Genomic DNA, 72089 nt, shown 5'->3' on the forward strand with positions numbered 1-72089 from the left:
CCTGCTCATGCTCTGTATTTCTCTGTCTCAAAAATAAATAAAAACATTAAGAAAAAAAATTTTTTTTAAAAACCCAACACCTCTCATCCACTATCTGTTGACCCTAACGTCTTCTCTAGGGTTCCGAACCATGGAATCATCACTCTTCTCCCACTTACTCCCCCACCCTCAATTCCCTACATGTCATCAACGTCTCGTTGCTTCTTGAGCCCTTTAGGACACTTGCCCCTGACCTTTGTTCCCAACACCCTATAAAAACAGCTGAGCTCAACAAGGACACCCATCAAAATCCCTGGTTTGAGCTTCCCACAGCTTACCTCAGAAATTTAGACTGCAACTCATTCTTAAGGTCAAGAATGTAAAGGATCAAGAGGTGAACCTTGGGAGAGCTCCAACTAGACTTCTAATGGGATTCTTCCAAAACGCCACAGCCATAGCTTGGGCACCTTTCCCACTTCCAGGCAAAAAGCACCAGGAATACTCTGTGACTCATCCTCAGCAGCTGGTTTGAGGGCACCTGAGCTCCACAGGCTGAACAGGTGGGGGTTGTCTTCTCTCATTTATTTGACAGAGTTTTCTAAATAGGCAAGTACTAGGAGAAATGAAAATTACAGTCACGGCTCTTAAGCTTCTAAAGATACACAAGGTTAGCTTTGGGCAAATTTTGATCTCGGGACATTGGGCTTTTAAGGCTTTCCAACTTCATTTTTTGACATCCTTTTTACTCTATGATGCTTCTGATTATTACTCCAGCTCTCCCCTGACATATACTCCCATATCAGAAAATATCTATGAACATCTGAGAAGGTTTCTCTGATCCCAATGGGGACTAGTTGTTCCCCTCTATGTAATGTTATTGGAACATACTGTAGCCCAACTTATATTGCATTATTGCTGGTTATCCATATATTTGTCCACCTTGATAGACTGTAAGATCCCTAAACGCAGGGACCAAGTACTATCCATCTTAACACAGCACATAGTAAACTAGCTGAAATGTAACCGATTTGCACTGAAGCGTTAGAAGGAAATTATGGAGGAAAATATTGGTATGTTTGGCTATACTAAATTTAAAGATTTATAAAAATAAAGATATCCTTTTACTCATTTAACAATGAGTAAATTAGATGAAACCAACAATTCACCAAATGCAAATAAACAAATAAAAATATTCAACCTTACCAGTAGTTAAGAAAATACAGTTATAATTGTTTGAGTTACTGCCAAACACACGCACGCACACACACATGTACGCACACCCTTTTTTAAGAATTTCAATGTACTGCCAGCAGTTTAAGGAGAGTAAGGAGAGGCCTTGTTACCATAGTGTGTGTGTGTGTGTGTGTGTGTGTGTGTGTGTGTGTGTGTATTTTGCCCATGTGTGAGAATATTGGCCCTTTAATTTTCATTTAAAATCAGTTTCTTTAAATATTTTGGTTACAAGGTCTCAATAGGGAAGTCATAGTAGATGCTGCAGGCACTCAGTATTGGTTTCCATTCCTTCCCCCTGATACACCCCCAGACCTTGCTGCTTCACTTAAGATACAGATGAGCACTCTGCACTAAATAAATGGCCTCTAAGTCAAGTGTCAGCAGCCTCAGGCCTGGATGAAAGTTGGATACAAAGATAGGAAGCCCAACAGTTTTTATGACAAGATGGATGCATTTAACCATGCTCCAAGGAATCCCAATAATTCAGCACAGACATAATGGGCAGTACCACAGAGGTGACATCAGCCATTTCCCCACTGTACTAATAACATGGGGCTGGTTTCCACTATAGCTCATCTGCACCCAGACCTGTGTTCTGCAGAAGAAGAGTCAAGGCCTCACTCCCTAAGGAGTGATAATGCAGGCCCTCCCTAAGGGCCATAATGCAGGAAAGAACAGAACTGTCTCTTCAAGCCATGTGCTTACAGCAATGGAATTTAGAATTTCAAGTCAATCTGAGCCAGTCTACAGAAAGCCTCCCTCACCACAACTCCAACACACACACACACACACACACACACACACACACACACACACGTAGAGAGAAAGAGAGAAAGGAAGAGAGACAGAGAGCATGAGAGAGACAGAGAGGTAGAGAGGGAGAGATACAATAATAATCCTGCATCTAAGAATCTGATCTAAGGAAAAATCAGACATTCAGAATTACAAATAATATGCTTGCAATGTTCTTTGCAATAGTTGGGGGGGGGGTTGAAAACAGCTTGTCTAACCATTGGGAAGTGGTTAGATTAACCAAAGTTCATTCAACAACTGAAAATGAGTTTTATAAGAATATTTAGTGATATGAATGAAAGCTCATGATAAAAATGTTAAGTGGAAAAATACCAATATTTTTTTAAAGAGGAAAATAGTAAAAATGTTATACAAAAGTCATGTAAGACAAAGTTTAAAAAGGGAATAGCGTATCAATTTGGCAGTTTAAGAAGTCAAACTTACCCTCACAAAAGTATTTTTTCTTGAGTGGGGGAGTGGGAGCAGAGGAGAACCCTAGGCTCACTCATCCCACAAATACAACTAGATAACTATTAAATTTCCTAAATACCCCAGAAATCAACCTGAAGTCTGGCAGCACAAACTCAACAACTAACGGTATAGAAGAGGCCACAATGAAGAAGGTAGGTAGTTCAAACATGTGGTTTGGGAGAGAAATGAATGGTGGCCATTGTGGTGGGAAGGGAGCCATGGTCATGGAGAAGGGTAGATAGACACATAGGGAGTGCATGGGGAAAACAAATCCCCATAGCACTTGGCTTGGAAAGCAAGAGGGACCAAATTTCATGAATTCTTGCAATCAATGGGGCTTAAAGCCTAGTGTTCTAAAGATCAGCAGGCTTGGCTCAGGGAGAGCCCAAAGGCATTAGGGCTGCTCTTGGCAAGAAGGAAGGACAAATGGCAATCTAAAGAGCACCTGGGACACACAGAAGGGAGGTTATTCATGCATCCCAGAGAGACAGCATTCTTGGAGAGACCCCTCTGGAAACAAAAGAACTGGAAGATACCATTTCCCTCACCTGTCCCTCAGCATAAACACAGGACCACCTGTGGGAACCAGCACAGGACTGACAAATGCTCCCTAATTTGTTACACCGCCCCCTACGACCTTGTGCTCCAGTGGAATCACCCTTCCTAGTCATGCTTACCTCAGTCCCAGCGCAGAGGGCCCTATACCCCAGAAGAATAGCCTAAATCCCTGCCAACACCACATCTACTGACTCAGGAGTCTGTGGAGCCTTGGTTCCAGCAGCAGAGGCAACAGGCCTTATTTCACAAGCACATCAAAGAACAGCTAGTCAAAACATGTCACATTCAAGCCAGGGACCAAACACTGCCACAACAGGCAGAAAGAGCCTCTGTAGATGACTGATCTGAAGGATAAAGTGGTCAGGACACAACACCAGAGCACATGCAGAACACAATGGAGACGTTCTCGGAAGCACCAGGCCCTGGGAACAGGGGACACTACACTGCAGGGCACTACAGAACCTCTTCTTCATAAGGCCATTACCCTCAAGAACAGAAGATGTAGCTGATTTTCCTAACACAGAGAAACAGCCAAAACACTTAGACAAAGTGAGAAGACAGAGAAATTTTTCCCAAATGAAGCGACTGGAAAAGTAACAGCCAGAGATCTAAGCAAAATAGACATAAGTAACATGATGTAGTATTTAAAACAGTGATCATAAAGATACTCACTGGACTTGAGAAAAGAGTGAAAGACATTAGTGACACAGATATAGAGCACAGACATAAAAAAGAACCAATCACAGATAAAGAATACAATAAACGAGATTAAAAACATGTCTGATGCTATGAAGCAGAGGAATGAATTAATGACCTAGAAGACAGAGTAATGGAAAGTAATCAAGAAGAACAAAAGAGAGAAAAAAGAATTATGTAAAATGATAATAGACTTAGGGAACTCAGTGACTCCACTAAATTTAAGAACATTCCCATTATAGGAGTCCCAGAAGAGGAGAGATAAAAGGGGGCAGAGAATCTATTTGAAGAGAAAATAACTGAAACCTTCCCTAATCTAGGGAAGGAAACCGATATCCAGATTCTGGAGGCACAGAGAACCCCCAATAAAATCAACAAAAGCAGATCCACACCAAGACATACTATAATGAAAATGGCAAACTATAGTGATAAAGAAAAGAATTTTAAGCATCAAGACAAAGGAAGACAAAGAAGACAGTTACATACAAGAGGAAATCCCATAAAGTTATCAGGGGATTTTTCAACAGAAATTTTCTAAGCCAGAAGAGAGTGGAATGATATATTCAAAGTACTAAATAGGAAGAATTTGCAGCCAAGAATATTCTATCCAGCAAAGCTATCATTCAGAATAGGAGGAGAAAGTTTCCCAAACCCAGCAAGGCTATCATTCAGAATAGAAGGAGAGAGAGTTTCCCAAACAAACAAAAACTAGAGGAGTTCATGACCACTAAAGCAGATCTGCAAGAAATATTATAGGGGACTCTTTGAATGGGAAGGAAAGACCAAAGTGACAGTATGAATGTAGGAAATATAAAAGCAATAAAAATGAATATTTTTGTAAAATATCAGTCAGGGAACTCACAAAATAAAAAGGATGTAAAATATGATAATATACCTAAAACATGGAGAGGAAAGGAGTAAGTGATGGGTTAAAATATAAACAACCATCAAATTAAAATAGACTGCTATGTGCAGAAGATGTTATATACAAACTTAATGGTAACCACAAATCAAAAACCACTAATAAATATGTAAAGAATAAAGAGAAAGAAATCCAAATATATCACCAAAAAAAACCCAGCAAATCATGAAACAGAGAAAGGCAAGAAAATAAATCAGAGAAAATCTTCAGAAACAGCCACAAAACTAATAAAATGGCAATAAATATATATCAATAATCAGTTTGAATGTAAATGGACTAAATAGTCCAAACAAAAAGCAAAGGAAGACAGAATGGATTAAACAACAACAACAACAACAACAACAACAACAACAACAACTAGACCTAGATAATTGCTGCTACAAGAGGTTCATTTTAGACCTAAAGACACCTGCAGATTGAAAGTGAGGGGATGGAAAGTATTTATCAGGCAAATGAATGTCCAAAGCTGAAGCAGCAAAATTTATATCAGACAAAATAGACATTAAAACAAAGACTGTAACAAGAGACAAAGAAGGAAACAACATAATAAGAAAGGGGACAATCCAACAAGAAGATATAGCAATTGTAAATATTTATGCACCCAACCAACATGGGAGTACCCAAATACATAAAACAGTTAATAATAAACATAAAGGAACTGTCCACAATAATACAATAATGGTAGGGGACTTTAACACCTCACTTACATCAATAGACAGATCTAACCAGGAAATCAACAAGGAAACAATGGCTTTGAACCATACATTGGACCAGATAGATTTAACAATATATTCAGAACATTCCATTCTAAAACAGCAAAATACACATTCTTTTCAAGTGCACATGGAACATTCTCCAGAATAGATCACATATTAGGCCACAAAACAAGGCTTAGCCAATTCAAAAAGATTGTATTCATGCCATATATCTTTTCTGACCACAACACTATAAAACTAGAAGTCAACCACAAGAAAAAAATCTGGAAAGACCACAAATACATGGAGATTAAATTACATGCTAAACAATGAATGGGTCAACAGCAAATCAAAGACAAAGTAAAAAAGTACATGGAAACAAATGAAAATGAAAACACAAGAGTCCAAAACCTCTGGGATGCATCAAAAGTGGTTCTGAGAGGGAATTTATAGTAATAGAGGCCTACCTCAAGAAGGAAAGAAAAAAATCTCAAATAAATGACTTAACCTTACACCTAACAGAGCTAAAGAACAAACAAACAACAACAACAACAACAACAAAACAATAAATGAAGCCTAAAACCAGAAGAAGAAAGGAAATGATAAGATTAGAGCATAAATAAATGATATAGAAACTCATGAAATAATAAAACATATCAATGAAAACAGGAACTCAATCTATTTTTGTTAAGGTTTATTTATTTTTGACAGAGAGAGTGTGAGTAGGGGTGGGGTGGACAGGGAGGGAGACAGAGGATCCCAAGTAGGCTCTACGCTGACAGTGGCAAGCCCAATGTGGGGCTAGAACTCAAAAACTGGGAGAGCACAACCTGAGCCAAAGTCTGATACTCACCCAACTGAGCCACCCAGGTGCCCCAAGGAGCTCATTCTTTGAAAAAGAAATCAATAAAACTGACAAACCTCTAACCAGACATATATTAAAAAAAAGAGGAAGGAATAAAATAAATAAAATCACAAATGACAGAGGATAAATAACAGCCAACACCATAGAAATACAATTTTAAGAGAATATTATGAAAAACTATATGCCAACAAATTGGATAGAAGAAATGGATAAATTCCTAGAAACATAAACTACCAAAACTAAATCAGGAAAAAAGAGAACACTTGAACAGACTGATAACCAGCAAAGAAATTGAATAAGTAATTAAAAACTTCCCAACACACAAAAGTCCAGGACTAGATGTCTTCACAGGCAAATTCTACCAAACATTTAAAGAAGAATCAATACCTATTCTTCTCAAACTATTCCAAAAAACAAAAACAAAAAACAAAACAGAAAAGGAAGGAAAACTTCTAAATCCATTCTATGAGGCCAGCATTACCCTGATACCAAAACCAGATAAAGACATCACACAAAAAAGAGAACTACAGGCCAGTGTCCCTGATGAACATAGATGCAAAAATCCTCAACAAAGTACTAGCAAACCAAATCCAACAATAAATTTTTTAAAAATCATTCACTACTATCACAGGAGATTTATTTCTAAGTTGCAAAGGTAGGTCAATATTCTCTAATCAATCAGCATGATATATCACATCAGTAAGAGAAAGGATAAGAACTATATGATCATTTCAACAGATACAGAAAAAGTATTTGACAAAGTATAACATCCATTCATGAGAAAAACCCTCAACAAAGTAGGTTTAGAAGGAAAACACCTCAACATAATAAAGGCCACTTATGAAAAAACACAGCTAACATCATACGTAATGGAGAAAAACTGAGAAATTTTCCCTTAAGGTCAGGAACAGGACAAGGATGTCCACTCTCACCACTTTTATTCAACATAGTACTGAAAGTCCTAGCCACAGCAATCAGACAACAAAAAGAAATAGAAGGCATCCAAATTAAGGAAGAAGTAAAATTCACTATTTGCAGAGGACATGATACTTTATATATGAAACCTTAAAGACTCCACCAAAAAATTGTTAGAACTGATAAATGAACTTAGTAAATTTGCAGGATACAAAATCAATGTACATAAATCTGTTGCATTTCTATATACCAATAATGAAGCAGCAAAAAGAGAAATTAAGAAAACAATCCAATTTACGATGGCACCAAAAAAAATAAGATAACTGGAATAAACCTAACCAAAGAGGTCCATACTACCCAAAGAAATCTACAGATTCAATAAAATCCCTATCAAAATACCAACAGCATTTTTTACAAAACTAGAACAAGAATCCTAAAATTTGTATGGAACAACAAAATATTCTGAATAGCCAAAGCAATCTTCAAAAAGAAAAGCAAAGCTTGGGGGCCGCCTGGATGGTGCAGTCGGTTAAGTGTTGGACTTCAGCTTAGGTAATGATCTCACAGTTCGTGGGTTTGAGCCCCACGTCAGGCTCTGTGGTGACAGCTCAGAGCCTGGAGCCTGCTTCAGATTCTGTGTCTCCCTCTCTGTCTGCCCCTCCCCCTCTTGTGTGCTCACACATGTGTCCTCTTTCTCTCTTGCTGTCTCTCAAAATTAAACATTAAAAAATTTTTTTAAACAGAAAAGAAAAGCTGGAGGCATCACAATTCCAGACTTCAAGTTATATTACAAAGCTGAAGTAATCAAAACAGGATGGCACTGGCACAAAAACAGACACACAGATCAATGAAACAGAATAGAAAATCCAGAATAAACCCTTAATTATATGTTCAATTTATCTTCAACAGAGCAGGAAAGAATATGGAATGGGAAAAAGTCTCTTCAACAAATGGTATTGGTAAAACTGGTCAGCAACATGGAATGAAAGAGAGAGAGAGAGAGAGGGAGAGAGGGAGAGAGGGAGGGAGGGAGGGAGGAAGGAAGGCAGGAAAGAAGGAAGGAAAAAAAGGGAGGAAGGGAGCAGGGAAGGAGGAAACTGGACACTTCCTTACACCATACACAAAATTAAACTCAAAATGGGTTAAAGACCTAAATGTGAAATCTGAAAACATAAAAGTCCTAGAAAAGAGCACAGGCAGTAATTTCTCTGACATCGGCCATGGCAACTTTTTCTAGATACATCCCCTGATGCAAGGGAAACAAAAGCAAAAATAAACTACTGGGACTACATCAAAATAAAATCTGCACAGCGAAGGAAACAATAAAAATAAACTTGAAAGGCAATCTATGGAATGGGAGAAGATATTTGCAAATGACATATCTGATAAAGGATTAGTATCCAAAATAAATAAAGAACTTCTAAAACTCAACGCCCAAAACCAAATAGTCCAATTAAAAAATGGGCAAAAGACATGAACAGATATTTCTCCAAAGACATACACATGGTCAACAGACACATGAAAAGATGCTCATTATCACTCATCTTCAGGGAAATACAATGTATCATCATCTCAAACCTGTAAGAATGGCTAAAATCAACAACCTAATTAATAACAAATGTTGGTGAAGATGCAGAGAAAAAGTACCCCTCTTGCATTGTTGGTGGGAATGCAAACTGGTGCAGCCACTGTGGAAAACAGTATGGAGTTTCCTTAAAAAGTCAAAAATAGAATTACCTTATGATCCAGCAATCAGACTACTGGGTATTCACCCAAAGAATACAAAAAAAAAAAAAAAAAAAAAAAAAACCCAAAAACAAAAAAAAAACAAACACTAATTCAAAGGGATACTTGCACCCCTGTTTATAGCAGCATCATTTAGAATGGCCAAGATATGGAAGCAGCTCAGTGTCCATAGATCAATGAGTGGATAAAGAGGAAGTGATACACACATACACACTGGAATATTATTCAGCTATTAAAAAGAATGAAATCTTTCCATTTACAAAAACATGGATGCTTAGCATTATGGATGTTAAGCAAAATAAGTCAGGGAAAGACAAATACCATATGATTTCACTAAATGTGGAATTTAAGAAACAAAACAAAGGAGCAAAGGGGGAAAAGAGAGAGAGAGAGAGAAACCAAAAACAGACTCTTAATTATAGACAACAAACTGATGGTTACCAGAAGGGTGGTGGGTGGGGGGATGGGTTAAATAGGTGATGGGAATTAAGGAATGTACTTGTTGTGATGAGCACCAGCTGGTGTACAAAAGTGTTGAATCACTATATTGTACACCTAAAACTAATAAACACTGTATGTTAAGTAACTGGAATTTAAATAAAAACTAAAAAATTAAAAATCAATAAAATAGACATTATCCAGTTATTCTCTTAAAAAAAAAAAAAAAGGAAGCCTATCCTGTCACATGCTACAACATGAACGTTGAAGACATTATGCAAAATGAAATAAGCCAGTCACAAAAAGACAAATACCTTATGATACTTCTTATAGGAAATATCTAAAATAATAAAATTCACAGAGAGAAAATAGAATGGTGGTTTCTGGGGGGCTGAAGGGAGGAGACATGGGGAGTTAATGGGTATTTGGTACAAAGTTTCAGTTTTACAAGATGAAAAAGTTCTGGAGACCTGTTGCACACTACTGAACTGTAAGCCTAAAAATGGATAAGATGGTAAATTTTATGTTATGAGTTTTTTTCCCACAGCAAAAATAAAGTGTTAAAAAACAAGAAAAATGTAGTTTTTCTTTTCCTATACCTTCAAAAACAGCCATTTGCTTTTCTGAGTGTTTAACCAACTTCTGGGTTCTCTGAGAGCTAGATGCAGAGGGAAGTACTCCAGCAGGGTATGGGTTTAAGTCTTAATTCCAAAACACATTACCTATGAGACTTTGGAGATATTACTTCAGCTTTGAGCCTCATTTTTCTCACTATAAAATTAGCATAATAGTTGTAAAGAGTCTAATACAGTAACTAGTAAATACAAATGATAATTTTTTTCCTTTTCTTGCATATAGGATTAAATATATTTATAATTACCTGTCCCACTCTCAGCTCCTGCTAATTAGACATTAACCAAATCAATCTAATCCTTGAACATAGTTGACGGGACCAGGTCAACTGACCTTAAAGGAGGCGCATCCATAAACTGATTTAATTCAATTCAAACATTTATTACCTGAAAATCTAAATAATAAGAGGGCAAAATTCCAGTAAAAGAAAGAAGGTGGAGCTAAAAGATCAGCATATAGAGTTAAACTGATAGCTACACAGTCATAGATAGAATAAATAACAAAAGCCCATTAAAAGAGAAGAGGAAAAAGATTGAAAAGAAAGGAATCAGTAGACTAATTGTATCTGTTTGTTGTAGCTGCTGTAACAAATTACCACAAGCTTCTCAGGTGAATCAACCCAGGACCAGGCTAGGGGCTTCTGTAGAGCTATCCTCCCCTGTGGGCCCACTGGCCCCTCAAGCCTGTAGAACCCCCACCCTGGGGTACTGCTTGCCAATCTCTCCCAGGAAGACTCAACCCTTTCTTTTGTCCTGGGGATGCTGGCTAGGCCGTCCTTGCTGACACAGGCATCCCAATCAGGTGCCACCCCACTCTCCTTCTCCATTCAGCCGCTGTCCTTGGTAACTTCTGCCCCTGCATCCACTCTCTAACTGAGCTTTGCATTATCCACCAATCCAGGCAGACAGTGGGTAGAGACAATAGCCTCTGGCTGCCCTGGCTCTGTGAAGGCAGAACTCCAACTTGACCATAAGTACGGTCTCTGTGGCACTTGCCACCAATAAAGGCAAATTCAACCTTATCAAAAAAAGTATTGTAAGTTCAGTGACTTAAAGCAACACAGATTGATTTATCTTACAATACTATTTAGTATCTTATAATTCTAGAGGTCAGAAGTCCAAAATGGGTCTCACTGTGTTGAAATCATGGTGTTGGTAGAGCTGCATTCCTTCTGGAAGCTGGAAGCTTCCTTTTCCAGATTCTGTGAGGCCACCTGCATTCCTTGGCTTGTGGCCCCCTTCCAGGTATAGGATCACTCCAACCTCTGCTTCCATCACCATAATTTCTCTTCTTCTGTTGTCACATGGTCTCCCCTATTATGTCCCTATTATGACCCTCATGCATCTCCCTTTTGTAAGGACCCAGATGATTACATTGGACCTATCCAGATCATACAGGATAGTCTTCCCATCTCAAGATCCTCAATCAAACGTCCAGAGTCCTTTCTCATGTAAGGGAATGTAGCTGGCTAAGAGAATTAGGATGTGGACCATTGGGGTGGGTGGGGTGGCCTGTTAGCCTACCATGGTAACCATTCAGCCTTAGAGATCATTTCCAACCCTGACTTCATACTGCTGCTTACTGCAGTTTCATGGGACAAAAATAATGCCTTTTCCTGGGCACATAGTTTCTCAATCTCTTTGCAGTTGGGTTGGGGTCAAGAGAACGACTCAGACTAACAGGATGTATTTAGAAGGGAAGTAAGCACTATTTTCTCAACGTGTGGTCTGCAAGACAGCAGCAGCAGCATCACACTGAAGCTTGTTAGAAATGCAGAACTCCAGGCTCCACCTGCAACCTCCTGAGTCAGAATCCTCCTTTTAGCAAGATCCTGGATGATTCTACTGCACATTAAAGTTCAGGAAGAACTCATCAGACCACTTCCAACCCCTAGCACTTAGAAAAGTCGTGCAACACCCAATCCTGCAGCTGTCTCTTCCTCTACTGCAGTGACCTCAGGGACCAAGAACTCCAGGTAGCAAAGTCACAACACAGAGGCCACCCAACCCACAAGAGACTGTGACAACAAGCAAAATATAAACTTCTGAGTCAAGGCACCAAGACTTTGGAAACTGCTTGTTGTAGCAGCTACTGTTAATTACTCTGGTTTTCAGTAAGACATTTATCTGAGTTAGCTTGTGCAGATTCCCGTTTCTCTTGATCAAAAAAGCTTTGCCCGCAATGGTGATTCTCAAGCAAGTGTGTATCAGGATCACCTGGAGGACTTCTGAAAATACATACTGCTTGGCTTCATCTCCTAAAGGTCCTGATTTAGTAGCTCAAGGGTGAGGCACAACAATTTGTCTTTCTAACCAGTTCCCAGATGAGACTGATGCTGCTGGCCCTGAGACCACATTTTGAGAACTGTTGGTTTACAATTTCACTGTTAGTTGCTCTCTATCACTATACAGCTCAATTCAGAAAACATAGACCAGGAGTCTGCACACTATAGGCAACAAGCCAAATCTGACCCACTGCTGGTTTTCACACATAAAGTTTTATTGGAACTTGGGAACCTAACTACACCTATTGATTTATGTACGATCTGTGGCTGCTTCCTCACTACAAAGGCAGAGTTGAATCACTGCAGAAGATATGCCCTGCTGCTCTGGACTGAATGTTTGTGGATTAGTTTAGGGCTTACCCACTGGTGAGTTGGCACATATTAGTCCCTATATAAATTCATTTGGTGGAACCTAAACCCCAAAATGATGATATTAGGAGGCAGAGCATTTGCTTAGTGCTCAGATCATGAGGGTGGGATTATGAATGTTATTAGCGCTTTTACAAAAGGGACCCCAAAGAGCTCCCTTACCTTGTCTGCCATGTGAAGATGCAGCGAGAAGATGGCCATCCATGAACCAAGAAGCAAGTTCTCAACAGAAACTGAAGCTATAAAGTTAATTTATTTATTGTGAGAGAGAGAGAGAGAGAGAGAGAGATCGAGCAGGGGGAGGAGCAGAGAACAAGAATCCCAAGCAGGCTCTGCACTGTCAGCATGGAGCCTGACGTGAGGCTCCCACTCACAAACTGTGAGATCATGACCTGAGCAGAAGCCAAGAGCCAGTTGCTTAACTGACTGAGTCTCCCAGACATCCCAACTACGACTGAATCTTCCAAAGCCTTGGTCTTAGGCTTCCAGCCTGCGGAACTTTGAGAAATAATTTCTGTTGTTTATAAGCTACTTAGTCCGTCATAGTTTGTTACAGCAGCACAAATGTACTAAGATATACACGAAACCAAAAGTATTTACTATCTGGCTATTTACAAAAAAATGTGCCAACCCCTGATAGGGACTACAATAAAGTTTTCCTTATAATACCCTACAAAACACTGAATAGAGAATACAGAATACTGACCTGCTTGAGGATATTCATTGATTATTCTCTATTTCCACTATGCCCTTTTCCACTTTGGCAACAACCACAAGAAAATTCTTTGAGAACTGGTATTTACTATTACTATTATGTCCCTAGTAAGAGCCACTTGTTATCAAGCACAAATCTCTCCAGTATGGAACTGGAAATATTCTGGGGAAGCAATAAAGATTTTCAAAGAAATTCGTGTGTGAAAGCTGGGGTTGTGCTAGCACACCTGATTACAGAGGCAGAAGGGGACAAAAAGCAGGCAGTTTCCAATGCTATGAACACACTCTTAATGACCTTATGACCTTTCTGCTTATGTTACAAATCCAAATGGGCTTTTATGACTTTCATCATGCTGGGGTCAACTTATTTTATTAAAATTAAGCTGCCTGTCATCTTCCAGAATGGTACACAAGACTATAATATATGCTCTCCACCCACTTCAAAAGCCCTATGACCCATTTTTTTTTTATCCTTAAATATGCCAACCCACACAAAAGCACTGTCTTTTTTTTTTTAAACTACTCTTTCAGGTTGTGCCTTTTAAAACAGTAGTGTCTGCAGAAATGTCACATCAAAAGAAATTGCTCAAAGGAAGAAGTACTTAACTGAAACTGCTTTTATTAGTATATTGGAGGAAATTTGCTGGTCTGAGAAAGGAAAGAAGGACTGATACTGAATAAAAACACAGTGTTGCCAAAAAGGGAGATTTTTTTTCTATAAAAAACTCACCTTATATTTTAAAATCTAAATCAGAAGATTCTCTATGGACCATAGCTAGTTTTTTTTTTTTTGAATAATAACCCTTTCCTAGTCTCCCCAGAATTCTGATGCATAAACGAAGCTTAGGGCTAATCCATTAGGCTGGTAGGCTGGCACATCCACTGGTCTCCATAGGAAGTCACAGTCTCTGCTGCACAGTTGTCAACTATGTCAAGCCTCCACATGACCCGGTGGAGCTACTCACACCAGAGCTCTTAGTAGGCACCGAGCTCTCAATTTTCTCTGGGCTTTGCACACTCATCCTTTTGAAAAATGTTAAGTCCTCTGTTTTGATGAATCCTCATTCAACCACTTATGATTCACCATATGCTCAGATTTTGATGGCCATTACCCCCTTCCCCTTCCAACCATCTCAAGGAGAACCCTAACTCCCACAAGTGTCCCTAATTCTTTAGGAGGTTTGCAAGAAGATGCTTCCATGCCCATAAACCAGTTATCCAACCCCATTATTTACCCAGGGTCTGCCCTGTTTCCTCTCATGCTGTGGCTTTCCCTGTCTAGGATTTGAGAGTAGTCCCCACTGCAGATGAATGCCAGTCATATGATGCCAAAGTTCATGCCATGGATGTTGCTGAAAGTGCTAAAATGGGGAAGAGGGATACTGGCTTTCCTGTTGAGGTAGGAGAATGTTCTTCTTCTCTAACCCTATGCCATACTTTGTCACTTGGGCTCCAAAGAAAACATTTCTTTCATCTTCCCGGAGCAAGTCCCCAAAGAAGAATACATACATCTTTCTCTGACAACATGCAACAGTTCTTCCTCAGGTTAGTCTAAATCTAGTCAATTGAAAATATATTTCCCCCAAGTTCACATTTAACCAACAGGGCATTTTCCTTCCAATCAGTGCCCCAGTAATGCCTCCACAAACATGTCCATTTTATTAGAGATGTTTAGATTTATATAACCCCTTCTATCACCTACAGCACTGGGCAGACATAAAGGTGAGTAAATATATTAGAAAACATCTTGGGGCGCCTGGGTGGCTCAGTCGGTTGAGCGTCCGACTTCAGCTCAGGTCACAATCTCGCGGTCCATGAGTTCAAGCCCCGCGTCGGGCTCTGGGCTGATGGCTCAGAGCCTGGAGCCTGCTTCCGATTCTGTGTCTCCCTCTCTCTCTGCCCCTCCCCCGTTCATGCTCTGTCTCTCTCTGTCTCAAAAATAAATAAATGTTAAAAAAAATTAAAAAATAGAAAACATCTTATTAGTCTCTTAGGAATACCCACAGAGAGACACCTAAGTATCTCTCCACTTTTCCTGATCACTTTCATCCATACTGAATCAACCTCAGATGGACACCTGGGCATCTTCTCTCTCCTGATTTCCCTCTAGCTTCTCTTTTCTACCCTCTTGCTCCTGGCCTGCTGGTGTCCATGTTCTCTCCTAGATCAAGGCCATGCACACCTTTCTTTCTCACTCCTCTATAGTTGTAGCTTGGTTTTTCAAATATTTCACAGCTGACCATCTGTAGTCAAAAATCCCTTCCTCATCTCTAGTAACATCACGTCAATGCACTGTATCAAAATATCCCCCTTACTACCAGTGCAGAAAATGAAAAAAACAGCGTAAAGGAAACACAAATCCGTCACATCACATGCATTTTTGTCTAACTAAAAGTTTCTCCATCAAAGATGATTAAAATCTTCATATTTTAGAAGACAAAAACAAGCAGTTTTTTAAATGGCAATTTCCCCATTTTGATGTTCCAAGGTATTAGAGCCAAGAATCATTCTTGGGGTCATCTCAAGGTATCATAGGCTTTCCCTACTCTCCAGACTCTATAAAACGTAGTTATCCTATGTATTTGACCTAAGAATTGGAGCTCTACCCTGAGATAATGGCTGTGAGACTATACATATTAGTTCAATTCATTCAGCTTCAAGTAATAGAGACCCAAAATAATAGTGATCTAAACAACATAGAAATTGTTTTCCTCTTCATGCAAAATTCTAAAATTATGCAGATTGAGTCTGGACTGGAAGCTCTACTCTGAAAAGTCCTCCGTACCTCATGTGCTCCCCAGGTCACTGTACCTCCAGCTCTACAGTGTAGCCTTCACCCTCCTAGCCCAAAATGACATATCCATATTACAAGGAACAGGATGAAGGAAGAATGAAAAAGAAGAAAAAGGGGCATAAAGTTGCTTGCTACCTGTCTCCTGAAGTTCCTGAAAGCTGTCACACAACATTTTAATCACATCTTTTCAAACATAACCATTCCTGGCTGCAAGGGAGGTGGATACATTTTACTCTTTCTTCCAGGCAACCATATGCCCACCTAAAAAATCTACTGCTATGGGAGAATGGAGAAAGAATGGATATCAGGAAACAACTAGCAATGTCTGTCACTCGGGCTCCTCAACTCACTATCTTTTTCTGGGCTAATAATAAATTCTGGAGTCACCTAAAATAGAATGCTTTAAATTCCATATTCTTTAAAAAGTTGAAGTAGAAGTCAAAATTCTGGCATTTGATGTAACTGTCGGGAAGTCACTCAGTGGTTTAACTCTCTGCCTTACTCGATTGGGAATACACTGAGATGATTAAGGTGAAAGAAATTTTTGAAATATGACATAAATAACTCTTGAAGCAAAATAGAATTAAAGCAATAAATTCTCTTTTGTCTCCTTTAAACATATGTCTCTCATTCAAATTATCTCCATTATCCTTTTAGGTCTCTTAATAAAATGTGGCAGATTTATTTGCATACAGCAAAAGACCAGAAACAAAGGTATGTGGTCTGATACTAGGTGATTCGGATAGGGTCACTGGTCTATCAGAGAAAGAAAAGGAAATTCTCTAGAAATTGCCAAGATTTATGAAGTATCACACTATCAACATGGTCTCTCCAACCTACTTCCTATATTTAATTATTATTAGATATAGGATTAGATCTTCATAACAGAAGTTATTGTTTTTCAAGCAAAATTCTAATAATTACACTTCTAGCAACTGTGTTTTGCAGAGAAAGCTATCCTGGCCATTTAGGGCAAGCAGAACAGCTAAAAAACCAGCTTTTATAACTTTGTGGAGTGTTTAGTTTTGCTACCGCTATTATTGCTTCTTCTGTGGTTTGTTGAAAAGCACTAGAAAGATGGAATGATTGGAAATCACCTAGTGATTCTAAACTGCTTTAAGGGAGGGAATGAATCAAAGGGAGTCTTGGTAAAAGTAACTTGTATTGATGCTATGTTTTGCCATGCTCTGCTGGAGGAAGAAAGAGAACACAGAGTGAGCAAAAGGTGTGGTGAGGATTGAAAGCTTTGGAAACGCAGAGGGTGATTCTGAAAATCATATTAGAACAGATTCCAGGCTTTGAATGTATTTTTCTTCCTCTCCTTGTGGTTTGGAATCCTATAGTGTCAAGCAGACTACTAACATGCCCTCCAGGGAACCTGGTAGAGGCCTCTTAGTCAGAATAGGCTGGGTAATGGTGCAGTAACAAAAGAACCTCAAATTCGCAATGACTTAACACAATAAAGGTTAACTGCTTTCCTATACTACATATCTAACATGAGTCACAGGCGACTGTGCTCTACACATTCACCCAAGGACACAGGCTGTCAGAGTCTCTCCTAACTTACAGCTGCACCACCTGGAAGATGAAGACTCTGCAGTACCCACAGAAAGAAGAGAGCATCAGAAGTCATGCAAGAGATTTCTACTGGCTCAGCCCAAAGGACTCTGGAGTCTTCTTGCATGGTCTGGAGGTGAAGCTCTGCCACTTACTTACTGTGACATTGGGCATCCTAATGCACTGCTCTGACCTTCATTTCTTTATTTACAATGTACAGATATTAGTAATATGTACTTCAGAAGGCTTTTGGGAACATTCAATGGTTCCATGTATGTAAGTATTTACCACAGTGACGAGTACAGAGTAAGTGTTCAGTAAATGTTTGTATTCTGTAAGATGAGGACCATAATACTACTCTCAAAAGATACACATGAACTTAAGGAAGCTGTGAAAGCACCGTAAATGGTTATGTCAGCATTTTCTATGTATGTCTACATGTGTGTGTGTGTGTGTGTGTGTGTATACATATATATGAGATGCTCCCTCTGAAAACAAAAGATGTACAAACAACTGGAATCTGCATTTCATGATGGGGTAACTGCCACTCCAACATTTGATTATTATCTTTTCACATTATTTTCAGTATAGGCCACATCAAGAATCAATATATTGTTAGCACTTAGATGTCCATTCTATTCTTAGTGCTTCATTCTTTAGTTTCTAGAAATTTGCCAACTAGCATCAAAACAAAAATCAAATCCATAAGTATTTACTGAATGCTTACTCTATGCAAAACACAATTGCTATAAAGCTTAGGAAATATTTTTAGCTTCATGCATTATCAGTTGACTGATACCAAATGTACTGCCTTCTTACTGGAACACTATCATGGAATATTCTGAGTGCCATTACTGCTTTTAAAAGAGTTTCTATCAGGAGAGCTCTATGCTACTATATTCCATCTTGCTCTGAGGAAAAGAAAATGCAATAAAGATGAGCATTAGATTTCATTTCGTTGTTCACAGTATGCTACTGTCTCAAAGAATGAAATAAATTAAAGTTCCATCTGACTGCCCCAGTGGATAAGAACAAGAAGTTTACCTGCTAACATGAAGACTGACCCTCCTGACCCCATCACCGAAAAATATAAAGTGCATTATTGTATCTTCATGTTAATAAACATGTCAACCAATAGACTTTTCACTTTATTATTTTTTAGTTCTATCAGTTGACCTAGACTGGCAATGTGTAATACACAGAGCCAGACATTAGACCAGTAAACAGGTCTTATAACTTCTGAAAATTTACTCATCAGCCAACATGTTCTATACTTGTGCTGTCCAATAAAAATATAGCATGAGCCACTTATGTGATTTAAAATATTCTAGTAACCACATTTTAAAGTAATTTTAGAGTAAAAGGAATAAGTGAGATTGACTTAGTAGTATTTTATTTAGCCTAATATATCCAAAATAATGTCCTTTCAATGTAACCAACAGAAAAATCATTGAGATAATTTATATGCTTTCTTTGAAACCCAGTGGGTATTTTATACTTATAGTACATCTTAGTTTGGACTAGCTGCGTTTCAAGTGTTTAATAGCCACAAGTGGGTGGTGCCTACCATACTGGACAGTACAACAGCTCCATACTATTGTTGGGTAATTCGGTAGGGTAAAATATAAAAATTTAGTACTTAATATGGAAATATCCCATAATATATATTATATATTACTGTGTAATTTAAATAAAGGAAATATTTTTTTTTATTTTGTTAACATTTTTTTGAGACAAAGAGAGAGACAGAGGGTGAAAGCAGGGGAGGGGCAGAGAGAGAGGGAGAAAGAGAATCTGAAGCAGACTCCAGTCTCTGAACTGTTAGCACGGAGCCTGACATGGAGCGTGAACCCACAAACCGTGAGATCATGACCTGAGCCAAAGTCGGATACTTAACTGACTGAGCCACCCAGGCGCCCCTAAGGGAAATAAATTTAAGTAACTAAGACTAATTTGAATAACTAAAAATGACACGTTTGAATTAGAAATTATTTAAAATACATTAAGCATCTTTAAAAATCTACATAATGAAACATAATTCACATAGGCAAAGAAAAGGAGAAAAAGGATACCATAGAAGGAAAAAGTAGTTTATCAAAATACAAGCATGAGTACTTAATTTCCTATTTTTTAAACTCAAACATTTAAAAATGACTTTACAAATTCTTTTTTTATAATTAAAAAAAATTTATTTTTGAGAGAGAGAGAGAGAGAGTGCAAGTGGGGGAGGAGCAGAGAGACAGGGAGACACAGAATCCAAAGCAGGCTCCAGTCTCTGAGCTGTCAGCACAGAGCCTAATGAGGGGCTTAAACCCATGAACTATAAGATCATGACCTGAGCTGAAGTCAGACACTTAAGCAACTGAGCCACCCAGGTACCTCTAAAAATTCTTTATAAATGAAAGAAGAATGTGAGTCATTGAGCATATGTACAGGTAGAAATTCTAGGAATATTACACAGTTGAGGTCATTGGTTCACCAGAATTCACAAGATAAGTCTGTTTCACATTTAAATTATAATGTGATAAGGGGTGGTTCAGTCGTTGAGTGTCCAACTCTTGATTTTGGCTCAGATCACGATCCTAGGGCTGTGGGATCGAGTCCTGTATTGGGCTCTGCGCTAGTCTCCCCCACTCGTACTCTCTCTCTAAAATATATATGTATATATATATGTAAATATATATTATTTTATATAAATATAAATAAATATATATTTATTTTATTATGTAAATATACATACTTATTTTAAATATATATCTAAAATATATATATTTAAAATAACTATATATACACACACATACATACATACATACACACAAATAAACACATACACATAGAATATGATGAGTGTTAACATTGAGATAAGTCCTGGGAACTAATGAAACAAAACAGAAAGCACTGGACTGAGAATAATGACTACTGTGTAAGGTGGAGTGAATGCACACTAAAGAAGCTACATCTAAATGAAGTCCTATAGTAGTGCTTGTAGGAGTAGCTTAGATGAAAAGAAGATCTAGCCTAAGGAACAGAACCTTTTGTCCTTAATACATGGTATATTGGGAAGTGGGGAGGTGCTTCAATAAAGTAAGAATTTGACATAGGGTCTCCCTGAATAATGTTCAATATTTCATCAAATATGGAATTAATAAAAACAATATAGAGCTAGAAATAAAGGCGGGTGTTATCAGCTTCCAACCAGGAAAAGAGCAATGACCCCTAATACAAAAAACAGAAATTTTAAACAGGAATTTAATCCAGAGAGTTGACTACCAAGTGTTAGAATTGCTAAGAACCCAGGCAGGGAAAATGAGGCAACCCAAAAATCAGCACAGCACAGGAAGTCCGCTTACCCTCAGGACTGGAAGACACAAGTGGGGTTTCCATAGCCAAAATGTAAGACCACCCAGCAGAAGCTCAAGCCATAAGAGGAGTTTCCTCACAGAAGCCGGAAACACTGAGGGAGGAGCTGTCTGATATGACCTGGAGCCAGAGAGAAAATGCAGCTACTGCCAAGAAAAGAAGAATGTAAAGGAGAGAAATACTCTGACTTCTTTCTTTTCACTCTCCAGTCTCCCTCCACAGAGGTGAATCCTGCTGACAATGGAGCTTGGAAAGACAGCCTGCAGAGGTCTTCCCCAAATATTTTCCTCTCTACAAAACCCTCAGCAATTCCTCTACCATCCTTATTCTCAGATGATGATCTTACTTCATACTTTACTAAGAAAATGAATTAATCACAGGAGAGCTTGCACAGAGCCGTTCACCACACCTACCACTCCCCATCTTCTGCACCCACCACATCTCTGCACCCACCAGCACCTGCCCTCACAAGCTCTGCCTCCTGCCTGATACTGGAATAATCTCTCCATCCTCCTGTCTAAAGCCAGTCCCTCCACTTAGGCTTTAAAGTCAGTTTCTTCTTACCTACTCAAGAACACTCCAGAAATTCTCCTCTCTTCTTCCAACATAGTCATTTCTCTCTTTCTACTCAATCATTTGTATCATGATGCAAACACACAGTTATTCCTTCCATCTTAAAACAAAGATATCAAAAGAAAATTATCTTTACGCTATTTCCACTTTACCAAATCACCTACTTCTTTGGTCATCATTGTATCAAAACTCCTGGAAAAAGTTGTCTATATTCAACTTTTTTTTTCTCTTGTCAATAACTAAAATACACATCAATCAGGGTTTTATCCCCCTCACTCCAGAGAAAGTTATCTAGCCAAGGACACTAGTGACCTTAACATTGCCACGTGTGCTGTACAATTCACAGTCCTCATCTTAACCTGACAACAGCATTTATCACAGCTGTCACTCATTCCTTGATACACTTCCTTAGCTTCTGGGACACCACATTCTCTCCATTCCTGTCTTTTCTCAAAAGGCCTTCTCGGTTTCCTTTAGGAAAAAGCAGCAAAGGGGCACCTGGGCGGCTCAGTTGGCCAAGCATCTGACTTCGGCTAAGGTCATGATCTCACGGCCCGTGAGTTCAAGCCCCATGTCAGGCTCTGTGCTGATGGCTCAGAGCCTGGAGCCTGCTTTGGATTCTGTGTCTCCCTCTCTCTCTGTACCTTCCCCACTAGCACTCTCTCTCTCTCTCTCTCTCTCTCTCTCAAAATGAAATAAACATTAAAAAAAAAAAAAAAGAAAAAGGCAGCAAAAAAGACCTTCATCTTATCCCTGACCTCTTAACGTTGGAGTATACCAGGCTCAACTATTGGTCTTTCTTTTTCCTCTATTGTACCCACTCCCTTGGTAATCTCTTTCTAGGCTCATGTCTACAACTCCCAAATGTATACCTTCAGCCAATATATGTCTCCAAAAATCTAGATTCAGCATTCTATTTAGATGTTTTAAAGACATCTCAAGCTTAACATGTCCATATGGAACTCTATATCTTTGCTAAAAACTTACTACATTGACAGCCTTCCCATTTCATTTGATAGCAAGTTTATCCTTAAAGTTGCTCAGGCCAGAATCTCTAGTCATCCTTGACTCTTTTCTTTCTCTCACACTCAACATTCATCTGTCAGAAAATTCTGTTGGTTCTACTTTCAACATATATCCAGAATCAGATTATGTCCCATTACCTTCATTGCCACCACACTACTGTGAACAAATATTTCTCACCGGGGTTCCTGCAATAGCATCTAATAGGCCTTCCTGTTTCTACCTTTCTTCCCCTACCTTAGCAAGGGATCCTTTCAGAACCAAATCAGAACATGTCACTCCTCTACTCAAAATCCTACAATTGATCCCCTCTCACAGACAGTAAAAACCAAGGTTCTACATGATTTGACTTCTGTTATATCTTTGAAATCATATCCTAATATTTCTACCATTGTTCTTTTGTTCCAGCCACACTGTTTAAATAATAGATATTTGTTAAAAAAAAATCAATCCCAGTCTCCAAGGAGCTCATACTCTACTGGGAGAAACAGAGAGATATTAATGATTCCAAAACAGAAGGTGGTGATTAAAGCTCTCCTCCATTTCCCATCCTAAATTCTGGCAGGTGAGTGTGGAAGGTTGAGAAATTTACCAGGGATGGGAATGGTATTGGAGAACACAGGTAGGAAGCAAAGACATTTCAGGCAGGACAAACACGGCACATGTAAAGATCTGGAGAAATGAATCAGCAGAACATTTAGAGAATTACAAGTAAAGCATAAATTAAAGAATAACATTTGAGATTAGAGGATCTGGACGTGGGAGGTAAAGACAAATACAATTTATACTTTAGATAGGAGTCAGATAATGAAAGACTTTCCATTTGTTTGTTTCTTCCCTTACAGCTTTCAAGCTGCTCTGAGAGTAATTTATTAATCATATCTTTTGATGCACCCTCTCAACAGGGCTAAAACAATACTTGGAAAGGATTCTGATTTCCCTGAGTTAAAGATACAAAAGAAAAACCTAGAGTCACATTTAATTTGACAAGGTAAAGGAGTGGGTGTGCTACTATATCAAATTTAATTTGTACAAAATCATAATCTCTGGTAACATTATTTTTCCTGATCTACTGCGTTTAGACTACTTTAGTAAGGCTTGATCTCCCTGTCTACCTAAACACTGATTCACTTACAGCAAGCTTCAGGGTAACATTGGTCTTATTAATACCCAACAAATCCACAAGGTGTTAGTTGCACATGATTTTGTATAAAAGGTGAACTCAGATGACTCAGTCTACAGCTTTCACCAGACTAGACAGCCAACCAAAGGTGAGTCTTGACATCTATAGTTATCAGGTGGTGATGGTTACTTTTAAAATTATAGGTTTTCCAGGATCTGGAGAACAAATCAAGACCTTTTCAACTACTGTTGTGTAGACAATTTGTGGTTGTCAACTTGATTCTTAAATATGGTTAATATGCTGTAGTCACTCTTAGCAAGCAATTGAACTTTACATAGACCAATTCACCTGGCTTCTTAAAATAGTCTTATTTTAAACAAAGGTGAGCAAAAGCAAATGATGATATTTATGAGATGCTAAAAATGATGAGCTAATTTTATAGTATAGAATTTCTTTTTTCTTTTTAAACAAAAATAGTCTTTAAAATGGTAATGAATGGACAAATATGACAATCACAAATTACCATCCTCAGAATAATCACTTAAATACTCTAATCTTTATATTGTTGCTCTGCTTAAATCATTATATTGGAGTTTTGACCTACAATATGGGTTTACTTTGACAAAAAAAAGAAAAAAAAAACAAGAAGGAGTATAAGAGGAAATGTTTGTTCAGGAAACAAAGAAGGAAAGAAAAAGGAAGGAAAAAATTGCTGAAGCAAAATGTGACTGGGGAGGATGGGAAGATCAATTATTTTTGGTTTGGCCAACTTACATAATGATTATAATTATTTGTTTTTTTGTTGTTTGTTTCTCATAGTCTTAATTGTTTGCTTTATAGACCAGGATGAAGTCAGTCCAGTTTTGCTTCCTTTTCTGTTGCTGGAGAGTAATCTGCTGCAAGAGCTGTGAGCTGACAAACATCACCATCACAGTGGAAAAAGAGGAATGTCGCTTCTGCATGAGCATCAATGCCACTTGGTGTGCAGGCTACTGCTATACCCGGGTAGGAACTTTGCTTTGCTGGAAGTGAGGGTGGTAAGGGTCTATACAAGGCTGGCTTCATTAATTCTCACTTTATGAATATTTTAACTTTTCAAAATAATAGCCATGAGTCCTTTAGCCAATACTGCCTGTGTTACGATTGTGGTTAATTGCTATGATATCAGTTAGATGTTTGGGATTGGATTTGATTAGCATAAATCTAGGGAAGCCTCAGATTTGATCTGATCAACTTGGAAATATGCCAATTCTTCATTTCCAAAAAAAAAAAAAAGTAGTGCTACGGCAGATTTTACATATAGAGAGATAAACATGTAAACATACGTATATTTAATAACAGATCTAAAATATTCCCCAAAAGCCATTTTGTGTAATTGAAGCCATATCTTTGCAACAGAGATAGTATCAAAATATGTTTCTACACCACATAAAAAACATAAACAGCCATATTTTTTACAGTTATTTATTTATTTGAGAAAGAGAGAGAGAGATACAGCATGACTGGGGGAGGGACAGACAAGAGGGAGAGAGAATGCCAAGCAGGCTCTGCACTGTCAGCATGGAACCCAACACGGGGCTTGAACTGGTGAACCATAAGATCATGACCTGATCAAGAACAGACTGAGGCACCTAGGTGCCCCACAAACAGCCATATTATAAAAACTGCCTTATTGGTCTACCTGATTAGAAATGGCAACAAGTAGCCTGAGAACACAGTCAATGCATACAGACTATTAGAACCAAAATGAATCAGCAATCCTACTCACTTCTTCATGTCTTTGAGAAAAACAAAGCACAGAAGCATTAAAGCACTAGTTTGTATTCACTCAGCTTCTTTGCATTAACTCAAGTAAAGAGTTTCTACTTTGTTTACTTTGTTCTCCTATAATACCTGGTTATCTATGCAAAATTTCATTCTATAGACTGAAACTGAAAATAACTTTTTAATGAAATATATTTATTGGGCAGTAAATGAGTTTGATCAATAGACCTGGTAGCATGATACTGAAACAAATTAAGCAGCACTGCAAATTTCCTCTCGTGATGCAAACAATTTTTCTAGAAACGATTGGAACAAACCTATTCTGCCTGGATTAAAAGTTCTCATGTGCAGGGGCAACTGGGTGGTTCAGTCGGCTGAGCATCTGACTCATGATCTTGGCTCAGGTCATGATCTCACTTTGGGATCAAGCCCCACCTCGGGCTGGGCTCTGTGCTGACAGGGTGAAACCTGCTTGGGATTCTCTCTCTACCTCTCCCCCATTCATTGTCTGTCTGTCTGTCTCTCTCTCTCTCTCTCAAATTAATAAACTTTAAAAAAATGTTTTCATATGCAAACCGTGTATGTTTTGAAACCGAAAGCCCTGCAAAATATACAACATTTAAGGGAGGGAAATGTCTACAAAACAGTAAAATATTGAAAATTTGCCATGAGCTTTCATAGTCATGTTAAGCTAAGCATTAACATTTCCTATTATGTCTTTTTTGGCCTTTTATAAACACCAAGGGACAATGTATTTGGAAACATTTTCTGAGAAATTAAACTTCAGTATTTTATGGTTAATGTTGTCATTAATACAGCTTTTGACTAAGTACAAAAATCAACTTAAAATTTGTTATATTTCACTTTTCATCTTTTTCTATATTGAAATTTAAAATTTCTCTACAGTTTGAGAAATATTTAAGATTTGATATTGACATAAGGAGTAGGAAAAGGAATGACTTATCTTTTCTATATGATTTCCAGAACCAGGAAATAGGATATTTATAAGATCATATTTCCTTGGTTAGGAATTCCTTAAGTGAGCTTTAATGGGTAAATGTTAGAACAAGCAATATTAAGTTTCCATCTCATTTTCACTATGCTACATAGAAACTTCCAGCATATTTTAACCTAATCCTCTCCTTTCTAAACTCCTCAGGATCTAGTGTACAAGGACCCAGCCAGGCCCAACAACCAGAAAACATGTACCTTCAAAGAGCTGGTGTACGAGACAGTGAAAGTGCCCGGCTGTGCTCACCAGGCAGATTCCCTGTATACATATCCAGTAGCCACTGAATGTCACTGTGGCAAGTGTGATAGTGACAGTACTGACTGCACCGTACAAGGCCTGGGGCCCAGCTACTGCTCCTTCAGTGAAATGAAAGAATAAAGAGCAATGGACATTTCAGGTGACCTATCCTTGTCCTAAAGGACCAAAATATCCAAGAAGTCTGTGTGTGTCTATATGCCCAGGCTGCAAACCACTGTGGACCAGGGGATCATTAGACCCCTGATCCCTGTTCTCCAGGCAGAGGAGGTCCAGGAATTAAGAATGCTGGGGCCAGGAGCCTGTCACCACTCAACCCTATAAACCTGGTTCCATAAATTTTATTCAGTCTTACTTAACTTATAGACATGTGGGTGCTTTCCTATTTAATAGCCTTAGAAATCCTCTCAGGCAACCCCTTTCCTTAAAAGGAAGGGATTTTAGGCCCAAAGGGCAGAAATAAGATGGGAATGGATCAGAGTACTAAAGGTAGCCTTCTAGACATTTGAGCCCTCAAAAGCAGGGCCAGCATCTTCATGATTATAGTCTTAATGCCTAGCATCATGCCTGAAATTTAGTAAGAAATTCAACAATGGCTTCCTTAAGGAAAGTAAGATCTGAAAGGTAGGGATAGGAAACACTAAAAGAGCATGTTTGACTCTGGCTGATGAGATTGCCTTCAGCAATGCCAATCAGTCCATGAAAGTGGGGGCATTAACCCCACCTCACCTCTCCTTCTCTGTCACATGAAGTACTGAGATACGATGCATCTTGCATGGATTGCTTAGTGTATATGGGGGTTACCAGAGCTCAGGATTTCTAACTATTACTACCAAACCTTTCAGTTAAAGGGCAAAAGCAAGAAATGTTAATGAGGACCTGGGAAAATTAGCCCGTATCTATTTCATCATTTAAACAAATTGAACAAATATTGTCAGGCTCCTGAAAAATTCCCTTTGAGAAGTAGAAAAAAAAACTACATCACCCTGCGCTCCAGGCTAGGATTCACTCCTTTGAAGAGAGGTGGATTTGAAAGTAGATTGGAAAGCAATTTTGTCAACTTAGTAAATACATTTATCCTATCTACAAACACATTTGTGTAAAAAAATATGTTTTTTAGAAAGAGTTAGCTAGGAGGAAAAAGAAAAACTACCTGTTTTCTAGAATCCTCTGTATGTCAATCTTTTCTTTTGTCTATCCATGTTCTCCCATATCTGTTTCTTTCAAGAGGATAAATATTAAAACTGTTTCATGAGTTGATTTCTTTTCAAGGTGTTACCTCTCTTAGTCATGGAGTTATTTCATACTTATATTGTCTAATTTATTTAAATCTTATTTTTTTAATAAAGATGCTAGCCACAGTCTTAGATTTAGATTTTTTCATGTATAAGCAAATGACTAAAATATGTCTTATCTTTATATTAGTAGAAAGAATATTAAAAAATAATTCCTAGTTCTTCTGTAATATTTAATTGTTCTCACCTTTGGAAACATTAAAATTAATTTTGTCGCATTTCTAGAAGTGTTTACTTAAATTTCCTATCATTTTTTGAACTCAGTTTCTGATGGGGGGGGCAGTGGGAGACAAAGAATCACAGAGTGGGTGGGGACATTAGAGATTTTCTAGTTCATTTTTGAATTTTTGAAATGGAAAAATTGAAGTCTAAGGATATTAATTGACCCACCCAAGATCACAAAGACAGTTCATGACAGAACCAGGATTAGAACTCTGGCATCTTAGGGGCCTGGGTGGCTCTGTTGGTTGAACATCCAATTCTTGATTTTGGCTCAGGTCATGATCTCAGGGTTGCAGGATCAAGCTCCACATCAGGCTCGACACTGAGCATGGATCCTGCCTGAGATTCATTTTCTCTCTCTTTCTCTCTCTCTCTCTCTCTCTCTCTCTCCCTCTCTCTCTCTCTCTCCCCACACACACACACACCTCCCCGCCTTGCACATGCACAGTCTCTATGTCTCTAAAACAAAAATTAAAAAGAAAAAAAAAAGGAACCCTGGCCTCCTAGCTCTTAGCCAGCTCTCCTATGACTACTCCACCATATTAAGAAGTCATTTTGACAAAGATTGAAGCAAAATTGTAAGTATTGATAATCAAGCTATGCCCATTCAAATCTGGTACTGATCGTGGCTTATTTATATTCTTTACAATATTGTGACACACTGAAATTAGGGCTTATTAAGCAAAGTTGAATAAGAGCTTTAAATTATAACAACGTTTTCCTTCTCGCTATACTTTTAGAAATCAAAATAATTGCCTTCCTGTTAGAGACAGTACAGGGCAATGGCTCCAGAGTTAACTTGTCTTAATCACCTTGTCCAGATGTAGCATCTTAAACAAGTTACTTAAATTCTCTGGATCTCTTTTTCCTCAGCTGTAAAATGAGGAGAATAATATTTACCTCAGAGGGTTATACAGATGATTAAATGGGAAAACACATGTAAAGGGCTTAGAACAGTGCCTGGCACACAGCATTCCTCAATAAATACCAGATGTTATGCTTTAAAAGAGATGATGTGTCAAGATGGTAAGTCAGACCTAAGTAAAGCAACATAGCTTAGGTTCTTTCTAGTAATATTAGGCAAGTTATTTAACTACTCCGGGCATCACTTTCCTCACTTTTAAAATGGAGTAAAGATGGTAACTATGCCACAGGGTTGCTGTAAAGATTAAAAAATATAATGAATGTGAGGTGCTTTAGGAGTCCAGTAGAAGGACTATAATCTTGATGTAGAGCGATCTCTACAACTTAGCTTAGAACATCAAGGTCAAAATGCTAGGAAGGAGCAACATTTTCCACCTAAGACACCCCCATGCCAAACTGAAGTACAATCCTTTATGAAGCAGCAAGAAAGAACATTTGTGAGCTCTCCAAGTGCTTGAGAGCCTAACCCCATGGACCACTATTTTAGAAGCCATATTATCTCTCCTTAGCATTATAGCAAGGGTCTTTCTACCTCTGAGAAGTCCTCATGGGTCAATTCCTCACAAATCACAACTTTGATCATGTCTAATAATGAATGGGATTCCACTTTCTTTTCAAAATAAAATCTTAATATTTAGCTGACACATGAGGCTCATCATGGTCTGACCTATGACTATCTCTCAACTTCCTATATCCCCATTCCCTCATTCCCAAGAGGCTGCTATACCTGAGACCATCTACGAGGGTTGAGGGATGATTTTGTATCTTCCACCATGGAATGCTTTAACAGAATACCATGCCTTTCCTCCCATGAAAGATTTTGCCGACTATCGTAGAATTCAGTAGTGCTGACTTACTGACCAGTTTAAGTGATTAAAAATGTGGTATCAGTATACAAGATTAATAAATACTAAGTTCACAATAGCGAGGAAGGATAAAGATGAATGGAACTGAAGGAAAGTACTTAAGGAACCTCAAACTAGATTTACAATGTTTATATCTTAACATAAATCAAAGTTACAAATATGGTATAATGCTAACATATATATAATCTGGGGAAGAGCTATCCAGGTACTCATTATATTCTTTCATACACACAAAGTGTTTGCTAGTTAACAAGTGACAAAGCATCTTTATATGCTTTATACATTTAATCCTGAATTTATGCCCATTATAAGAAAGTTGAGATGGGCCCTGAGCCTAAAGTCACACAGCTAGTGTGCAAGGCTCAGTCATTAATATTCATTTAGGAATTGAGGCAGAATTTAGGATGTTCACCAAGATTTGTGCTTACTTCTTCCTGGCTATAAAGCTGAACTCCATTTTCTAGCCTTCCTTGCAATCAAGTTATATCCGTGTTCCAGTGAATAGAATGTGAGTGGAAGTACGAGGAGATATTCCATATCTGTCCCCTGAAATCCTCTCATAAGCAGTCATCCATTCTCTTCCTATATCAGCTAGATGTCAACACCCAGGATGACCTTGAAAGCTTTGTGTTGATGATAACAGAGCCACTGTCATCCTGGATTCCTGAATGCTTGCATGGAGTAGTATGCCCCAACATCAACAATCCTTACAGCAGACTGGATGGACTTTAGATCAATGAAGAAATTTTCTATTGGGTTAAACTACTGGCATTTGTGGGTTTATCAATTAAGAAAAATTGCATTATTTTAAGTAATATATAAATTGGCACTGGAAGTAGAGTGCTGCATTAACAAAAAAATTAGCAGATGTGGCATTAGCTTAGTGGTTGTACAATAGGATAAAAAAAAGTGATAATCAGAGTAAAACTTTCCGCTGTAAAAACGTGAAGGCCAATCACATGTTTACTGAGCTTTTAGCAAATTTATGGCCTATGGCCCAAATCTGGCCCATCAACTTTTTTAAAAAATAAAGTTTATTGGTACATAGCCAGTTATCTATGGCTGTTTTTGCACTACAACAGAATTCAATAGTTGTGACAAAAACTGTTTATGGTCCACAAAGTCTAAAATAATTTACAATTTAGACCTTTACAGAAAAAGTTTGCCAAAAGGTTTACAAAGAGTTCAAATGTTAACAGAATTGGCTTTTACCCTCTAGTTATTAAAGCTATGGTTTGTTTTCAAATAGACATAAAAGGGAATGGAAAAAGTCTAGGAATTTGAAGACTTGAGGTTTATAATAAAAGGTTATTGCTTCTAGACCCCAAATAGTAAGAGATGAAATGGATTTGAGGAACAAAGATCTATTAGGATTCAGTCCTGAGGTAGACAGATTTAAGTTGTGGCCTTATCACCTAGGTCTTTTATCTCAGATAGTATCCACAATAGAACCACTAAGTTGCAAGGAAGCAAAAATAAATAAATAAATCAGGATTTAGGATCATGTTTAGGAAAAGAACTTTAGATATTTTTATAGGCGCCAGGAACAAAATGAAAGTATTTAAGAGAGTTGTCAACAAAACCAAAAGATTAGACTAAAAATGCCTTTGATTATTCAAACAACCTTTGAGTCCTAAAAGTTGGTGAGCAGAAAGTACTCTACTAAACTTGTACAACTCCAAGGAGGGCCACTTTCCATACCTACTTCAAATGTGATGATAGAGCCAGAAGCTATGGAGAACAAGGACATGGAAAAAAAAAAATGTTCCTCTAGAGAGAAGAATCAGCATCTAATTAAGGAATTTCGTCAACTGCCAAGGCAGAAGGATTTCATAAAGCTTGTCCAGTAGGATTTGATCCTTGATTCCATGAGCTGTGTCTCCTAGTCTTCCCTTTTGTGAATGGGAATGTTATTGTGATTAGTATTATGGTGTAGAAGTGACACTACTTCATCACTGAATACTAGGTGGAGAGGGAAAAGGAAGATAACTTGTCTTTTTAGTTCATGGGTTGCTAGCACATAAGAAGCCACATGTGGAATGATGGTGAGAACTTTATCATCTGGAAAGTAGTGACCTGGAACTGGACTCAAGTATGGATGAGCTCTTTGGAGAGGCAAGGAGGTAGTTTGACATGAGGGAGAAGGATGAAACTTGTATTGTTCTTAGATATTTGGACTGTGACAGAGATTGTTATATGCTCACCAGAACCCTTTTTCTTTTCTTCTTGGGACCATAACTAGTCTACCTTTCTTAGTCTTACCTGTAGAAAGGTCTGATAATGTGACTGAGTTCTACCAATGGAAGGTTATCATAAATGATGTGTGCTAATTCTAGGTCTGGCTCATAAATCCTTCCCATAAATGAATAATACTTCCTCTCTTTTCTGGCCGAGTTTTATGCTTAAAGCAATCTTGGAAGTCATGTATAGAAGATGGCAGAACATCCATCAGCCTGTCTCTGAATGACCAGAGGATCCACATAACCCCACACACCTGTTCCCTCTGAGAGGACTTAGTATCAAGAATAAACTTCTCTTGTGTTAAGTCACTGAAACTTGAGGGTTTACAACAGGTAATGCTACCTTAACTAATCTAGGGATCCACAGTTCTCAAGAAACTTAATGTTTCATACCAACCCACATGAACCAAATACAAAGTCAATTATCTAATATTGTTCACATATATGCCCATAGATTACTAGCTTCTAATGAAAAATTTGTCAATTAGTATTTTAACTTTGAGCCTGGATGTGTGTGTGTGTGTGTGTGTGTGTGTGTGTGTGTGTGTGTGTACACACGTGTGCACAATTTCCCTAAATGAAACTTCCTTCGCCTTTCAGTCTGAAAGTAGATTCAGGGAATGACACTGAAAAGCCCTGATGACCAGTAAAAAGACCTCCCCAAAAAAGGCAAGCTAGTGCCTCCTTCCTGTTTCCCTGGTAAAGTCTCTTTCCTAAGGCATTATGATCATAGAGATATTAAGTGGGGAATCCAAGAGTCAGGAAGTTCCCATGATTTCCATGCCTGTGTGTACACAGTAATGCTCCACTGTTTCTCCACAGGCTTCATTGTGAGGGTAATTTGAGGGTCCACTTAGAGGTAGACCACCTGGCAACATTTGAGTAGGCCTTAAAATTCAACACTCAGGTCACTGATAAATTTTAATGAAGCCAGGAATTCATATCACACTAAGATATGATGCTGTCTATCGAATGTAATTATTTCAAAGCCTCACCTCACCTGGGAAAAGAGAGGGTGACCCTGAGGGAGAGGTAATAATGATTAGACCAAATGCTAGAGATTAAGTCCAGTGAGAGTGATAAAGTACAGAGGAACTAGGCAAAGAATTTCAGTTATTAAGCAATAAGTCCTCAAAGGCTCCCATATGTGGAATACATTTATTTCCATCTAGAGCAAGATAGTCTATTCCTTTAGCATTTTTTTCTCAAGCTCCAATACAGATCCTGAAAAGATCACCAAATAACATCAATAACAAAACAATCTGAGCCACTTTGAAGCAATATACATAATGATCATATTAAAAGTCCATACATAGAATATGGTCTGTTGGCCCATGTGATGACATGGATATATAGACAATCAGCTCACACTAAACAATGAAAATAATAAATATCCACTCAGAACCAACGAAATAATAGATGTTACATTCAGGAAGTCAGCTGTCCTTAAAATAAGCAGGAAAACAAAAGTCCATCATATAGCAGCTCAGACAGGTGAGCCCTGAAGATGTGACTATGTTAAGTGTGCAATGAAATTGGTGCCAGTTTACCACATTCCTCCAGACAGGGCCTTTTTTGGTGTCAAAGGACAGACACCCATCACGTTTCTTTATAGTAAAGAATGATTTTACTTTAAGAACGCTCATGGAATTGGAACTAAAACTAAAACACTTAAAAGGATCAAGACAGCATCCTTGTTCAGGGGTCCCCAAGGCTCATTTCTAACATCTCTCTCTCTCTGCACAACAGCTCCAATATCTTCAGTATGGATGTGGCTGTTAATTAGAGACCGCTTTCAGCACAGCACCCAAAATCCATCACAACTTCTCTTTAAGTCTCTTAGCTTAAATCCCCAAGAGAGAAGACTTGATTGACTCAAATGGTATCATCTCTACTTGGGCAGAGTTCTTCACACAGGCCATGATGAAGGTCACTAGATGCCCCAACAGTGGGCTTCTGAGTTACCTAAAAGCAGGCTGCCTTTGAAAGCAAAATATAAGCTTTGTCCCTTCAGTATCTTCCCATAAGCAAAGAGCAGCCTGATGTTGTTTTCTTGAGCAAGGCAGAGGTAAAAAGCCAGTTTAATCTCAAAAGGGAAGTTGAACATGGCAGGCAGATTGACTGCCAGATCTCAAACAGATATTGCTGAAATCATACCCAACAATTTTAATGGACTTGAAAAGCCTAAGTTATTGTTCTGCACTTAAAAAAACAGGTGATTAATCAAGTTCAAGATAGGCATATTGATCTGATTTCAGGCTACTTTCTATACATTGGCCCCAATATATAAATATTATATGCTATTGTCATCAGTACACTGAAAAAGTAGGATTCGTGGAGTGTGATCCTAAAAGCAATTTTATTTGTTCTCCCACTGTCCCTTTGAATTTGTTCAGAGGCAGCTGTCCCTTCCCTGCCACTGCATAAAAATTTATCAGGTTACATGGCATCACAGGTCACTCTTGGGTAATAAAAAATCTTCATTATCATTTCACAAACACAATAGCAACCCCAAACCTCCAGTCCCGGCTAACAACAAAAACTTCAAACAGGAGCTGTTATTAAACTTTTTCCATCCTTGCTGGAGTGGGTGGTTGATCCTTAACTCTCCCTCTCCATATAGATTTCCTGCAGGTTGCTGGCACCCCTGGATGGGAATACAGAGTAGGGAAAAGAAGGATAAAAAAGATAATTGCATGCTTTTAGGACCTGACAACTGTTTGAAGCCGACTCTCTCCGAGCATATGTCTGTGTTCTCCAGAGGCGACTCTGCTGGGACTCTCCAACTGCAATTCCCTGACATGGGTAGTGCATCACCATAGGCATGCCTCTCCTGAGCCCCTTACTGTCTTTATCCAACACTGTATCTCCAGCCTCTGACACAACCTCTTGAGCAGTATCCTTTATTAGACAGACATTCCTAAAGTGGCCTTCCCATACAGACCCAGAATTTTTGAGTCACTAGTCCGACATCGGAGAGGAGAGAAGTTACTTTCCAGATCCTGACCTTCTACTCTGAAGTCACAGGAAGCTTTAGCCAGTTTCTTAATGTTTAGCTTTCTCAGGCATGACTCAGGTGTCAGTCATACAGTATATGCATCAACTCTAGAGAATGTATATTAAGCTGTCTAAGGGGTCACATTGAAGCCTCCCACCCTTGAAGCAGAAATGAGGAGAGAGTACCTTTGTACTTTGCAACAGGGAATAGAGTGGGAATTTCATACAAGCTCCTCCAAAGCACTCATCTTCATAAGACCCTCTCATTTCCAACCATCAACATTTAGTTAATTCCTTAATGAGAGTGATGCTCTCTAAAAACTTTTTGGATGTCTGCTCTGAAATTCCTAGAGGATGGTCAGTTCTTTTTAATATCTGAAACCTATTATATCTCAATGTCTTGAAACTTTCATTTTAACATCCTGTTATACTGCCTAATACATTGTGAGAAATCAATTGATCAAAAAGAAACATTATGCTCATGTTTTTTATTTTTCCCTATCTTCAGTCGGATGCAGGAACCCACCCTTAGCTATGCACTTACGTTCAAATCATTCTTAAGTAATTTATTCTTGATGATACCAAAAGAAATGCAGTAGGGAGTGCTAGTACTGATACATGGAGGAAACGGAAATGGAAATGATCTCTAGATAGACACAGGCACTGTGAGATAACTACATCTCCACTCAAATGCAATTTTACCATCTCCTAAATTCCATTTTCCCCTCGAGTTCAGTTAATATGCACCTGCAGAATACTGTCTCAAAATTTAATTTTCTTCTGGGTAAAATTCTCATCCAGCCTTGAACATGTTTTATGTCCTTCTGTACTTTCTTAAATAAAAGTTGTAACAAAGACAAATGGGAAGAAGTTGGAAAAGGACACATGGGCCAATGAAAGAAAAAGAAAGAGGGGAAAAAGCAGTCTCAGGAACTGTCTTAGTCAGTCCAGGCTGCCATAACAAAATACCACAGACTGGATGACTTAAATGACAGAAATTCTGGAGGTTAGAAATCCTATATCAAGGCCAATTCAGTTCCTAGTAAGAGCATTCTTTCTGGCTTATGGAAGGCCACCTTCTCACTGCATCCTCACATGGTGGAGGAAAGGAGAGGAAAGGGAACAAGTGAAGAAAGGAGGAAAGTGAGGAAAGGAGGAAAAAGAGAGAAGTGGGCAAGGGGGAAGAGAGAGGAGGAGAGGAGGAGAGGAGGAGAGGAGGAGAGGAGGAGAGGAGGAGAGGAGGGGAGGAGGGGAGGAGATGGGGAGAGAGCGAGGAGGGGAGGAGACAGGCAAGAGGAAGAGAGCATTTTTGTATCTCTTCTTCTGTTTTTTAAGTTATTTGAGTATGGCTGCCACATAATCTTACATTAGTTTCAGGTGTACAACATAGTGATTTCATAATGAGTCTATATGTTATGTTCATAACTGTAGCTATCATCTGCCACCATACATCTCTATTACAATATCAATGACTATTCTTATGCTGTGCCTTTTATTCCAATGGTTTATTCATTTCATAGCTGGAGGTGTGTATCTATCACCCCCCATCACCCATTTTTCTCATTCTCCCACTCCCCTCCCTTCTGGCAACCACAAGTTTATTCTCTGTAATGGCCAGCCTGATTTGCTTTTTTAAAATTTACTCATTTGTTTATTTTTTAGATTCACATATGAATAAACTCATATGGTATTTATCTTTCTTGGTCTTACTTCCTTTAGCATAATACCCTCTAGGTCCATCCATGTTGTCTCAAATAGCAAGATATACTTTTTATGGCTGCATAGTATTCCCGTGTGTGTGTGTGTGTGTGTGTGTGTGTGTACCACATATTTCTTATCCATTTGTCTACTGAGGGACACTTAGGTTGCTTCCATATCTTGGCTATTATAAATAATGCTGCAATACATATAGGGGTTCATATATCATTTCAAATTCATGTTTTCATTTTTTGGGGGTAAAATGCCCAATAGTGAAGTTACTGATTCATATGGTATTGACATTTTTAATATTTTTAGGAACCTCCATAGTGTTTTTTCTACAGTAACTGCACCAATTTACATTTCCACCAACAAGTTCCATTTCCCCCATATCTTTACTAACACTTGTTATTTCTTGTCTTTTTGATTGTAGCCATTCTGAGAGGTCTAAGATGGTATCTCCTTGTGGTTTGGATTTGCATTTCCCTGATGATTAGTGATGTCGAGCATCTTTTCATGTGTCTTTTGGTCATCTTATGTCTTCTTTGGAAAAATGGCTATTTAGTTCCTTTCCCATTTTTTAATCATATTGTTGTTTGTTTTTCAGTGTTGAGTTGTAGAAGTTCTTTATATATTTTGGATAGGTAACCCCTTATTGGATATATCATTTGTAAATATCTTCTCCCATTCAGTAGGTTATCTTTTTGTTTTGTTGATGGTTTCCTTTGCCATGAGAAAGTTTTTTCTTTTGATGCAGTCCCAATAATTTATTTTTGCTTTTGTTTCCCTTGCCTGAGGAGACATGTCTAGAAAAATGTTTCTGTGGCCAAAGTCAGAAAAATTACTGCTTATTTTCTCTTCTGGGATGTTCATGTTTCAGGTCTCACATTAGGTGTTGATTCCATTTTGAGCTTATTTTTGTATATGGTGTTAGAAAGTGGTCCAGTTTCACTCTTTTTTACATGTTGCTGTCCAGTTTTCCCAATACCATTTATTGAAGAGATTACCTTTTCCCCATTATGTATTTTTGCCTCCTTTGTCATAGATTAAATAACCATATAAGTGTGGGTTTATTTCTGGGCTCTCTATTCTGTTCTATTGATCTATGTTTCTATTTTTGTGCCAGTACCATACTGTTTTGGTTACTACAACTTTCTATATAACTTGAAATCTGGAATTGTGATAACTCCAGCTTTGTTTTTCTTTCTCAAGATTGCTTTGGCAATCTTTGGCAATTTTGGCAAAAAATCAGGGTCTTTTGTGATTTCATACAAATTTTAGTATCATTTGTTCCAGTTATGTGAAAAATGCTATTGGTATTTTGACAGGGATTGCTATGAATCTGTAAGTTGTTTTGGGTAATATGTACACTTTAATAATATTAATTCTTCTAACCCATGAGCAAGGAGTATCCTTCCATTTATTTATGTCATCAACAACTTATTTCATTAATGTTTCATAGGTTTCAGATTACAAGTCTTACACCTCTTTGGTTAAGTTTATTCCTATGTATCTTCTTCACTTTAGAGCAGTTGTAAATGGAGTTGTCTCCTTAATTTTTCTTTCTGATACTTCATTATTATTGTGTAGGAATACTAATGATTTCTATGTATTAATTTTGTATCCTGCAACTTTAGTGAAACAATTTATTACTTCCACTAGTTTTCTAAAGGAGTCTTTAAGACGTTCTATGTATGTCATATGCAAATAGTGAAAAGTTTAACTTTACCAATATAGATGTCTCCTATTTCTTTTTTATTTAATGTTTATTTTTGAGAGACAGGGAACAACCAGGGGAGGGCAGAGAGAGAGGGAGACACAGGATCCAAAACAGGCTCCAGGCTCTGAGCTGTCAGCACAGAGCCCAACGCGGACTGCGAACCCACAAACTGTGAGATCATGACCAGAGCTCAACCAACTGAGCCACCCAGGCGCCTTGCCTCTTATTTCTTTTTCCTGTCTGACTTCTATGGCTAGGACTTCCAGTACTATACTGAATACAAGTGGTGAGAGTGTACGTCCTTGTCTTATTTCTAACCTTAGAGGAAAAGCTTTCACTTTCAGTTTTTTACCATTGAGTATGATGTCAGTTGTGGGCTTTTCATATAAGGCTAAGCCCACTTTGATGAGAGTTTTTAACATGACTGGATATTGTACTTTGTCAAATGCTTTTTCTGCATCTATTGAGGTGGTAATATGATTTTTAACTTTCATTTTGTTGATGTGGTATATCAATTTGATTGATTTACAACTATTGAGCCATCTTTGCATCATGAGAATAAATCCCTAATCATGGTGAATGATCTTTTAATGTACTATTGTATGCTATTTGCTATTATTTTGTTGAGAATTTTTGCACCAATGTTAATAAGGATATTGGTCTGTAGATTTTTGGGGGTCTCTTTGGTTATGGTATCAGGCCTCATAAGATGTATCTGTAAGCTTTCCTCCCTCTTCTGTTTTTTGGAATAGTTTGAGGAGAATAGTATTAACTCTTCTTTAAATGTTTGGTAGAATTCACCTGTGAATCCACCTGGTAGTTTTACTTTTTGGTACTTTTTGATTACCAATTCAATTTTTGTTAGTTATAATAATTCTGTTCAATCTTCTACTTCTTCTTGATTCACATTTGGAAGACTGTATGTTTCTAGATATTTACCCATTTCTTCTGGATTGTCCAATTTGTTGGCATATAATTTTTCACAGTATTTTCTTATAATCCTTTGTATTTCTTTTTTTTTTTAGTTTATTTTTATTTATTTTTGAGAGATAAAGAGAGAGCACGCAAGCCAGGGAGCAGCAGAGAGAGAGGAAAAGAGAAAATCCCAAGCAGGCTCTGCATTAACAGCTCAGAGCATGACACGGGATTTGATCTCATGAACCACGAGATCATGACCTGAACCAAGATCAAGAGCTGAATGATTAACAAACTGAGCCATCCAGGTACCCCTAATCCTTTGTATTTCTATGGTTCCAGTTGTTAGTTCTCCCTTGTTTCTGATTTTATTTGGGTACTTTCTCTTTTTTTCTTCATGAATCTACAACCAGGTCTCGGTTTAATTTATATATATTTGTGTGTGTGTGCATGTGTGTGTGTGTGTGTGTGTGTGTGTGTGTGTGTGTGTATGATCTCTGTGTCATGGTTATGCTCTGATCTTTATTATTTCCTTCCTTCGACTCACCTTGGGCTTTCTTCTTTTTCTAGTTCCTTAAGTGTAAGGTTAGATTGTTTATTTGAGCTTTTCCTTGTTTCCTGATGTGGCCTATATTGCTATATATTTCTCTTGTAGAACTGCTTTTGCTAAATCCCAATGATTTTAGACCCTTGTGTTTTTATTTTCACTTGTCTTCACGTATTTTTTTTTTATTTCTTCTGTGACTACTTCATTCACCCACTGGTTATTTAGTATCATGCTGTTTAGCCTCCACATGTTTGTATTTTTTCCAGCTGTTTTCTTGTCATTTATGCCTAGTTTCATAACACTGTGGTCAGAAAAGATACATAGTACGATTTTAGTCATCTTAAATTTATCAAGTCTTTTCTTGTGGCCTAATATATAATCTATTCTGGATAATGTTTCACATGTACTTGAAAAGAATGTGTATTCTGTTGGTTTGGGATGGACTGCTCTATATATATCTGTTATATCCATCTGGTCCAATGTGTCATTCATAGATACTATTTCCTCATTGATGTAAGTGGGGGATTAAAGTCCCCTATTATTGTATTGCCATCAATTTCTCTCTTTGCTTTATATATTTGCTTTATATATTTAGGTGCTTAACAATGGGTGCATATATATTTACAATTGTTATATCCTCATGCTGAATTGTTCCCTTTATCATTATAGAATATCCTTATTTGTCTCTTGTTACAGTCTTTGTTTTAAAGTCCATTTTGTCTGGGGCTCCTGTGTGGCTCAGTCGGTTAGGTGTCCAACTCTTGATCTCAGCTCAGGTTATGATCTCAATCTCAGGGTTGTGAGTTCAAGCCCCATATTGGGCGTCATGCTGGGCATGAAGCCTAAATAAATAAATAAATAAATAAATAAATAAATAAAGTCTATTTTTCCTGATATAAGTATTACTATCCTGACTTTTTTTTTCTTCCATTTGCATAGTAAATGTTTTTCCATCCCTTCACTTCAGTCTGCATATGTCTTTAGGTCTGAGGTGAGCCTCTTATAGGCAGCATATTGATGGGTCTTAATTTTTTTATCCATTCTGCCACTTTATGTTTTGATTGGAGCATTTAGGCCATTTAAATTCCAAGAATTATTGATAGATATGTACTTATTGCCATTTTGTTATTTGTTTTCTGATTATTTCTGTAGTTCTCTATTCTTTTCTTCTCTTGTTCTCTTTGTGATTGACAAATCACTGTAGTGTTATGTTTGGCTTTCTTTCTCTTTATTATTTGTGTATCTGTTATAGGTTTGAAGTTTGTAGTTACCATGAAGTTGATATATTCATAATATATACAAGTAATTAGGAGTCTATATTAATTTGGTAGACATTTAAGTTCAAACACATTCTACTAAAAATGGAGAGGGAAACTTTCTTTTATTTTTTTCCTTTCTCTTCTTTCTTTTCTTCTTTCTTCCCTTCCTCCCATTTTCCCTCCCTCCCTTTCTTTTCTTTCTCACCCCTCTGTTTTATATATGTCCTGGATGTTCTTATACAAACACTAATCCTATCACTATTACATCAGGGCTCAGACCTTATGATTTCATTTAATCTCAATTACATGCATAAATGCCCTATCTCCAAATATAGTCACATCATGGTTTGAGGTTCAATATATGGATTTTGGGAAGACAAGTCTATAATATTATTCCATATCTGGCAGACCAAAATTCATGCCCTTCCTATATGCAAAACACATTCATTCCACCCAATAGCCCTCAAAGTGTTAACTCATTCTAGCATCAACTCTAAAGACTAAAATCTCATCCAAATATCATCTAAGTCAGATATGGGTGAGACTCAAGGTATGATTCATCTTGAGTCAAAATTGCTCTCCAGCTGTGATCCTGTAAAACTAGTTATGTCCTTCCAAAATAAGACAGTAAGGCAGGCAGAGGATAAACATTCCCATCCAAAAGGGAGAAATAGGAAAGAAAAAAGTAGTGATGAGTCGCAGACAAGTCCCAAACCTAGCAAGATAAATTCCAGTAGGTTTTAAGGCTTGAAACTACTCTCCTTTGCCTCTATATCCTGTCTTCCAAGTCCCTGGGGTGGCAGCATCACCCCCCACAGCTCTGTAGTGACCTTCTCCCCCTCTCCCTTAAGCTCCTTGCCCTCTAGCCCTTGCTCACATGGCTGTCTGCAGAGGCTCTGCACTCTGAAACCAGGGAGGAGAAAATAGCCTGGCTACCTGGGCCCCTGGTGAAAGTGGCAGCCCTGATGATCTCAGAATAGCCTCTGGGTCATTGTTCCCCTTCCCTGAAGAATAGCACATGTTCACAGGCAAACAGCTCTGTGCTCTGGTCCTACAGAATCCAACAAGTCAGACACTTGTTCCACCCACTTTCTCTGCCAGTTTATTTCTTTCTTTTTTTTTCATTTTTTCTTTTTTTTTTTATAATTTATTGTCAAATTGGTTTCCATACAACTCCCAGTGCTCATCCCAACAGGTGCCCTCCTCAACGCCCATCACCCACTTTCCCTCTCCCCCATCCCCCATCAACCCTCAGTTTGTTCTCAGTATTTGAGAGTCTCTTAGGGTTTGCCTCCTTCCCTCTCTGTAACTTTTGCCCCCTTTCCTTCCCCCATGGTCTTCTGTTAAGTTTCTCAGGATCGACGTATGAGTGAAACATATGGTATCTGTCTTTCTCTGCCTAACTTATTTCACTTAGCATAATACTATCCAGTTCCATCCATAGCATAATACTCTCCAGCTCCATCCACATTGCTACAAATGGCCAGATTTAATTCTTCCTCATTGCCAAGTAGTATTTCATTGTATATATAAACCACATCTTCTTTATCCAGTTGTCATTTGATGGACATTTAGGCTCTTTCCATAATTTGGCTATTGTTGAGAGTGCTGCTATAAACATTGGGGTACAAGTGCCCCTATGCATCAGCACTCCTGTATCCCTTGGGTAAATTCCTAGCAGTGCTATTGCTAGGTCATAGGGTAGATCTATTTTTAATTTTTTGAGGAACCTCCATACTGTTTTCCAGAGCGGCTGCACCAGTTTGCATTCCCACCAACAGTGCAAGAGGGTTCCCGTTTCTCCACATCCTCGCCAGCATCTATAGTCTCCTGATTTATCCATTTTAGCCACTCTGACCGGCATGAGGTGGTATCTCAGTGTGGTTTTGATTTGTATTTCCCTGATTAGGAGTGACGTTGAGCATCTTTTCATGTGTCTGTTGCCATCTGGATGTCTTCTTTAGAAAATTGTCTATTCACGTCTTCTAACCATTTCTTCACTGGATTATTTGATTTTTGGATGTGGAGTTTGGTGAGTTCTTTATAGATTTTGGATACTAGCCCTTTATCTGATAAGTCATTTGCAAATATCTTTTCCCATTCTGTCACTTGCCTTTTAGTTTTGTTGATTGTTTCCTTTGCAGTGCAGAAGCTTTTTATCTTGATGAGGTCCCAATAGTTCATTTTTGCTTTTCATTCCCTTGCCTTTGTAGATGTGTCAAGTAAGAAACTGCTGCAGCTGGGGACAGAGAGGTTTTTTTCCTGCTTTCTCCTCTAGGATTTTGATGGTTTCCTGTCTCACATTCAAGTCTTTCATCCATTTTGAGTTTATTTTTGTGAATGGTATAAGAAGGTGGTCTAGTTTCATTCTTCTGCATGTTGCTCTCCCAGCAGTTGTTACAGACTGTCTTTTTTTGGATATCATTGGATATTCTTTCCTGCTTTGTCAAAGATTAGTTGGTCATACATTTGTGGGTCCAATTCTGGAGTCTCTATTCTATTCCATTGGTCTATGTGTCTGTTTTTGTGCCAATACCATAAAGTCTACTAGAACTGATACATGAATTCATGAAAGTCACAGGATACAAATTAATGTACAGAAATCAGTGGCATTTTTATACACCAATAATGAAGCAACATAAAGAGAAATAATGAAACTTATCCCATTCACAATTGTACCAAGAACCATAAAATACCTAGGAATAAATCTAACCAAAGATGTAAATGATCTGTCTGCTGAAAACTATAGAAAGCTTATGAAGGAAATTGAAGAAGATACAAAGAAATGGAAAAACATTCCATGCTCATGGATTGGAAGAATAAATATTATTAAAACATCAACACTGCCCAAAGCAGTCTACACATTCAGTGCAATACCAATCAAAATTGCACCAGCATTCTTCTCAAAGCTAGAACAAGCAATTCTAAAATTTGTATGGAACCACAAAAGACCTCAAATAGCCAAAGTAATATTGAAGAAGAAAACCAAAGCAGGAGGCATCACAATCCCAGACCTTAGCCTCTACTTCAAAGCTGTAATCATCTGCCAGTTCATTTCAAACTGGCAGTGCCTTTGACGATATTATCTCATCTTTATTCCTGTTTTCTGCTGAGAGGGTTGATTAAATCTATGAATTGTATCCATAATCTCTTTATCAAATGTTTGTTCAGCCACACATTTAATGTTCTCTTAAGAACAAGCCTTCTCATTTTTGCATTATGAATAGGCTGAGAATTTTCCAAATCTTCAAGTTCCAGTTCCTTTTTGCTTCACAATTCTTTCTTCAATTCATCTCTTTCCTCTAGCATTTTACTATAAGCAGTAAAGAGGACCCAATCTGTACCTTCAATACTTTGCTTATAAATCTCCTCTGCTAAATATTCAGTTACACAGTTTGCAGATTCTATGTTTCACAAAACACTACAAGACAATTCAGCCAAGTTCTTAGCCACATTTCCTTCAGTTTCCAACAAACTGTTCCTCATTTCCATCTGATACCTCACCAAAATGGCCTTTATATCCATATTTCTACCAACATTCTGCTGATGATTATTTACATATTCTCTAATAAAAAGGAAGCTTTCTCTCCAGCACTCCTTTCTTTCTGAGCTCTCACCAGAATCACCTTTAACACCCATAATCCTACCAACAGTCACTTCATGACAACTTGACTTTTTCTAGCATGTACCTCAAAACTCCTTCAGCCTCTACATATCACTCAGTTCCAAAGTTATTTCCACATTTTTAGTTATTTATTAAAGCAGAACTCCACTTCTTGGTACCAAAATCTGTTTTAGTCACTCAGGCTACCATAACACAAAACCACAGAGTGGGTAGCTTAAACAACAGAAGTTTATTTTCTCCCAGTTCTGAAGGCCAGAAATCCCAGATCAAGGTACCAGCCAATTCAGTTCCTGGCAAAGACTCTCTTCCTGGCTCGCTCTTTTCTTTCTTTCTTTCTTTCTTTCTTTCTTTCTTTCTTTCTTTCTTTTTTTGAGAGAAAGAGAGAGAGAGCAAGAGAGAGAGTAAAGGAGGGGCAGAGACAGGGAGAGAGAATCCCAGAAGGTTCTGCACTATCAGTAGTGCAGAGCTTGTTATGGGGCTCCAACTCAAGAACAATGAGATCATGATATGAGCCAAGATCGAGAATCAGATGCTTAACCAGTTAAGCCACCCGGTTTCCCCTTCCTGGCTTATTAATGGCTATCTTCTTGCTGTATCCTCATGTAGAATACAGAGAGGGAGAGAGAGGGAGAGAGAGGGAGAGAGGGGTGGAGAGAGAGAGAGAGAGAGAGAGAGAGAGAGAGAGAGAGAGGGAGAACATGCAAGTTCTCATATCTCTTCTCAAAAGGACACTAATCCTATTGATCAGGACCCCACCCTTGTGGCCTAATTTAATTACCCATTTCCAAATACAGGCACATTGAGGGTTGGGACTTCAACATATGAATGTGGCAGAAACACAAATATTCAGTCCAAAACAAAAATGATTATATCTTCAGCCAATTTAACATTATTTTGCCCCATGCTGTAAAGAGACCAGCAACCTCTACAGTTGGAATGGCTAAATATGAAGGCTACAAGGTGATGAATTTCTTTTAGTGAATCACAGGCCACATTAGAATGCTCTAAGCTTATAAAACCTACTGTGGTAGGCCAAATGTCCATGTGCCTTAAATATTTGAACCTGCGAATATTATGTTACACAGGAAAAGGGACTTTACAGATGTGATTAAGAACCTTGAGATAGAGTGATTACCCTGGATTATCCAAGTGACTTCAATGTCATTACAAGGGTTCTTAAAAATGGAAGAGGAAGGCAGAAGAGGAAAGTCATGGAGAAACGTGACTATGGAAGGTCAGAATGATGCAATGCAAGGACTTGACCTGCCATTGCTGGCTTTGGAGGTGGAAGAAGGAGACCATAAACTAAGGAATGTGGGATGGCCTCAAGAAGCTGGAAAAGGCAAGGAAATAGATTCTCCTTTAAAGCTTCAAGAAAAGCACAGTCTAGCTGACACCTTGAGTTTAGCCCAGTGAGACCTATGTTGGACCTATAATCTACACAACTATAAAGTAATAAATTTGTGTTATTTTAAGCCACCAAGTTCGTGATTATTTGTTATGGCAGCAATAGAAAACTAATATAGCTGTAAAAAGTTCTCATCCACCTCCCAAAAAAGTGAGTCAAGCTCTTCCAGTCAAGATCCATAGCCAAAATCTGTTACAGGTGCAATGTGCCTCCAGCTACACTCTGGGTGGATTGGCTAGACACATGGGGCCTCAACCAGAACAGTTTACCAGATGTCTACACAATTTCATAATAGCTTAGAAAGTAAACAGGCTGGTGGAGGAAAAGACTAAAGTCAGGATCCTTTGAGGAGATAACTTAATGTCTATTTCTGATGCTAAATCCTCTAGATTATAAGCACTCCTTGAGGGTAGGAACTACCTCTTCCTCTCAATTCAGTCTTCAGAACCTAGAACCTCAGTGTTTGACATATGATAGGCACTGAAGAATTATTTGTTGACTATTAAAGTAACCATCACAGACTCTGATTGAAATTTTAGGAGAAAGGTGAAGCCTGAAGATACCTTATGAAGTGCCTGGTGGCTCAGTCGATTGAGCATCTGGCTCTTGATTTTGGCTCAGAGCATGATCTCATGGTCATGGGATTGAGCCCCACGTTGGGCTCAGCGCTGGCAGCATGGAAGCTGCTTGGGATTTTCTATCTCCATCTCTCTACCCCTCGCCCCATCTCTTGCTCTCTCTCTCTCTCTCTCTCTCAAATAAACATTAAAAAAAAGATACTTTATGATTTTTCATTCTCAATTTTGTTGTAAATAAATCTATTATATTTGTCAGGGATTTTTTTTTCCCTTAGTTTATAAGAACTAGAAACCCAAGCAAATGAAGGAGTTTGTAATAATATGATTAAGAATAGCCACCATAGTTCCAATTTCATGTAGTACTAAGTCCAGGGTAGTTCTCACACTAAGTCCTCAGGATCCTCTCTGTTGTTTGAAAACTTATTCCATTACTAAAATTGAAAATTAAAAATATAGATCATTAAACTAAATAGCCCGATGATTCCTTTCTTTTCTGACAGCTTATTGTTTCATAAGAGAATGTCACTTGCTTACCCAGAAAAAAACAGGATTAAAATGTATTTGCAGTTATATATCTGAAATAGCTCTCAAATAAACATGAACAAAACAGATTTTATCATATCCACTTTTAGAGATATTCATTTCCCACACCTAAAGTCAGCAGATATGACCATTATTTTTTAAGATAAATCATTATAATATAGATTTAAATATTTTATGAGTGAAATTATCTCTCTTCTCTCTCCCCTAGGTTTTAGTTTTAGCAACAATGGAAACTGTGATAAATATAATCTGATATTCTGTCCTCTAATATATTATAATCTAACCAGGGACTAAACTAGCACTATAGATAAGATGAATTTATTTTCTGAACCAAAAATTGGTCTGAAACACATCCCTCTAGCCATTGCCTTCAATATCAATATGACTATCTATTGCTAGCTCTGGAATTAGAGCAGAAATCACATATCCTTGCAAATATTAAGAGAGTTCATCTTGCCAAAGAATTACGGTATTACTTCAATTATGAGACCTAGTTTGTTGGCTCTGATTTATACATTGTAGTCATAGAATTCTGGCTAATGTTGATGGTTTATCCCATGTTGCAAAGATTTTGAGATCATGACCTGAGCCAAGGTAAAAGACTTTAAGACTGGTCACAAAGTCTTAAATAGAAGACTATCTAATCAAAAGAAAAAGTTGAAAGGACCCAGGAGAAAGCAGATAAATTATGAGACTTCATTCTGATCCATAAGCAGCTTATATATAATGGAAAAGTAAAATAATGTAAACCAGAGGAAAAAACAAACACTAGAAAACAAAATACAGTCAAAGTGCTAGGATACATAATACAGAAGATGAAAGCTACAGAAGAAAAGAAAAATAGCTATCCACTTCAGATATTTTGCATTCACTTCTTGAATTTCAAGTGATTGTATGTATTTTCTCTCTTCACAGTCACTTATCTCAGCTTAGTAACTGGGATTTTTATTAAGCAAAAACCTAGCCCCTAGTCCCCTTTCCAAATGACAGCCCATGAGAATAAACCTTTTATCCTACTCACTTGGAACAGAGCCAGCCTCTCAATGACTTCAGCAGATCGAAAAATTAAACCTTTTAGAGGAAATATATTTGTGAAAGAAATGTGCTAACTGGAATACATAGCCACTGATCATGTATTATATAATAGCTACCAGGATGGCATTGTGGAGGAGAATTTTGGCCCACTTAAAAAATAAATTGAAGGCTCAAAGTTCTCTGAAACATGACAGACAAATAAACAACTGAAATTGTTATGGGAAAGATAATTATATGTAACACTACATAATGTGTATGGTAAGACCAGAAAAACAAACCAGTATATCTCAACTCTAGCAGAGATCAAGTCAAGTGAATTCAACAATGTTAAAGCAAGCCACATGGCTAATCTACTTTTAGTTGAAAACAGTGTTTTTAAAAACCAATCTCTCATGTTCTACTTACAAAATCTCTAGATCATTCCCTCTATCTTCCTGCAGCTGACTTTTAAATAAATATTTTGTCTATTTCAGAATGTAAAATTTAGTTTATCAGGGTCCCTTTCTCATATTAATAGTTTACTTTTATGATCTTTAATTTTTACAGATTCTGGGTTACAAGATCTGTAAGTAACCTAAAAAATCCTTTCAAGTTGAAGGTCCTACAACCAACATAGAGAAATCTTGAAAGAAGTGCAGGACAAGCAATGTTGCAATGATGGTGGCAACCACTCCAAACTTTGCCAAAATGATGTAAAAGTATCCATTTAATAATAAGATTACTATTCAATCTGAAAACAATTATAAATGGGCATTTAAATCCATAGTTATTTGGTCTAGAAATAGCTAAAAGTTCACAATTGTAAACATTCCCACTAAAAATTGCAAATATTTATTGAAAAGATATAATATACTAGAAACTGTAGTAGGGACTATGAAAGACACCAAGTATAAGGCAGATCTTTCATTCAGTAACACTATATAATCTAGTAAGGTAACATACGAAATATAATGACTTTTGGTGGGTACGAGATGGTATAGACCTATTTCTCCCTGCTCTTCCTTCCTGCTAAGCATAACTATGAATCCTGGAAATAACATAAAACACAAACAAAGGAGAATTCTGAAAGGTGTTCAGAAGAAAGTGAACTTATGTAGGATCCCATTTAGAGGGACAACTGCAGCAGGGCATCTTATATCCTTCCAACTAAGAGAAAAAGGCAACCCAGATCTATTTACTAACCCCTAACCTCATTCCTCTCCATGATCCAGCTAGGGCCGCTTAGACAACAACAGGCAAACCCAGCCCAACCACTGGGTTGACCAGAAGGTCTGACAACAAAAAGGGGCCAGAAAAGCACTTATCTCTACTTTCTACCAACCCCTTACACCCTCTTCAAGAATGTGTTTAAAAAGACCCAACTACATCCTACTCACAAGAAACTCATTTTAAATTCAACATAGGTAGTTTTAAAGTACAAGGATGGTAAATAGTATGCCATGGAAACATCAATTAATTTTTTTAAAGCAAAGTGTCTATGTTAATATGTAATAAAATAGATTCAGAGCAAAGAAAATTACTTAGAGACAAAGAGGACGGTGGCATAATGACAAATCCACAATTAGAGCTGAATACTTCAATAACTTGTCTCAGCATCTGACAGAAGTACTAGAGAGAAAAGAATCAAGGATTTAAGAAGTCTGAACAACACAATCATTCCATCACCAATAACAGAATACACCTTTTTTCTCAAATGCTTGTGGAACATTCACCAAGAAAGACTATATCCTGAGCCATAAAGAAAACCTCAGCAAATTTAAAATAATTGAAATCACACAGAGTGTGTTCTCTAAACATAAAGGAATAAAACCAGAAATCATTTTTTTTTAAATACAAGAAAATCTCTTATATGAAACTTAAACAGAAAACTTCCAAATAATCAATGGATCAAAGGAGAAGTCCCAAAAAAAAATTAAAATTTCATTGGACTGAATGAAAATGAAAAAGTATAACATATCAAAACTTGTGGAATACAACTAAGGCAGTGCTATTTTTATCACTAATGCTTACATTAGAAATGGCAAAATTCTTAAATCACTAATCTAAATTTTTATCTCAAAAGAAGAGGATAGCAAATAATCTGAAATTAAAGACAAGAAAGGAAATAATAAATATCAGAGTAAAAATCAATACATTAAAAAATAGGAAAATAGAGAAAATCAATGAAACAAAAAACTAGTTCTTAAGAAATTTTCAGTAAATTAACTTCTACCAAGTCTAAAAAAAAAGACACAAATAACCAATATTAGGAATTAAACAGAGGTTATCACTATACATTCAGCAGAGATTAAAAAGATAAGGTAATACAACAGCTTTATGCTCAGACATTCAACAAATTAAAAGATACTGACCAATTCCTTGAAAGCCACAAACTACCAAAACTCAACCAAGATGGAATATGCATCATGAATAACTCATAACCATAAAAAACTGAATTTGTAATTTAAAAGCTCCCAAGAAAACAAATCTCCAGGCCCAGATGATTTCACTGGATAATTCTAGCAAAAATTTAAAGGATTAACACCAATTTTACACAATATATTCCAGAAACGGAGGAAGAGAGAATATTTACCAAACCATCTTATTAGGCCAATATACAAAACCAGACAAAGATACTTTAAAAAGAAAATGAAGAGGGAAAAAACCTGCAGACCAATGATTCTCATCAACTTAGAAGCAAAAATCTTCAATAAATGTTAGCAAGTGAATTCCAAACAATGCATAGAAAGATTTATATACCATGACAAAGTAGGAGTTACTGCTATGTAAGACTGGCTCAATATTCAAAATCAATGTCATCCACTGCATCACAGCAGTCTAAAGAAGAAAATTCATATGATCACATCAAATGATGCAGAAAAAAAAATCATTTGACAAAATCCAACATCCATTCATGCTAAATACAAAACTCAGCAACTGAGAAATAGAGGGGAATGATCTTAATCTGATAGACAGCATCTATAAAAACCTACACTTAATTTAATGGTGAATTTTTTTATCTTCCTAAAATCAAGAATAGGGCAAGGATGTTCATTCTCACCACATTTTGTTTTAACATAGTACTAGAAAGCTCAGCCAGGGAAATAAGAAAAATAAATACAAATAAATAAAAATAAATCATACAAATTGGAAAGGAAGGAATAAACTATTCTCTTTTGACAAATGACCCAACTGTCTATATAGAAAATCTCAAGGAAGCTATAAAAACAAAAACTTCTAAAATTATAAAAAGGCTAACTAATACAAGATCAACATGTAAAAATCAATTGCATTTCTAAATACAATGAATGTGTGGAATACAAAATCTAAAAATAATACAATATACAATCATTCTGAATAAAATGAAATTTGGAGGTATGGAGTTAGCAAACCACAAAATCTATATACAGAAAATTACAAAATGCTTATAACAAAATTAAATATCTGATAAATGGAGACTCAACATTTAAGTAAACATATCAATTCTCCACCGCAGTGATATATATGTTTAAAGCAATTCCTATCAAAAACTCAATACGGTATTTTTGCAAAGACAAGCTTATTCTAAAATTTATATGTAAAGTCACAGGCACCAGAACAGTTAAACTAATTTTGACAAAGGATAAAGTGAAAGGAATCATTTTACCTGATATTAAGACCTAATAAAAAGCAGCAGTAATCAAAACTGATATTGATGGAGGCATATACACATAAGTCCATGGAATAAAATGGAAAACAAAATAGATTCACACAAACAATAAATTATGTTCAACCAAATTTTCAAAAAGGCACAAAAGCAATTCAAAGCAGAAATGAGATATTAGTACATACCTATCATAAAATAAATAATGACAATACTAAATGCTGGTGAGCATTTAATGCAATCATTCACATATTGCTGGTAGAAATGTAAAATGGCACAGCCACTCTAGAAAACAGTTTGGTAGTTTCTGATAAAACAAACAAGCAACTGCCATTTTACACAGCAATTTCCCTCTTGGGCATTTATCCCAGAGAAATGAAATTTATTTTCACGTAAAACCTGTACACAAATGTTCATACCATCTATGTTCATATTAGCCAAAAACTGGAAACACCCCAGATGTCCTTCAACAGGCAATTGTTAAACAAACTGAGATACATACATGCCATGAGCACTACACAGACATAAAAAGGAACAAGCTATTGACACATACAATTTGGATGAATCTCCAGGAAATTAGGCTGAATGAAAAAAGCCAATACTCAAAGGTTACACATTGTATGATTCCATTTATACCTGTAGAGTTTTTGAAATGATAAAATTTTTGAAATGGAGAACACATTAGTGGTGAGGTTAATGGTGTTAGGAGGGAAGTTGGTGTGGTTATAAAACTCAACAGGAAGGATTCTTGCGGTATTGAAACAGAGTAGTACTTTGACTCTGGGTGAGAATACCTAAACCTATGCATTTAATAAAACTGCAGAGAATTAAATACATTCACAAATACATGAGTTCAAGTGAAAATGGGAAATCTGAATAAAATAGGCAAATTGTATCAATGTCAGTATCCTGGTTGTGATATTATACCATGGTTTTGTAAAATGTTAGCATTCAGGGAATCTGGGTAAAGTGCACCCAAGAGCGCTCTGTATTATTTCTTATACCTGCATGTGATTCTATAATTATCTCAATAAGAATTCCCCCAAAGATATTATCAGTCATTGCTGCAAAGCACAAGTTTGTTCTCCAGGCAAGTGTTTGTCATAACCATTCTCAATGCACTTTAGAAAACTAAACTCCCAGAAATTACAGGGCCTTTATAGATTGCATTCAGTTTTACCAATATCTAATTCCCCTTCTTGAAGTCACATTTGGCCTTAGCCCTAGATTTGATCTAGGAGCACCTGAGTGGCTCAGTCAGGTAAGCATCTGATTCTTGATCTCAGCTCAGGTCATGATCTCACTGTTCATAAGTGTGAGCCCCGTGTTGGGCTCTGCGCTGACAGTGTGGAACCTGCTGGATCCTCTCCCTATTTCTCTGCCCCTCCCCTGCTCCTGCTCTCTTTCTCTTTCTCTCAAAATAAATAAACTTAAAAAAAAAAGCTAGCTTTAGTCAACATAATATGCAAAAAAGTGACACGTGTCACTTGTGGGCAGAAGTTTTAAGAGCCAATACATGCCCAAAGTTGCCATGTTTTTTTTTCCCTCTGTCATGGCCATACCAGTGTTTCAGGCAGTGGCTGCTCTGTCAGCCTGAGCCCCCAAGTGAGGATGATGATGACTTGGGAGCAGAGATCCCAGTCGACTCATGACGGTTATATATAGTGGGAGCAAGATATAAATTCTGATTGTTTCAAGCCCTGTGATGTGGATGCTCTTTATTACTGTGGCATAACTTAGCATACCTTGCCTGATACACAGTCCAACATGTCTCATGTTACAGCTAATAAAACTAAGAGCCAAGGGGCTAGAGCCCAGGTACCTAGGAAGTTAGTGATAGAGATAATGCTATCACCTAGATAGTGAAAGTCCCAGACTGGTGCCCTTTCCAATACAAATTTTATCAGTAAGCCTCAGGTTATTTTGTTCATAAAAATAAAATTAAAATACAAATAAAAGCTCGGCACCAAACTGAATAATCAAATTAGTTGTAGTTAATAAGCCAAAAGTGAAAGAACATATTTTAAAAGTAGACTGAATGAAATGCTAGCATTTCAAATTTTATCGTGTATTTATGAATCAGTAGCCCGTCATTCACAGGGAGAGAAAAAAGCACTTGACTCAAATGAGTCATGTCAGAGAAGTCCTTGATATTTTGAAAATTCAAATGTCAACAAGCCACATAATATGAAACATGGGAGTCATTGGCTCCAACCTTTTGAGCAATATCTACAAAATGAATCAAAATCAAATACCAAGACTAGAGGTTTATTAACCTACAAAAAGATATCTGGGTAATTCTGCAAAGAGATGCTTCCATAGTGGTCACGACCATTTGTAAAATTAAAAGAGAATATGTGAGGGACACCTGGGTGGCTCAATTGGTTGAGCGTCCGACTTCGGCTCAGGTCATGATCTCATGGTTCATGAGTTCAAGCCCCGTGTCAGGTTCTGTGCTGACAACTCAGAGCCTGGAACCTGCTTTGGATTCTGTGCCTCCCTCTCTCTCTGCCCCTCTCCTGCTTGTGTTCTGTCTCTCTCTCTGTTTCTCTCTCTCAAAAATAAACAACATTAAAAAAAGAGAGAGAGAATTTGTGAAAGTATGGAGCATGTTTTCTTCTAAGGAAGGGAGTGTTTTATTCAGCCATTTTTTGTGAATCTGCTTAAGACCCAAGAGACTTCTTGTGGTATGCATTAACATTTGAAATTTGATTATTAAAAAAATCTTAAGAGATAAACCTATTCCAGAATCATTTAAGAAAATATTTACTCCATCCTCACTTGCTGTATATCACATAGGAAAAAAAAATTACTTCTCTATACAAAAGAACCTCCTAAAAATTGCCAGTTACCAAGTCAGTCAGGCATTAAGGCTTTATTGCAAATATTCTACTATAAAACAGCAAGCAGTTCATGAAGAGAAAAAGATGTAGCTGAAATGTTCTTTAGGGGAAAAAAAACACTTCACCTTGTCTTTATTTAGCTATTCTATTTATAGATCACTTCTTAAAACCAAGAATTTTTTCTCTTCAATTTTAATTCTGATGATAAACATAATAGGGTCATTAAAGAAAATTTGGGAAGGGCGCCTGGGTGGCTCAGTCAGTTGAGTGTCCAACTTCGGCTCAGGTCATGATCTCACAGTTTGTGAGTTCAAGCCCCATGTCGGGCTCTGTGCTGAGAGCTCAGAGCCTGGAGCCTCATTCGGATTCTGTATCTCCCTCTCTCTGCCCCTTCCCCACTCATGCTCTGTCTCTCTCTGTCTCTCAAAAATGAATAAACAAATTTTTTTAAATAAAGGAAATTTGGGAAGTTTAAACAAGATAAAATGAAAAAAAAAAAAGGTTTCCTACAATCCTTCCACCTCAAGCAAATAGTAGCATAATTTTAGAAAATTTCCTTTGACCTTTTTTCTGTATACTTTTCAAATCTAGTTGAGTTGACAGCTTATAATTCTGAATATTTCTGTGTTCCAGTCATCACTATGTCAAAAATATTCTCTCATATTAAAAACTCATGAGTAAGCTCATGTCATTAGATGCACAAAATTCTATTGTCATTATACAGTTATTTATTTATTCAGTCCTGAAACACAGGACATCTTAGTAATTTCTTCTCTTTCATCATCATAAAGTATCTGAGTTAATTCAACTTTATTTCACTTTTATTCAGTATTGTTTTTATTTATCCTGAGATTAAAAAAGATTATGTAATATAGACCTTTCATTTCCATGCTGCCCTGCTTCCTTCCCCCTTAAGCTGCTGCTTCTGTAGATTGTCCTAAGAATCTTGAACAATCTTCTCTCCACAGATATAGTTAAACCTTGCATTGCAGCAAGGTAAAAAAAAAGCATTTGATTTTTGGTGCTCTCACTAGTACTGAGAGAGAGAGAGAGGAGAATACTTCACGTTCGAAAAATAAATAAATCCATCAGTAATTGCCTAAATAAAATAATCCTTTATGTCTGTTCCTTTTTGAAGGTAAATATAATGTGATGAAAATGGAAAAGCATTGGATTAAAGTCAGATTCTTTTTTTATTGAAGTATAGTTGATACACAATGTTACACTAGTTTCAAGCATACAACATAGTGATTCCACAAGTCTATAGTTCCTGCTACCCAAGCATGGCTACCATCTGTCACCATACAACACTAGTACAATACCACTGACCATAGTCCATATGCTGTTACCTTTTATTCCTGTGACTTATTCATTCCATAGCTGGAGGCCTGTATATCCCACTTTCCTTTACTCATTTTGCCCATCCCAACACCCCCCTCCCCTCTAGCAACCATCAATTTGTTCTCTGTATTATGGGTCAGTTTCTGATTTTTGTTTATTCATTTGTTTTGATTCTTAGGCTCACACATGAGTGAAATCATATGGTATTTGTCTTTCTCAGTTTGACCAACTTAGCATAATACCCTCTAAGTCCATCCATCTTGCCTCCAATGGCAAAGTCTCATCCTTTTTAATGGCCTCATAATATTGCATTGTGTGTGTGTGTGTGTGTGTGTGTGTGTGTGTGTGTGTAGTCCCCCACATATTTCTAATCCATGTGTCTATTGATGGACATTTAGGTTGCTTCCATATCTTGGCTATTGGAAATAATGTTGCAATAAACATAGGGGTGCGTATATATTTTCAAATTAATCTTTCCCTACCTAAGTGAACCTTAATCTTAGCAATTTGATTATGATGTATCTTGTAAAAGGAGATTTCAAAATGGAGCAAGCTAGCCTAGATAAGAGAGTCCCTTTTAAAATAGGGTTGAGGGGCCAGAAGGGAAGGGAAATGTATGCATGTACTAATAGGAAGAAATATGAACATTTTGCCAGGAACAGATCCTCAGCCTGGACTTAACTACCTCCTCACCATGACACCTGAATCATTGGCTTTCTTCACTTCCAAAGGAGTCTATGCAGTTTAACAAATTTTAATCTCTCATTTGCATATTAACGCAATCAATCTCAGCTAACCTAGTTTCAATCCCTGTTTTGCATAAAGTACCTTAAAGAGAACTGCACTCATGAACTTTTGTCTTCATAACTCTGCCCCCTCTTTGTCTTCCTCAGAGCACAGGTCAAGTTTCTACCTGAATCTATGTCTCCCAAATTGCTACTCTAATTGCCCAAATAAATGCCTGTTTGCTTAAATTTTCAGTGAATTCTTTCTTTGTGGACAACTTCCATATGGTTTTGAGTCTAACCTACTTGGGGTTCACTGAACTTCTTGGGACTGGGTTTTAGAATTTTCATCAAGTTTGAATTTGAATATTTTCCAGCCACTATTTCTTCATGTATTTTCCTGTCCTACAATCTTTTTTCTGGGGACTCCAAATAAATTGATATTTTCTATAGGTTACTGAGGCTCTGTTGATTTTTTTCAGACTTTCTTCTCTGAGTTTCAGTTTGGATAGACTCTATTTCATATATATTAAAGTTCACTGATGTTTTTATTTTATACTATCTAATCTGCTATTAATCTCATCCAGTTAATGTATTAGGTATTGTATTATTCTGCTCCAAAAGTTCCATTTGGTTCTTTTTTATAGTTTATGATTCTCTTATCATTATTTTCATGTTTCCAGTACCTTTAAAGATATGAATGATAGCTGTTTTAAAGTTCTTTACTGCTTTAATATCTTTTATCGGATGTCAGTCATTGTTAATTTTATATTCTCGAACACTAGATTTGTTTCAGCTTTTAAATAGTGTTGCACATTGTTCTGCCAGGCAGTTAATTTACTTGCAATAATGTTGATCTTTTCAAAGTTTCCTTTTCGGCTTTGTTATGAAAAGTCTAGAGTAGCTTATGTTAGGGCCAGTTTTGCCATACTTCTAAACTATGACCTTTCTGGGGTTTCTATGGAAATGTCCTAGGTTTTAAATGAGGACTCTCCACTCTACCTGGTCAGAATTTTAACATCTCCGAGCCCTGTGTGAACTATGGGAATTCTCAGCTAATATCTTTCCCTGGCGTCACTGTTTTCTATCTACAAATCTCTAGATTTGTATTCGGCATCAGACCCCAGGGACTCATGGGCAGATTTCTAGAGCTCTCTCTCTGCATAGCTTTCTCACCTCTCCTGTACTCTGGCCTGCAAATCCCAGCTATCTCATCTCTTTTCCACACTGGGATCTCTCTCCTGAAATCAAGGAGTTCATTCTGCTCATCCTGGGACTCCCATCCCTGTTCCTCTGGCAGGAAACCAAAGTGATTTTAGGACTCACCTTATTTGTTTCCCTTCTCAGGGATCAGAGTTGTGGGATGCCTGTTATCTAGTGTTCTTAAAAGATGTCATTCTATATATTTTGTCCAGTTTTCTATTTGTTTAAAGTTAGAAGGCTCAGCTGGTCCCAACTTCTCCATCAAGCCCAGACGTCAAAAGCCAACTCATTTTCCTTTTATACTGCAAAAAGTAGAGCTTCCAACCATCAACAGCCTCAAAGAAAACTTCTTACAAAAGGTGTACGTGAATTGTATCTCTAGCACATGAATTTCAGGAACTGACACACTATACAATCATGAGACAATTAATTTTTCACAGAAAGTTCAGGAGAAGAGTAGCTATTTTGGAGTTCTTTGCTGCCAGCAGGGAATCACAAATGATTTTTTTTTTTCCTGCCTGTAACTATTTTTGGCTTAGGTCACTGAATTCAGGCCCTTTTTTGTCAGAACTCTTTCTTCAGCTAGTGGAGCAAGTATATTCCATAGTTTGGCAGTTGGATAAGCTGCTGACAGGTACTGTCATTTGGTTTGCAACTTTGGTGATGGCACAAGGGAAAAATGCCTCATCCAGGGTAACCAGATGGAATACCCAAAGGCGGGAGAAACAGAGAAGACATAATGAACGAAAGATGAATTTATTCCCTCATTGTTTCTGTCTTAGGGAAGAAATGCCATGGGAGGTGTTGGCAGAAGTTTGACATAAAAGAGTGGAGTATAATCATTTCACTCCTCTTGGCAAAGGGTAGAGCAGTTGGCTTCTCTAAGAAAATAGAGAGAAGTTTCAGGGGAAAGCAACAAAAATATTCAGGCAATGAAAAAAAAAAAGAATCCGTGGGGAAAAAGGTTTATGAATTGACGTTGTTTATACTATGAAAAACTACTAAAGTGACTTCACATGTAGATTAGATTGCATTTATGCAACACTTTAAAACCCTTTCACAAAACACTGCTAGATTATCTGATGTTATCTTCATAATAACCTGTGAGTGCAGGATCTTATTTCTATTTGTAGAGACATAGACTAAGGAGTAGAATTTAAGGGATTTGGCTCAAATCACAGAGCCAGTTGATTACAGAGAGAAAACCAAATAATCAAACAACAACAACAAAACAGTTCAGTTCATTCCACAAGAGTATTTTGGCTACTCATTCTTCATCTCCATAAAGGATGCCACAAGGGAGATTCATTTTAATAAATAAAATCAGAAGCACAACATCACAACAGACTCCAGAAAGAGTATCTTGACATTTTCTGGACTTCTGGGTAAAGTTGGAAGACTGAATACACATACCAACTTCCACTACCTATCAAATATCCACTAAAATAGTAAAGGGATTTTTTTTTAAGGTACAAATCCACAAAAACATGGATAACATGAGATAAAACAAAAACAAATTGGGGGAGAATACAAAGAAAAAGAAAAAGAAAGAAAGAACTTAGCTGCCCTAAGAAAACTGAATCCTCAATTGGTGGCAAAAGACTCAGAAATTGTCAGTATCAGGCATTTCTGAAACTGTGGATAAAGGAATAAGGGCTTTAAAAAGGGAAATTATCTGAAAGTCTAGAAGGCCTCAAATCCCCAACCTACTATGAATAGTCAGGAAACTAGCAATGCTCTGTTCCAGCAAAGATTGGATATCCTGGCTTTAATGTAAGATACAAATAAAAAAAAAAAAGTAAGATAGAGGCACCTCCCTTCTGGACTGATGTCACTGACAACAGTGACATCAGCTAACCTTAAGAGACACCTTTTTAAAAATAGAGGAGATCTCTACCCCACTGGGCTCACATCATGCTGTCAGCTAGCTTTCACCACCCAGGAAGGGGACTGAAGATTCTCTGCAAAATCTCACCAACCCTGGAGGATATAAATGTCAGAGGTTCCCATTCAGAGGCCTTGACAGAACAGCCTGCAAGAGAGCTCAGTCAACAAGCCATATTCATGTTTTCATATTTTCAGTTAGCTTCTTAGTTCCCTCTTAAAACTACACAGAAAGCCACAGACCAACACACATGTAAGGAAATCTTCTTCCAATGGTGTTTTTTTCTAACACCACCAAGAAATTCTCCAGTTCTTACAAAACAGTCACTGGGTATCCTACAATTTAACTCAATTTTGATACTTTCTACCTGGAGATAGCATCAGATCCCACAGGTCAAGGATTCAGTCCTAGAAGACTTACCCCGATCTACTCCAATCCCAAATCCAGGCTATGCTTCTAACCAACTGGCTATAAATCAGAGGTTCCCACAACTCCCTGGTTGGATTCACTTAATTTGCAAAAACTGCTCACAGAACTCAGAGAAACATTTGCTTATGTTTACTGGCTTTTTTTTTAAGTTTATTTATTTTGAGAGAGAGAGAGAGAGAGAGAGAGAGAACATAAACAGGGAAGGGGCAGAGACAGAGGGAGAGAGAGAATCCCAAGGAGGCTCTGTGCCCTCAATGCAGAGCCAGACATGGGGCTCAAACCTACAAACCACAAGATCATGACCTGAGCTGAAATCAAGAGTCAGATGCTTAACTCACTGAACCACCCTGGCACCCCATGTTTACCAGCTTCTTATAAAGGATATTATAAAGGATATAGATGAACAGCCAGATGAAGAAGTACATAGGGTGAGGTCCAGAAGAGTGCCTAGAGCAAGAGTTTCCGTCCCAGTGGAACTGGAGTGTACCACCCTCCCAGTATATAGAAAGTTTATCAATTTAGAAGCTTATCAAATCTTACTGTTGGAAAGGTTTTATACAGTTTAATCTGTAGCCTTCCTCAACCCTAGGCCTAGAGGTCGGTGGGTGGGGCTGAGAGTTCCAACCCTCTACTTACTTAGTCTTTCTGGTGACCAGCCCATCCTGAGACTGACTAGTGGCACCATCCTAAGTCACCTCATTAAAGCTCAGATGTGCTCAAAAGGGGCTCCTTATGAATGACAAATGACACTCCTATCATTCAGGAAATTCCAAGGGTTTGAGGAGCTTTGAATCAGAATCTGGGAAAAAGACCAAATATATTTCTTGTACCAGAAATCAGAAAAAAAGAACAAATGTATTTCTTATACCATACTTCTAAACTAAAGATGCAGGAGGAGGGGAGAAAGGGAGAGGAAGGAATGAAAGAGAGAGACTATGTAGCAGAAGAATCACCCCACTCCTTACCAAAACAAACAAAGAAAAGAAAAACTATTGGGCATTTTTTGATCACTAGGAACAAAGAGAATATCCGTCAACCTACTAGAAAGGAAAAATGGGATTCAAAGTGGCTTAACCTTAATACTGTAAGTGAGATGACAATGGTGAATTCTTTCAAAATTCTGATGAAAAATTATTTTCAACTTAGAATTCATTACCAAGCCAAACTACCACTTAAAAATAAAGGAAAAAATATATTTTCAAACATGAAAAAATTTCAAAACAATTATTTTCTATAAGAATTAAATAAGAAAGACAAAAAAAGTAAGAAATAGGCTACAAAACAGAAAGAAGAGGTAAAGAATACCTCAGGATGATTATGAAAGAAGGTCCCAAGAAGGTGATCAAATATATATCAGAGAGGGAGTCAATTCAGACAGGTACAGCTAAGAGCAGTACGAGAGACTTCTTCAGGAAGACAAAATAGAAACCTGAATGTGAATGAATGCATTCAGAGGCATTCCAGACAGTTGTAGAAGAGTTTGAGGCTAGATTAATAACAGGTACTTAAAAATTAAGCAAATAAACAAAAGGGCACAATATTAAAATTGTGTAGTAGAGAAAAGGTAATGATATGTCTATACAGGGCTCAGCTGTGATTACAGAATACAATCCTAATATAAGAATAGTGAATATATTAAACCAAATTAGATCATCACTGTATTGAGAATGAGATAAAAAGGTCACATGTATTTAGTGGGGCAAAGAGAGGAAAGGATTATATGATTATTTTTCAAAGAGAGAAATCAACAGCTTGGAAAAATGAAAAAGTATCAATGAAACAATGTTATTTAGAGACACTAGAATAAATGTGGAACCAGGTAGGTTGTATGTCTTGCTTTGCTGGGAAATACTGGGCCTACTAAATCCATATAATATCAAAAAGGCAACACAGCATGATTCTGAAAGGCATATTTGAGAATTGAACACACCTGGATTCCAGTCCTGACTCCACCATCTATTGGCTGTGATATCATGGGCATGGGAAGTTGAGGCTTCCTCATTCATAAAATAAAAATAATAATAATAGTTCTATTAAATAAATATTTTTATTATTTTATCTAAAACATTATCAGGAATATAGTTGGCACTCAATATACATTTATTTAATGAATATTGGTGAAGAAATAGTGCATGTAATATGTTTAGCCTGATATATAATAAATATTAAGTAAAAATTAATATTGTGTTTACTAGCCAGTCTGTTTATAAGCATGTTCTAAATGTAAGCTCTTCACTTCTCATCAAATTAGTGAGAGAGAATTAGTTATTATACTGACTTTATTCTCAGAAACTTTGGAGGCATATTTAACTCCTGACTTTCTTGGCCAACCTTTCACAATAATCACTACACTCTATTAATTCACAATATTAACCACTTTATATTATCTACCACAACATCTCCTTCCTCTTCTGAACTACCCTTATCTTCTCCTATTTGCCTTTGGCAAAAGTTTCCTAAATGGTTTCACTGCTTCAAATCTCTTACTTCTCAACTATATCTTCCACCTTGCTGCTAGAGTTACCTTTCTAAAAATATATATCTCATCATGTCACTTCTACACTAATACCTTCTAGATCCCCTCATTACTTGTGGCAGGGCACCCCTGCTCTTCATAGTATGCCCACTAAGCCACTGTATAATCTCATCCAAACTCACCTTTTGTCTCCTGGTATTTCCCAACCCTCCTCTTTCCAATTAGCTTTCCTCCCCTATATTGCTTAAACACATTCCTTCCACAGTGCCTGCAATGCCACGCTCTTTCTCAGATCTGGGGCTTTGGACATACGGTTCTCTCTGCCTGGAAAGCTTTCCCTTCTTTCCCTTTTCCACTTGGCAAACACATTACAAATTAATTGCTTGTTGGTCTCTCCAGCTACACTATAGATTCCTTGAAGTTTGCACTATCTTACTTCTATGTGGCCCACTATTAGGTGCTAAATAATTGTTGATTAAAGGACTACAGCCCTATAATGGCTAGTCACCCATTTTAGGGCTTTTGCTTACTAATAATTAAGGTGGTTGATTATTCCACATTACAAAAATTATATTCCATTTTTAAACAGTCAGATTTCCAGTTTTCCTTATATAATATTCAATATTTAACTTGGTTAAGTATAGAGAAATCTAATATGCTCACTCCTCTGTAAATGAAGACAAGCTTTCCACTGTACCTTACTTCTATCCCCTCTAAGAAAACAAAATCAACTGGTATGCACATGCCCATTTTAATAAACACAATACCTGCATTTTGGTGACTATTTACTTTCTTTCAATTTTTTTATTGGCTTAATTCCCACCTACCTCACTTCCTGGGAAACCCTTGTTAACAACCAGTATGTTTGCATGTATACCTTTAAGTATTGAGATATGTAGATATACACACTCAACGCATCTATATGCACAACAATCCTCTATTCTACATCTTGCTTTTCTCATTCAGTGGAATCTATGGAAAGTCTTCTAAGTATATTAATTCATGTTGCATGGGCTGCATAATAATCCATTGTATACTTAGATTTTTATGAAAGCTCTGCGTTATCTTCTGGCCTTAGCTCGGGCTGATAAAAGAATATCATAGCCTGGGTGGCTTATAAACCACAGAAATTTATTTCTCACAATTCTAGGGGCTATCAACGCATCAGTAGCTTTGTTTTCTGGTGAGAACCCCTTCTTGTTTCATTGACAACAGTCTTTTTGCTGTCTTCAGAAGGTGAAAGGGGAGGGGAAGGTTTCTCTGGAGTCTCTTTTATCAAAGCACTAATCCATTCATGATGGCTTTGCCCACTTGACCTAATCACTTTCCAAAGTTCCCACTCCAAATACTGGCACATTGGTGATCAGGTTTCAACTATGAATTTGGGGAGTCACAAACATTCACTCTATAGCATGGCCAGTGAGAATGAAGCATTAGAACCTTCCTTGCCAACCAAATAAAAGAAAACCTATAGCTCAAAATGTTTGGCAGAGCACTTGAGTGGCTCAGTTGGTTAAGCATCCAACTCTTGATTTCAGCTCAGGTCATGATTTTATGGTTCCTGAGATCAAGCCCTACATGCATCAGGCTTTAGGCTGACAGCACAGAGCTTGCTTGGGATTCTCTCTCCCTCTCTCTCTGCCCCTCCCCACTGACACATGTGTTCTCTCTCTCTCTCTGTCAAAATAAATAAATAAACTTTAAAAAATTAAAAAACAAAATGGTTGGCAATTTCAGATTTCTGTCAGAATCGAGAAGATGTAAACAAACAAAATCTTAGCTGAATGTAATCAGCTATGAAAGTTGGGTTAATGATTTATATACATATGTTGCTAGAAACATTTTCAAACTGTCTCAGGAATTTGCATTTGATTCATTTATATTCACTACAACAAAAACAGTACTGCAATTTATACGGTACCTCCAGGCATTTCATTTGTTAGACTGATTTACAGTAAATTGGTTTATTTCAGCATAATAAAGAATACTCTTTGCTATATGCCACTAAAATAAATTAATCAAGCAATTTAAAATTGAATTTTCACACCACAATCTTGTTTTGTTTTCTCACATATCTAAAATAACAGCATCTATCATCATTGAAAACCAATAATGTGATTTGTGCTTTGCAGAAACCAACAAATTAAAGACCAAACCTTTGCATTATTAGCAACAGAAACAGCCAACAACGTTTGAGAAATGAGTCTGATTTTTCCTTCACTGTTACTATAGCACTTGAAATCTGGGAGCAAATGGAGCCTAGTACAATTTTGTGATTGGTTTAAAAGCTGTAACACTTCAGGACAATGCAAATAGGTTCTCACATTAAAAAGACATTAAATCGCTCAGCAATTTAGAAGAAAAGGCATACAACTGCTCTTGAATTTTAAAATGTATTTCTGTGAAAAATTACCTCTGAGTTGTAGGAGACCCTGAGGCTATTGTGATGTACCCCTTCATGTGTGCTGTAAGTGACGGTAGCCTTCCCCAGGCTTTCCAGGGTTGAGAAAGGCAGCAGTCCTGTTGTTCAAAATATCTAAAGTGAGTGATTAATCATGAGCTCTGTCATAAGCACATAAAGTGACGAAGATGGAAACACTGAAAAGCCAGAGGCTTTGTGGAGGAGGTATAATCAACCCTCAATTAATTCTGCTAATGGAAAGAAGTGTTACAGATAACACAAACATCATTAAATGCCAAATGACAACCAGCCTGACTTTGTCCCAAAGATATAAGTTGAAATTTTAAGATATGAAACACATTTTCCTCCCATGGAACTATTATCCATGGGGATAGGTCTAAAATTTAACACAAACATTATCTTCAAAAGAATAATGCTTTGCAGTGTTAAAGGAGTTAGAGTGACAACATCTGACAAAGAGAAATACATTCCAGATACACCCCTTTCTAGAATAAGCACAGGTTTCTATGTACAGCCCCCATTCCTATATTCCTCAACCTTAACACAGATGGACTAAAAATTGTAAAGGTGAAACTGTTGGAAAATTAAAATTCTGCTGGAGTTTCCAAAAGTCACTGAGGATAGATGGGTCTGATAAAAACAGATGAAAGTAATCCAGGCTTATTAAAGTTTTTTCTTTTACAGGTATACAAACAGGGCTATACCCACATACACACTCATCAACATAGGGAGAACAGCCCCCTATTCATCAGTCATTTTTATCCAGACTTGCATAATGAATGTTCATTCAAGCTTCTAAAAATTATTATTCAGCAGGCATTATTCAGCAGGCATTAAGTCCTAGACAGTGTGCTAGATACTAAGGATGGACTGATCAACAAAACAAACTTGGTCATTGCCCTCATGGAGTAAAACACCCAACAGCTCTTAGCATATAAGTTCACAATAAATATAACTATTGTTTTCCATTCCCCTTAGCTTCTTTTAGCTTGTTTACTCTTTTGTTAAATGGGAATAATGATATATACCTTAGAGCATTACTAAGATTAAGAGTTCTAATAAAATTCCAAAAACTGTTGATTGATTCAGAAATCTCCCTGGGCTGAGCAGCCAGCTGCTAAAATATCAACTTATATTAAAAAGGGGGTGGGTATAAGGATTTAGGGCAACATGCTGGCTGTCACTTCCTCTACAATGGCAAGTGCAAATAAGAAAAGAAATCAAATCTAATATAAAATCCATGGGGAAAGATGGGATCTTAGGAGTTTAACTAATGGTTGTCAATATTTAAGAACATGAAAGAAGTGAACTGAAAGGGCATCAGATTCCCAAGGAGATTGTTCTAAGTTTAGTGCCAACACAGAAAAGACCAAAAAAAGGTTGGTAAAATGTCAAAAAAAAAAAAAAAAACACACAAAATTAAAAATGATACTTGATTACACCAAGTGAACTTTGAGAGTTGGGAACAAAGGTAGGAAAATGCCTAGTCAATAAATCAAAGATTATTCTTAAATATTTTTACTGGATTCCTTATTATTCATATTTATTGGTTGGTTTTATCACTGTAGAAAGAAGAATCACAAGATTTTGACAACCTACACACAAACATCCAAGCCTCTAGAATTCTACCTGGAAGATTTCGTTATTTCTCATTTAGGACCATATATATGGGAAATGAATTGTCCAGATTTCCACCATATGTTTGAGTTTACAAATCAGTTATTCTCAATGACCTAGTACCCAGCTGAAATAAATACACATATAGCTATGTTCATGTGTAAAGAAACACAGGTGAGAACAAGATTTCTTTAGCCTCCTCTCTGTATAGATGAATTAAAATCCAACTGGAAAAAGGAACATATACCAAAAGCCAGAAATATTCTGAAAAATAAAATGAGAAAGGATAGCTCATCCTGATAATTAGACATGGTAAAAAGCTAAATTAGTTTGGTACTGAAGAAAAAGCATATAGATCAATAGAATGGAAGAGATAATTCAAAATTGATGTAAATCCATTCGATAAATGAGTATTTCAAATAAATTGTCAAAAAGAATAGATTATTCAACAAATCATGTTGAGGCAACTAGGTAACCAATTAAGAAAGTAAGGAGAGATTTGTATCTAATTTGTAGCAATTAAATAATTTCCAGAAAGGTATAAGATTTAAACACTTAAAAATAAACCCATGTAGCCCCAATAGTTTATTTTTACTTTTGTTCCCCTTGCCTGAGGAATATATCTAGAAATACGTTGGCATGGCTGATGTCAGAGAAATTACTATGCATGCTCTCTTCTAGGATTTTTATGGTTTCAGGTCTCACATTTAGATCTTTAATCTATTTTGAACTTATTTTGGTGTAAGTAAGTGGTCCAGTTTTCCCAACACCTTTGTTGAAGAGAGTGTCTTTTTCCCATTGCATATTCTTTCCTGCTCTATTGAAGATTAATTGGCCATACAATTGTGGGTTTATTTCTGGGCTTCCTATTCTATTCTATTCTATTCTATTCTATTCTATTCTATTGATCTATGTGTCTATTTTTGTGCCAGTACCATACTGTTTTGATTACTACAGCTTTGTAATATAACTTAAGTCTGGAATTGTGATACCTCCAGTTTTGTTTTTCTTTTTCAATATTGCTTTGTCTACAGGGTCTTTTGTGGTTCCATACAAATTTTAGTATTATTTGTTCTAGTTCCATGAAAAACAATCTTGGTATTTTGATAGAGATTGCCATTAATGAATCTGTAGATTAATTTGGGCAGTATAGACATTTTAACAATATTTGTTCTTCCAATCCATGAGCATAGAATGTCTTTCCATTTGTTTGTGTTGTCTTCAACGTATTTTATCAATGTTTTATAGTTTTCTGAGTATAGGTCTTTCAAAGTACAGCCTTTTCAAACTAAAAGCTTCTGCATAGCAAAGGAAACAGCCAACAAAACTAAAAGACAACCTACTGAATGGGAGAAGTTATCTGCAAATGACATATCTAATAAAGGCTAAGTATCCAAAATATATGAAGAACTCATACAGCTCAATACCCAAAAAACAAATAATGCAATTAAAAATGGGCAGAACACATGAACAGATATTTCTCCAAAGAAGACATCAAGATGGCCAACAGACCCATGAAAAGATGCTCAATGTCATTCATCATCCAGGAAATGCAAATCAAAACTACATTGAGATATCTATCACCTCATGCCTCTCAGAATGGCGAAGATCAAAAACACAAGAAACAAGTGATGGCAAGGATGTGGGGAAAAGGAACACTTGTGCACTTTTGGTGGGAACTTAAGCTGGTGAAGCCCCTGTGGAAAACCGTATGGAGGTTCCTCAAAAAAACTGAAAAGAGAATTACCCTGTGGTACCTGGGTGGCTCAATCAGTTGAGCATCCAACTATTGATTTCAGCTCAGGTCATGATCTCATGGTCCGTGAGTTCAAGCCCCACATCGGGCTCTGCGCTGACAGTATGGAACCTGCTTGGTATTCTCTCTCTCTCTCACTCTCTCTCTGTTCTTCCCTGCTTGCACGCTCATGCGCTCCCTCTCTCTCTCACAATAAATAAATAAACTTAAAAAGAATAGAACTACTCTATAATCCAGTAATCACACTACTGGATATTTACCCAAAGAATACAAAAACATTAATTTGAAGGGATATACGCACCCCTATATTTATGCAGCATTATTTACCATAGCCAAATTATGGAAGCAGCTCATTCATCAACAGATGAATGGATAAAGAAGGGGTTGTATATATACATACATATATATGTGTATGTATGTATATACATATTCAGCCATAAAAAAGAATGAAATCTTGCCATTTGCAACAACATGGATGGATCTAGAGAGTATTATGCTAAGCGAAATAAGCCAGTCAGAGAAAGACAAATATCATATGAGTTCACTTATATGTGAAATTAAGAAAAAAAAACAAACAAAGGGAAAAAAGAGAGAGAGAGAAAGAGAGACAAACCAAATAACAGACTCTTAACTATACAGAACAAACAGATGGCTACCAGAGGGGAGATGGGTGGGGGGAATGGGTGAAATAGGTGAAGGGGATTAAAAGTACACTTATCTTAATGAGCACTGAGTAATACCAGGACTTGTTGAATCACTATATTATAAACCTGAAACTAATATAATACTGTATTGTTAACTACACTGGAATAAAAATAAAAAATATAAATAAACCCATGAGTGTTCTAGAAGAAGGAATCAATAAATGCAGGCCTTTCTAAACAGGATACAATTTAGAAGTCATACGACTACATTAAAAAATTATTCATCAAAAAAATTTTTAAATAATACTCAAGACTGGGGAAAATCTTTATAATACACATATGAAAGGAATAATTTCCTTAACAAAGAAATTATAGGAATAAAGATTAAGATAAGTAATCTAATAAAAAATAAACAAAGAATATGAACATATAATTTAAAAACAAATGGTCAATAGGCATGGAAAAAATTCATAATTCAAGAAATGCAAACCAAAACAAGATGTTATTTCCACCCCTAAGATGAGCAAAAAATTTTAAAGTTTAACCATGACCAATACTGACACTGTTGGTAGAAGTGTAAATTTATGCAACATTTTGAAGGCAATTTGACAACACTTTCTAAAATTTAAAGTGTATGTACTCTTGGACCTAGCAAGCCATTGGAATTTATCTACAGCCACCCTTGCAAAAGTCAACCAAGATATATATATATAGATATATATAGATATAGATATAGATATATAGATATAGATATATATATAGATATAGATATATAGATATAGATATAGATATAGATATAGATATAGATATATGGATATAGATATATATATATGTGTGTGTGTGTGTATATATATATATATACACATATATATATATGTACACACACATATGTACATATATATGTATATATACGTATATACATATGTGTGTATATATGTATGTTTATATGTATATATAAATACACTCACACATATATATATACAAGATATATACATATATATACAAACACTATTAACTGTAGCTGAAAATGGAAACACATGTTTCAGCATTATAGTTCTTACTAAATAAAATATGACATACCCAGATTATGAAACACCATGCAGCCCATGACACAGGATAGAAATCTATATTAGCTGATAATGGAAAGATAGCTAAGCCATATTGTTGAGTTATGAAAGTGCAGAATAGTATATAAAGCATGATCCCTTTGTGCGTAAAAACACAGAAAAATTTCTATATGCTGGTAAATGCATGATTTTTTTTTCTGGAAGAAAGCATGAAAAACTAATACTACCTGTGGATTAAGGACTAGAAGTTATTTAGAATCTTTCTATACTATCTGGGTTTACTATAAGCAGGTCAAACCTTATTTTTTATGTCATAGCAATACAGGCAATTTCCTAAAATATATTTTACCATATGTTTAAAAATGAACAATTTCAGTTAATATTAAAATATTGTATCAGTTATTTGGAACTCAATTAATCATCCACTGAGCAACATAAGGCTAAGAAACCTCCATCTAGTCACACATGCGACCGTATGTTCCAGTCCCTATGTTCCTCTGACCATGAGGAATAAAGGAACAGAGATAGGATTTTTTCCTTAATAAGGAAACTAGTAATTAACCCTCTGCTAATTAGGATATCTGAAAAATATAATCATATACCTAGGAGTTTGCCTAGATAATTTCCTTAATAAAAAATCCTACTGAGACCTAAGCAAGTCCTAACCCTAGAGTCTAAAAAGATCTCTGCACAAAGGCAGTTGTGAGTTATGTTTAGGCGGAAAAGTCTTGCAAGACAGGAAGAGTGAACAATAAGTACTTGAAGTCGAGTGGAGCAAAAATTTAAAAAATAAATAAAATGGCATATTCTTTAACAAATGAATTGCAACAAGGAAAATAGAGATGGAGGGGAAAACAACAGATTAAAAGAGACTTAAATGATGTATTCATTGCAACAGATTAAGAAAAGGTGTCCCCTTCTTCAGTCTACCCTATGCAATTTAAGTTTGTAGTGCTTTCCAATCTGACACTAACTTGGCAATGTTACTTGCTTTGGCCAAAAGAATGAGATAGAAGTGATGTTGTGCCACATCTAAGCCCAAACTAGCATGCTATTACTGTCTCACTCCTTTGCCACTGCTATGAGAACATGCCTGGAATAGTTTACTGCTTGGTGACAGACATATGGATTAGGGCCAAATCATGCAAATCACCCCAGGTTATGGCCCATCCACATAGCCAATAGCCAGCCAAACCCAGATATTCAAATGAACCAAGATCAGCAGAGTTGCCAAACTGACCCAGCTACACTGTGTTAAAAAGAAACAGACCCAAGGGGCACCTGAGTGGCTCAGTCAGTCAAGAGTCCAACTCTTGATTTCTGCTCGGGTCATGATCTCGCACTTCACAAGATTGAGCCCCACATAGGCTCTGCTCTGACAGAGTGGAGTGTGCTTGGGATTCTCTCTCCTCTCTC

At 37.1% G+C, this 72089-nt stretch overlaps 1 protein-coding gene across 1 annotated transcript; it reads left to right on the top strand.

Annotated features, from left to right (window-relative positions):
- The first annotated feature begins 24586 nt into the window (after positions 1 to 24586).
- On the top strand, positions 24587 to 26894 carry LOC102970900 (follicle stimulating hormone subunit beta). Its single transcript, XM_007082010.1, has 2 exons — positions 24587 to 24745; positions 26664 to 26894. The coding sequence occupies exons 1-2, from the start codon at positions 24587 to 24589 to the stop codon at positions 26892 to 26894; spliced, it is 390 nt and encodes a 129-aa protein (XP_007082072.1).
- Positions 26895 to 72089: the final 45195 nt, after the last annotated feature.

Source organism: Panthera tigris, chromosome D1 (assembly GCF_018350195.1).
Source record: "Panthera tigris isolate Pti1 chromosome D1, P.tigris_Pti1_mat1.1, whole genome shotgun sequence".
Taxonomy (NCBI): domain Eukaryota; kingdom Metazoa; phylum Chordata; class Mammalia; order Carnivora; family Felidae; genus Panthera; species Panthera tigris.

Bases quoted from the DNA above. Each gene is read 5' to 3' on its own strand.
- LOC102970900 (XM_007082010.1), top strand. From the start codon at position 24,587: ATGAAGTCAGTCCAGTTTTGCTTCCTTTTCTGTTGCTGGAGAGTAATC. The intron at 24,746-26,663 runs GTAGGAACTTTG...TAAACTCCTCAG, and splicing joins CAGGCTACTGCTATACCCGG to GATCTAGTGTACAAGGACCC.